The following is a 70,339-nucleotide window of genomic DNA, read 5'->3' on the forward strand; positions in this document are numbered from 1 at the left end:
TGTCCTTTGTTATTTTCTTTTTATATTCAGTTGCACATTTATTTTACATAATGATTTGGTGAAAGTCGTTAACGTTTTTGTTTTTATGTACTATGCTTTCAGTGTTATAACCATACAAGTGTGACTACTCGTGGTGACATATGACTGCTATGAATGTTGAGCCTTTGCAATGCATTTTGGAGGTCACTACTGCACATTTGATGTCTAGGAGATTGACAGGTATGGCTGTAGGTAAGTGGTGGCTGTGGAGTTTTCTTTGGGTGAGCTCTGGGCAATGCAGTGTGCCTCCTGGACTGCAGAAGAGAGCTGTACAGTCAGTAAAATATCTGGAACAGTAATAGTGGAACAATCAGAAGGACAGTAGAAGGAAGATACCAGCGAAGTTTAATAGATGTTCTGGACTGCGAAGAAAAGTGCCTTGGTAGTGTTAACATTTGAGAGGAATTTCTCCAGGGCAGGTTGGTAGTCTTAATAAAGGACACTCTCTAGATGACTACAAACTACAAGTGTATAATCATAGAGTGTAATTACATTTGTAATAACTCCCTGATGTGTTCTGGGTGAGAGAAGGATAATGTCAACAAGCAGGAAGCTTGTATTCTCAATACAAGTATCACTCTGTAGATGCTGTAGAACTTCTAAATGACATCTAGATCCCAAGTCCAAGAATTGACATCTGCACATCCCTTTTGCAGGGCTGAAATTCTCACAGACTTCAGTTATGCTTAAAGGTTGTGGGTACAAGAAGGAGCTCTGAATCTGTTCATCCAACAGAAGTGTTTTTTTGGGTGGGGGAAGAGGTTTTATGATTGCACTTTATGCTTGGAACTCTTTGTTGTCCCTCTGTATGACAGAAAGCACAGCAGGTAAATTGCAGCTGAAGTGTTACAAGGTTTATTGGATCACGTTCCCAAAAAATGAACTAAACTATTAGAAAAGTAACTCACAAAACAGGAATCTGGAGTGGAGGTGAGAAGTGTGGTTTCCACATGTAGCCACAGTGAAGTGTTTCCATCTCAGTTTTGCTTGTAAAATCAGCAAATGTGCAGGGAAGCCATTGGAACTTCCATGTGGGAGCGTGGGGGCTGCTTGGACTGAATGTGCAGAAACCAAACAAGACATCAATAGATAAGCATAGTGGCCGGTCTAATTAAGGGAAGGTGTTACTAAGATTCCAGATTTAAAAAAAAAAAAAAGGCTGCAAAGGGTTAATATATTTCAGTATTTCTCTCATCCCATTTTGAATTGCTTTGTTATGTTGTGCAGTTAATGTTAGAACAGTAGAGCAAGACTTAGAAATTAGTGAACCAGCATCACAGCTCCGAGGATGGGAGGCCTGAAGCAGCTGCTGAGCAGTCTGAGCCTCTGCAGCAGTTGCACAGGAGGGGAGAGGCAAGCAGTAACAATTATAGCTGAGTCTGGGTGTGCGGCTGCTGAGCGTCACTGCACCCAATTGCAAGTCATCAGCACATAGAACTCTCCAAATTCATTTTGCCATCTCCCTGCTGGCAGCAATTAGAGTGGGCTGCCGTGAAGAAAGGAGAGATCTCATTTGGTACTGGGGATGATTACTGCATCGGTCAAGACATTAATTGGCTGACTTTGAAGCAGCGCTGCTTTAATTGACAAACAAGGGCTGCAGTGTAAAATCCTCACAAAGCCTTACAAGTCTCCCATGTTTTTCAAGAGGTGTTAATACAAGAAATGGGGCTGTAATGTCTGTAAAGCTGAGACTCACTCATGCACATTTCACAATGGAAGTCTGTTGCCTTCGTTAATTTGTCAGCTTCTTATTTTTGAGTTTCTGGGTCTTGCCTTATCAATTTGGGGAGACCACACCTGTTTCTTCTGTGCTGTCAAGCCAGACCCATGCTTGGCAAGCTTCTGTGAAACATCATGCGGGGACATAGGGCTTCCCCCACTAGCAAAATCGGACCATCAGTTTGTTATCTGCTTTGCTTCTGCAGCTTGGTGTAAGAAATACGCTGCTGTTCTCTCAACGCAGGGGATTCTCATTCTTGTTATGTCAGTGGCTCACTGTAATGGCAGCTTCTGGATCCTCTAAGAGCTCGCATCTTTCCCAAGCAATGTCCGTGTTACCTTCCAGTCTTGGGAAATGCTGTCCTGGCTTACTGCGAGTGCCAAAGCCCTTCAGCTTCTGCTGTAGTCAGTGGCAATTGGAGGTGCTTTTCACTTATGAAAAGACCTTCTTCCTTGAGGTGCATGATGAAGAGGTCGCATAATGATGTGGCTTGTGAAGATAACTCTTCATAGTAAGAGAAGAAGGATGTCAATCCTTTCACAGGTAGGATTTGCTTGCTGAGTTCAGCATGGGAACTCACTGCTGCATTCTGGTTGCAGTGCCACGTGTCTCCAGTGAACGCTGGGCATTTAGTCAGTGCAGTGAGCAAGGCTCATTTTGCTTAATGCTTTAAGGCAGCCATATACCAACAAACCGGAGATTAACTGAAATATATAGCTCTGCTTTTCCCTTTTTATTCTTTCCCTACCCTGGAATTGCCATAATGTCCCCAAGATGAAATGTCTGAATCTGGGCAGTCCTCAGCAGCTACCACACCGAGCACCACTGGAACCAAGTCCAACACTCCCACATCATCTGTGCCCTCTGCTGCTGTCACACCCCTGAATGAGAGCATCCAACCCATCAGCGAATACAATGGCACAACCAAGAGCAACAAGAGGACACGAGAAAAGCGGAACAGCCGGAACATGGAAGTCCAGGTCACGCAGGAGATGAGGAATGTCAGCATAGGTATGGGAGCTGGAGCATGTTTATGAATACAGGTTTCTGAGGTTAGCATCAGAACCAGAACCTTTTCTGTGTAATACAGAGGAAATTCCTGTGCTAACGTTCACCAGCTGTTTCCTAACAGGTTGAGACTATAAAACAACGTGCAACATCCTCTAGTGTAGCATTTGAATAAAAAGACTCACAGCTGAGTCCAGTTCTGTATTTTATTATTGCTTGCCCACAGTGCCAGCCTCAACCAAGCAATGAACGCTCTTGTTCTCATGGGCTTTGTAGATTTTACTCCTGGGGCAGCTTGGAAAGGACAAAAATGTCACCTCTAACACATTAAAGGGGCTAATGTAGTACACAGGTGACATCCTTAATCCTTCGGGAATTCTCTATGCAAACAGACATTGTGTTTATGTTGCTTGCCTCAGCTTTCAAATGTCTTGGTTTCTAAGTATGTTGGTTTCTATGTAAGTTGGCAAAAGGGGGAGTCCCTTATTTTCTTCCTCAAATATTGGTCTTAGGCTACAGATTATACAGAAACCAGGTTAGATTTCATGCACTGAACTGTGCAGTTTCAAAGTGAAATTTTAACTATGTGCAGCACCATGACATTGTCAAGCTGTGCTATTTGCAGCTGCAGAAATGCCTTTAAGGAACACTGTTGCCATAGATCATGTGTTGTCTTACGTAGGTATGGGAAGCAGTGACGAGTGGTCCGATGTTCAGGACATCATAGACTCTACTCCTGAGCTGGATATGTGTCAGGATCCCCGCCTGGAGCGCCCTGGTAACAGGTATTGGTTGTGACTTTCTGCTCTTGGCCCTCTGTCTTGTTTTTGTGAAGGGTGGATATTGTGGTCCAGAGCTCAAGATGCAGCTGTTTCAGAAAATGCATAAATTCTGCCTAATGCAAAAATGAGGTGCTGGCAGCCTTTGAGATCTCCAGGGAAGGCACATATCAGTAATATGGAAGGATCTGTGTGAGTGGCCCAGGCTGCTCTGAGACAGGAAAAAGGAAATCCAGGGCTGTTCACAGCATTTGAGTCCTTATCTGATCTTACTGCTGTGAGGGTTGCTGTTGAAGTTGGTGGGAGTGTAGGCATCACTGCACAGCCTTAGGACTGCCAGTGGAAGGTTTTCTATGAATTTTTGAGTAGTTATCAGCTATTTGAAAAGGCATCAGCGAGGCAAGGCTGAGGTCATGCAAGGTAGGTATTGGTACATGGTATGGGGAATAAAACATTCTTTTTCCTTTACTTACTGAATTCCCTCAGTCAACCCGTGGCAGAATCCACTCTCAGAGTTTTGACTGTACTGGTCTGTGATGCTCAGTATTTCAGAGTTATGTTCTGGCTTAAACATCACCAAGTAAGAAGAATCCTTGCCTTTCTTTCTTCCAACCACAGCCCAACCCAGGGGATTGTGAACAAAGCGTTTGGCATCAACACAGACTCCCTCTATCATGAACTTTCCACAGCAGGATCCGAGGTGATCGGAGATGTTGATGAAGGAGCAGATCTGCTAGGTAAAATTTGTTGGGACTGTTCTGTTTTCTCTGAAGCAAAGACAGCTCCGTTAGGCTTCTAGAAGCGTTTAGATTCACTCTTTTTTCCGAACTTGGATGTTTGACCTTTAGAAAATGGCATGGAATTTGGGATACACTGTGACTGAAATATGCACCTACAGCAGTAATTCTTACCCAACAGCTTGAGTTAATGGCTGTGTATTTGGGCTGTCTTTGTGTCTGTAAGTTATTTTCCTTTGTTTGAAGATTGCTTCTTCCCCTCCTCCCACAAATCTTCACGCCAGTAATTCTGCATTCTGGCAGCTTCACTTGGAATAGAGCTTTTCTTGGAAGTTTGCAAGAAAAAAAACCCTTTTGTTAAGATTTCTTTAAGTTTAAGGGGAACAATTGTCGTTCTCGTATGGAAACATCATAGATTTCACTGCAGTTTTTACCTTCTTAGTCAATCCAAGAGAGTTCTGCATTCTCCTTTTAGGCTGATATTGAAGGAGCTTCTTGTATCTGAAGTCTGATTATGTTCTATGTTCCCAATGAGGACTTTGAAGCAGTCAGAGAAGCAGCTTTGTGTCAGGTAGCAGTCTGATAAAGCTGTGAAAGTGTAGCAGTCCCAGCTGCTTGTGGGTTGTTCCCCCTTTCTCTCATATCTCCTTTCCTGGTCTTCATTATCCCTTTACTCTGGACATAGGGTAGGACTAACAGTTGGGTAATGGGCCCTGCGAAGTCCTTTTTTTCAGTGTTAGGGTGGCCTCCTGTGTTTGCTTGGAGATTAAAATCTTACTTCATTTGATGGGTGTTTTATGGTGAAAACAGCAGTTGTTACATTAGTGGTAAGTTCATGTATATAAATGATGTTTTTCTATACAGAAGTTTAAATGAAATTATCAGACTGAGCCCTGGCGCTGCTGTTGGAAAAAAAAATGTTGTAAAATGCAGCTGTCCTTTGCATGCTGAAATGTGGCTGAAGTGCACGTTTAATTTCTTAATTTCTTAAGAAATTAAATTTAATTTCTTCTTGTTAGCAGATCTGTCTGCTAACAGGAGAATGATCACAAAGGGAGGGAAACAAGAAGGCAGTGGAAACTGGCCGTTCTGCGCTTAGTGCTGTGTGACTGAGAAAAGAAAGGTTTATCCAGGCTGAGATGCGACTGTCTGAGACTCGTGTCTGGAAGGCTGGGGGTGGCTGAGGTGTGTGGCTGCAGTTCTAACAGGGGTTCCCTCTCCTTGGTTTTTTTGTCCTGTATGTAGAGTCGTGGCAGTTCCCGTCCTTACTATTTCATGCCTTTTGACACTGAAATGGCTGAATCATTGTTAATTCTTTTTTTTTTGAAACAAAATTTTAGTTTTGTTGGTTTCAGTCACTGATCGATCCTTTTTTTCACTTCCTTTTTTCCCTTGTCTCTCTGTGCTTCGCTGGACATGGCCCATAGGGGAGTTCTCAGGTGTGTATCTCTGCTCTGCTCAGTTTCCTTTCTTGTTTGTTTTTACCTCGTTGAGACTCAATGATATGGTATGCACGTGTGATACTCCCCTGCTCTTGTCCAACCACGGTTGGCTTTGCTGACTTTCTCCCACCTTTGCCTTGCTTGGTTCCTTGCACTGGCGGGTTCCTGGGCAGGAGGCTATTCCTGCTTGGTGTTCACGTGTCTGCTGTGTTTTGATCCGCTTTTTGTGTAGCTTTCTGCAGGTTTTGACACTGGCCCGTCTCAAGGTCTTGAGAAAACCACGCTGTGCCTTTCCTTTGCTTTGGGGTGCAAAGTGCCTCATTTTAGGGCAGGCGCTGTGCTCTGCGCTGAGCTCAGCTGAGCACAGGATTTACATAGTTCACTCCTGTTCTTCAAGTAAACAAGACTGTGAGGAGTCCCTCTGCTTGCATGATGCTCACTATGAGTTTCTTAATGCATCCTGACCCACAGCTGCAGTGAAAAGAAAGACTTTTCTGTAGGGAAGAGAGTGGCAGAACCACAGGCCTTTTTTTGTTTGTTTTGTCTTTTCAGTAGGAGTTTGAAGTGCCGCTTCTGTTGCCTTTTGTCCCATACGAAGGTCAGCAGGCCTAAATTGCAGAATTTTCACCTCTCTGTAAAATGCATTTGGATACTGATAAAAAAAATAATTAGATGAAATCAAGGAAATCGCTGTTGATTTCAGTGCAAACTGGATGAAGTTTCACCTGTAATAAGGACAGGCGACTTGGGCTGATACGGTACAAAATCTGTGGCATAATTGTGCAGTGCTGAGCTCTGTCACATTCCTCTGCACGGAACCTCCTGATGTTGGGTCTGTAAGGTCACAAAAGGGAGGAAGGAACGGCATCATCATCTCTCTTAGTTCAGATTGTTTGGGCTGTCACTGTAGGCCATTTTTGGGTGGTCTTTTCTCAGAGACTCCCCCTCTGAAGTGGCACTGGAATTTATCTCAGTAGCAAAGTGGATTTGGATCTGTGCAGGAAGGCCAGATAACAGCTCTGATATCCCTCCCATTTTGTTTTTTCTCCTGCCCTTCCTTCACACTGTTCATCATGTCTGTTGACTTGCCATTGTGGTGGGGTTGGAATGCACAGAGATATTTAGTCCAGGGTAAGTGACCTAAACATGATAGCACTGAGTGTAGGGTAAGCCAATCTACCCAGCTGCTTGGTATCTGAAACAGATTGCTTCGTGCCCATGCCAGCTGATGAATGTCTGCAGTTCACAGCTCTTGGCCAGTGCATTCAGTCAGCAGGTTTACCACTGCATCACCATAGAGCAGTACTTTCAGCTCCTGGTTCAGACAGCCTTTCTGATTGCACTGGAATAGTTTAGAAGTAGGGGAGCAATCATTCCAATAATATCTTTATCAATCAGCTTTGCATAACAAAATATTACAAATAAACATTCATTATGGGAGGAGCTGTTTGTCATTGGGTGGAAACCTCTGCAGAAGCATGTTTAGAGCATTATTAATCAGTAGAAGGAGATGTTTGGTTGATTTTTACTTAGTAAATCTGGCAAGAAGAGCAAATGAAATATCTTGAATTGCTCAGCACTGACCCAATTATGAGTGCAGGAACAGAAGGTGATACTTTTTCAGAGATCTTGCAGCAAACATTGACCACGTTAGCCTGATATAAATTGAAATAACGGGGCCTTTGCTCCTGACAGGTGCTGCAGTGAGATTTACCAAGAAGAGCAAAGATGTAGAAAAGATCTGCGCTCGGCTGCGTGAGGAAGCCAAACTTCAGGCTGAGCTTTCAGACACAGGTGCTACTATGGAGTGGATGAAGGATGGGAAGGAGCTCAAGGCCAGTGAAAAATAGAAACTGCACATTGTGGGGAAGAAACACACCCTGAAAATTCACAGTGTCTCAATGGATGATGCTGCAAGTTATCAGTGCATCTGTGAGGGGGATAAAATGCTCCATCAGCTTTCACTGAAAGGTATGTGACAGTCTGGGCTGTCCTCTTCCTGCCCAGGGCCAGCAGACTGCATTCACCTGACTCCCCAACAGTCCAGCTGTTGTCAGACAGCATCTGGGGTGTTTTCAGTGGCTGTTTTGACTTGAACTGGCCAATCTGCTTTGTAGAGCCATTTGATTTCTGTGTTCTGTCCTGTGATTCGTCCCTAAGATATAGAGGAAATCAAGGGAAAGATAGGAAAAAGAGCATCCCAGCCTTCCTGCTCTTCTCTCAGGGTGGCCACGAGAGATGATGTAAACAGCTCTTTTTGTAGCAGTGATCCCAAATGTAGAAGAGACCTGTGAAGAGTCACAGGGATGTTTACTTAGCTGTCATTCCATGGTGGGCTTTTTCTGACACAGATGTAGAGAGAAACTGAACTTTCCCACACAGGTCTCTGTTTTGCTGCAGGGTGTAGGTCTGATCTCTGAGATCCACACGCTGGGCCTTGATTGCAATAAATGAGAGCCCTTTGTTTGCTCCAGTGGAAGACTTTCCATTTCTGCAGTACCCTCTGCAGATGACACAAATGCAAATGAACCTTCTTCCCAGCAACAATTGCCTTTTTTTTTTTTTTTTTTTACACTGAGTATGCATGAGGTTCTTCATCATATTCTGCTGGCTTGTCACCCTTGTTGGTCCATGGAGAAACAACAAAGCCCTAGAGTAGTGTATGCACTTTGGCATTGGAGAGCTTACTTAACTGCCTCTTCTCAAAGAACAAACTCCAGAGAGGCATGGAGACAGCTCCAAACAGAATTGAATATTGGGACTAAATTGATGGAGAGCAAAACTTCCTGCCAAGGCTTGTCAGCTAGTCTTCATTTTGCTTTTCTTCTCTCAGTCATGTTAGCATAATATTTCATACTGGCAAGTCTGCCCCCAGAATTAATTGAATTAGCTGATGGACGTTTCCATGTGCTTTGCACTGTAATGTGACTATCAAATGAGTAATCAATGCTGTTATTTTAAAATCTGTGTTGGCAAGCTGTAAGACAAACAACTGCTGTTGGTAGCTTGGTTACTGCAGAATCAGCTTTCGTGCATCTCATAGATAGGGAAGAGACCCTTAAGGGTCAGCTAGTTGGACTCCCCCGCAATGAACAGGGGCACCGCAGCTCCATCAGGTGCTCTGAGCCCTGTCCAGCCTGACTTTGAACATCCTCAGGCTCACCAATCTTATACCCATGCCACACACTCGCAGTATTTCACCATTCAGCATGGCCACTTGTATCTTCTCTTGCTGTAAACCAGAGCTAGCTGGTAAATCATCTGCTGTGCGGGTCAGCTGTGTCTCTCCCATGGGCATCACGTGGCTGCTGGGAGGCTCTGAAGAGTTGCAGCCAGAGGTGTGTCACCCGCTGGGCCTCGTGCCCAAAGGAGCCCACAGGAAAGTGTTGTTGCAGTTTGTCATGCACTGCACTGCCATGAGACTTGACGTGCCAGACATCCTCTGACACGTGACCTCCTGCATCCAGGCAGGACATCTGAGACGTCTCCTTCAGCCTGACGTGGCTGCAGTTTCACACTGGTTTTACTAAGGAAGGAGAAGGCACGTGGATGAAACTCTTTTCCTGCTCTTCCTGGCATTAGCTCATAGTACAAGTAAAGCACTGTCAGGTCAAGCCTGGAGGAGTAATGCTTGTCACTGACATGTTCCTGTTCAGGGTGGAGCTGGAGGGTAAAATAACACAAGAAATTGTCATTGATATTCAATATCTGTGAAATTCAGCTGGCTGCATTCACAGAACCTGGCGTTAAGATCTGTTTTCTGGTTTGTATCTTGAGCCTCTTTTCCATAACCCAGTCCTCATTTATGAACTGAAGCTCTACTGAAAGCCTTTCGCTGTGTATGCTCATGCTGCAGTGCAGCGCTTGTGACCTTTAACAGCACATTCACGTTCCTCTGATCACAGGATCCTTAAGGTTGATTAAGACCCTCTAGTCCGACTGCTCACCCATCACCACCGTGATGCTCACCATCAGCTAGCTAAAAACTCAGCAGAGATGATAGATCAAGCACTACACTGGATTTGGGATGGCTAGAGATTCCTAAGATATTGAAGGATTGCTTGCAGGTGGTGTTGGCTCAGGTATTCACCCTGCATCCCACCTCCCGTTCTGTTTGGTTGAGAATCATGCATTCTGCAATTTCACTTTGTAATTCAAAGACCCTGGCTTTATCTGTTGAAAAACTGATCTAAAACAAGCCAAGAAGACTCCGTTGGAACTGGTTGATGCAGAACAAAGGCATCCCCAAAGGACAAGTTGCACTGTTTGATGAACATTATTGGATGAGAGCTAAGCTAAGATTTAAAAAGTTCTGGGGCTGTCTCTGAGCATCAAATACAGAGGAAGCCTGCATGATTCCCTGAGAATGGATACCTCCTACTTTGGTATCCAGGTTGGGTTAAGGGAACACTAGCAGTAACTCCTATCAGAAAATGTCACATGGCTCAGACAAAAAAGCCATCAGGAGGGCTTAATTAATAGCACCAAATGGTCACAAGATGGCCTTAGGGCAGGGAAGTAATCTATCTATGTGATATTGATTGATGCTGTTAGTTCTTAACAGCTTGACTCTAGAGGGACTGTTCTTCTTTGGTCACCTAGTTTTAAAAGAATAGATGTCTCCTGTCTATTACAATTTTTAACGAGTTATTTGTTCACTGATGCCATAAATGTGCCTGGCATAGCAATTGGCCTTGGTATATTGAGTGACTGAAAGCAACAGTTGTTGCTCTAAGAAATGCAATACTAAGCTAGGTCTGCCTGTAGCTGACAGCTATCAGCTTGCTTCTCAGGCAGGTTCTGTCTGGATGCAATGAAGGGCATGAAATACGGATGTGCTCATCAAACGCTGCTTGTTAGCTTAGAGACAAGGTGTTAAATAGGTTTGTTCATGTATTGCAAACATGTTACTTCATTTTATTAAGTAAAATGAAGCTGCCTTCATTTTAGCTTCAGAAGAACATGTGCAGAATACAGAATTGATTAAAAGAAATAAGAACTGTCTGCATAGAACTTACTCTTTCCTTACACAGGAGAATCAAGCAGATGTTTGTATGTGAGTACCTCCAGAGGTGAAACTCGATCACCCAAATGTAATGAGCAGAGACATTACAATCAGTTCTAACCGTATCTTCATGCTGCGCTGAGTAAGCCTGAGTCAGGATGTAAACCACTTTCTCTTCTTTTCTTCAGATGAAGCCATTAATTTTGTCAACAAGCCCAAAACAACTCCAGAAATATCAGTCAGTCCTTCTGAAGACCTGGAGCTGGTGTGTGAGGTGTCAGCTGCAAGCGGAGCTGTCATATGGAAGAAAGATCAAACAGAGGTGAAGCAGGACCAGAGGACAACCATCATCTCCCAGGGGACGCACCGCAAGCTCATGGTCAAAAATGTGACCCTGAAAGACCAAGGGAGCTACAGCTGTGAAACAAAAGATGACAAAGCAACATTCCAAGTGAAAGTCAGAGGTGAGAAAATGCTTGGAATCCCAGTGTCACGGTTTGAACTAAAAATCCACCTGCGTCCGTGACAGGGGGCCGTAGGCCCCGGAGGGGCCCTAGGCCGAAAGGAAAAAGTTAATTAGGAAAAGAAAACAGCGGCAACGATCTAAGGAGGCACACTTATTTACTAAATACTATATCGAAATACAGAATAACACAATATAATACAATATAATTGAAAATTGAGCTAACGAATCAAGCGAAATAGGAGAGAGAATGAGTCCCGTAACCGAGAGGCCTACTGTAAATCTAGGCGAACGGCTGAAGGCTCCCACACACTCCCCTGAACGCCAGAACTCGAAAGACGTCAGTCTGTTCTGCGACAGAGTTAATATAGAGTCCAGGTCCCGTGACCTATCGTGTTGTTCCCTGGGAGATGTAGTCTTCTTCTGTAAGTTGCAGATTCAGTAAAATTATTCATGCTTTATATGATGTTATGATGTGGAATACTGATAGCAAAAATTACAAAATTATTAAACCATGACACCCAGAGATAAAGGAACGCTTCATTTTGTGTGTCTTGCATTTGGAGGATCAACTTACAGCCTCTCTGGTGCAAAACCATTTGGCTATAGGACTTTCTTTGTCATCTAGTGTCATAGCTACACTTTTCTACATGTGCTTTTCCATCCAGGAATGAATTACTGCAACAAACCATAGGCAAGGAGGGTAACTTGTGCAGCTCTTGTAGTCATCTGGTGTCTGCAGGGTTACAGTGCAAGAGCACAGCAGGCATGCAAGGAGTGAGAAAAGGGGAGGTGTTTGAAGAGATCTGGTTACAAAATTTGAATGACACAATTAGGTGGAAAATGCCACTAATCAGACTCATAAATGGCCTGGGTTGCAAAGGCCCACAGTGCTCATCCAGTTCCAACCCCCTTCTTCCTATGTGCAGGGTTGCCAACCAGCAGCCCAGGCTGCCCAGAACCACATCCAGCCTGGCCTGGAATGCCTGCAGGGATGGAGCATCCACAGTCTCCTTGGGCAGCCTGTTCTAGAGGGCCGTTCACTTCTGATTTACTGGAAATGTAGAGAGACATCAGAAGAAAAAAAGAGAAGGGAGGAGGTTCAGCAGTGCATGCAGGTGTTCTAAATCTCATGTCCAAATCTGCTATCAGACTGAGAAATGTTTAGCTTTGTGATATGATGTGATATGATATGATGTGAAATGATATGCTTATCATTTCCCAAGGCAAAATAGAGGGGAAAGTATTTTCCTGTCTTAATGAGGCATCACGATGCTCCCTGTGAAGGGCAAGTATAGTGAAAATGGGGAACTGGAGTTAGCTCTGCAGCAGACTACAGCAAAACGGTGTGACTGTTGTGATGTCCCTGCAGAGAAAGAAGACGTGTTTACCAACAAGGGCAAGGTACAAAAAGAGGTGAAGGCTGTACTGACTCAAAATGCCACGCTGAGCTGCGAGGTGGCCAAGGAGAAGACGGAGGTGAAGTGGTGCAAGGAGGGGAAACCGATCACCTGGAGCAAGAAGTTCAAGGTGGAGTCAGAGGGCAAACAGCGTCGGCTGGTGGTGAGCCAGGTGGAGAAGAATGATGCAGGGGAGTACAGCTGCGAGGCTGCTGGCCAGAAACTCACCTTCAAGATTCATGTAACTGCTAGGAAACATATTTTGGTTGATATTCTTTGATTATTCCATAGTCTGGCTGTGGAAACGTCTGTGTGAACGTGTCCTCTTGATTCTGCCATGAAACTGTTTTGGGGAGGATGAAAAGAAATGCTTACAAACGTGCAGCTAAAATGATTATTTGTTTTTAACAGTGTTTCATCCAGCTCTTCCCCTACGACTACTTTTATAATGAGCTGTCCATAGATGTCCAACTGTGATTTGTACAATGTGCAACACTGCTCTACTAGTTGATATTTCAACAGTAGTAGTTACAGATCTCTACTGTGGCTGCACTGAGAAGGTTTGGTTGTCGGTGTCCTAAGAACTTTTAGTCAGAGGCATTGCACTTGCCTTTGGCTTGTTGAATCCCACGTTGACGACCATTCGTTCCATGTTCTGTAAATGTAATGACCAGTCATGAATCCATTGATACCTTTCTAATTGTACGTTTCTCATTAGTCTGGGAGTTCAGAACAGAGGCAGATCTCTCACTCCAGCTGCAGTAGAGATTGCTCTGGTGTTAGTATATTTTGCACATAATCCGGTAAATTTTAACTTAGACTCCAGATAGCCATGGGCACATCAGCTGCATTCTGAGTGACCATTAGTGAGCTGGCTGATGACGAGGGTTTGTCTTCTGTTTTATTTGTAGCTGCACTCTGCTGGTTTTTGCTCATAAGTCAGCTTGTTCTCTGTTAACTTTACAGTTCTTGTCTTGTATTCTGAGCTGATCAGGACAGGGAATCTGTTTTCTCCTCTTCTTTCTTATGGCAGTGAACACATTGGAGCTTAATCCTGGTCAAGGTTTGGCTTTTGATCAGCTATGTGGAGGAGCAACTGTACTGGGAGTCTACTGCCTTTCTGCTCGCACAGACCTGGTGTCCTTGCAGGGCATAGCTTGCGTTCTGTTCCCTTGTAAAGGTTGCAGTGTTTGCTCTCTCCATCTTGGGGCATTCTGCTCCTTCAGTCCCTGGTGTGCAATATATCTCTGCTCCTGTAGTAGACAGTTTTGCTGCTGCCTGCGGTGTAGACTCTAAACTATCAGCTTTTACTGTTCCCACACCACATGGATGTGATTCTGGGGTCTTTGGATCTGTTCCGTGAGTTGTGTAGCTCATGCTTTTGGCTCAGGAAACTGGCAGTTTCAGCAAAGAGTGGATTACAGAAAGGGTAGATTTGGGAGGTATCTGTCAGAGAAAATGAAATATGAACGATAACAGAAAGACTATGGCAACAGCTGGAATCAACCAAGTTAATCCTCAGCAGCCAAAGCCAGCCCACGTCTTATTGCAGAGGTGTAGGGAGAAAACACAGCAATGTAGTGCTTTTACACTGGAATTTTGCTAGCTGAGGGCTATTATTAGCTGTTTGCCTCAGAAACCAAAGGTTTTCTGTTCTCTTTCAGACCGGATGAGCTCATGGCTGCACAGGGTAATGTAATACCTCCTCCACTGCCATACAAGGAGAGTGTTTGCCTAGCTACCGTTTCTCATGTGTACCACCGTAACATGACGTGCAAGTCCAGCCCTCACTGCAAAATGATGTGGTGTGAAAGTCAGGAGGGATTATGAGTACTCTTGGAGTGGTTGGCTCTTTCACTACAGAAATCCTCATCTTACTAGCTTCTCCCAAAGTGCAATGGCTTTCTGAGTCTTAATTTCTCCTCTTACCATTGCACTCAGAAAGCTTTTCAGGGTTCCTCTACCCCAGGGTTCCACTCGTAGCACAGAACAATCCCATTTTAAGGACATGTTGAATGTTAGGTGCTGAGTGTAGAGCATTACGGGATGCAGATTAGACCTTCTTGCTTAAAAGAAACAAGTGCTGCACACCTTGGAAACCTATAGAAAACTAGAGTAAAAAGGGCTGATTCTGCCATCTCATTATCTCAGTATTTGTGGTGCACGCTGAAATCCTTATTTGAAGTGGGCCAAAGCTCCATTGCATTTGTGAGAAGTTTTGCATCACCTGGTTGGTCTAGGCCATGTTTGTTGTCTTGCTAATAAGCAAGCCTTCTGATCTTCATCAAATCATTGCGTTTGGAAAAGACCACAAAGATCCCCACATCCAGCCTCACCCCATCCCACCATGCACACTGCCCACGTCCCTCAGTGCCACATCTCCATGGTTATTGAACACTTGTGATGGTGACCCCACCACCTCCCTGCAAAGCTGTGCCACCACATCACCATTCCTCTTCAGAAGAAGTTTTTCTTAACATCCAACTTGAACCTTCCCTGAAAATCATCAGTCAGAACAGGGGCTGTTGAAGATGGGCGGAGAGAATGATGCTTCTACAGTCAATACAAGCAGTGAGATCAAATGTAGAGTGTGTCAACTGCATTCTTGCATTGGCTTGCTGCCCTGCTCCCTCGCCTTCAGTGGACTGCAGTGCTGGTGGTAGAGCTGTGGTGTGAATCCTGGGATTGCACGTACTGCAACGGTCAGCAGCACAGGAACTTGACCTGAACTTACCCTCCTGGGCAGCTGCTGCCACTCAGAATTCAGACAGCATGCAGAGGAGAAAGTCATGAAGGAAGGAAAAGGGATGGCAGCAGAAGGCTTCACAGAGTGACAGCGGGGAGGAAGGAGATAGGGGACAGGTCATGGAAGGGTTTGCCATGACTGCTGGGGAGCAGGAGCCTTCCCGGTCACCTGAGCTGGGTATGCCTGAATATGCTTGCATGAATGATCTGAATGAGTGGTCTTCCATGTCTGCACTGCAAATAAAAGGCAATGTAAATCCCCCTCACACCTGCTAGTCCTGCATTCATGCTTGGAGCCTCTGTCTTGGTATCAGCATCAGGACCCTGGGATCTTTCCTGGGACCCAAACAAGCATAGGAAGCTTATTCAAAATTGCTCTGCTGTTAGAAGCTGGCTAGCACTAGAGAAGTCCATGATGTAAGTACGTCAGAAATATTCTGCACTTCTACAGCCTTTTGTAGGGCAAACCGTGGAATAGAAATGGAAGCCCATTTATTTAGGGTTTATCTGTTCTCCCACGCCTCAAATAGGAACTAGCATGAACGCTCTCAGCAACCAGTTGTTGGTAAAAGGAGAATCAGATAAAACAGTCATTAAAGTAATCAATAAAAGATTCAATGTATCAATCGATCCCACTTAGCAAAGTGATTAACTGAATCACCTTAACTGAAGTGTGTATGCCTAACTAATTACACTTGCTATCTTTCTGATGCTAACTCCATTTGTTGACACAAAGGGTAAGGTGGGCTTTAAACACTTTCTTCTATATGTGTTAGGTATTAAGAGGAGATGACCTCAGCCAGTTCTCTGAAGAATCAGGGGTTGCTGAGAGTAGAAAACCATGCTTTATGCATAAAACCGAGCTACAAAATCTAATGTAGGCCAAGTATTCACCATATTAAGGGCTATATCATAACCATAGGGTAGAGTCAAAAGATGGTTTTCTGCTCTTAAATTTCTATGGTTTCCTGATTTTGAGGTCTTCAGTTCATAATTGAGCTGTATTTGGCTGATCTCCAGTGCAGAGTGGAGCGATATCAAAAAGACAGACAGATGAAGATCTGTCATTGTCTTCATTAGAAGAAATCTGAAAATTAGGAGTCCGAGCTGATAGTAAAGACTACCCAGAGGGATGGGATGACCATAGGGACTGTGCTGAGGATGCATTATAATGTGTGATAAACACTGTGAAGCAGTGTTGCTCCAGGAAATGGTCCAATACAACATAGAAGCAACTTTTAATGTCTTCCAGTCACAAGTTGTTCATATCTAATGTATATTTTACCTAATGTTTTCCAGTTCCAGAAGCAGAGGATGCCTTTATCAACAAGCAGAAGGTGCAGAAGGAGGTGAAGGCTGCTCCAACAGAAAATGCCACGCTGAGCTGCGAGGTGGCCCAGGAGAAGACGGAGGTGAAGTGGTACAAGGAGGGGAAACTGATCACCTCGAGCAAGAAGTTCAAGGTGGAGTCAGAGGGCAAACAGCGTCGGCTGGTGGTGAGCCAGGTGGAGAAGAAAGATGCAGGGGAGTACAGCTGCGAGGCTGCTGGCCAGAAACTCACCTTCAGGATTGATGTCACAGGTGAGAGAAATTGTTTCAACTGTATTGAACCCCCCAACAAAGAAGGAGGGGAAAGTTGAGTGGTTTGACACATTTAACCCCAGCATTCAGTGATGTAGACAGTCCTTAAATTCTGTTTAATTTGTGTACATTCCTCTTTGCCTTCTGAAGCTATGAACGCAGAGGACTTGGGTAGCCTCAGCTTAAGACAGGCTGGAAATAATTCTGGAATTTCCCTGGGGATCTCAAGTAGATGCAGTGATAGCAAAATGATAAGTCAATAATTACAGGGGAAATTGAAGAATATTAAAGATATCTTCAGGGCACAAGCACACCCCTGCAAATGCTTCTTCCTAAATAGTCTTAGAGACAGCATTTGGTCACAATGCTAGACGGCGGCATTGGTGGTTTCTATAAAATTAAAGAAACCTGCAACTAAAAAGCTTTTCCCGTATTGTCTTTTGTTTTCTTCTCTATAGCAGGTACAAAAGAAATGCTTAAAAACAGAAAGCCTTCAAGCTGGTGCTTTTCTTTCCAAAATGGAGGAAGACAGTCATTCTATTTATTAGGAGAGTCTGATAAGAAAGTGGAAAAAGGCTTTTTACCAGGGTCTATAGCAACATAACAAAGGGCAATGGTTTCAAAAGTGAAGAGGGTAGACTCAGTTTGGACATGAGAAAAGTTCTTTATGATGAGGGTGGTGATACACTGGAACAGATTGTCCAGTGAAGGTTGTGGGTGACTCATCATTGGAGTGTCCAAGGCCAGGCTGGATGGGGACCCTGGGCAGCCTCATTTAGTGAATGATGTCCCTGACCACGGCAAGAGGTTGGACTGGATGATCTTTAAAGCTTCCTTCTATACCCAAACCGTTCTATGATTCCATAGGGGAAACCATTTTATTACTGCCTATGAAAACTCAGGAGATATTAGAACTGTTTTCAGAAATAAGTAGGTGAGAAAAATACATTTCCTCACTATGACTTAATCACAAACAGAATTTAACCTTGACCCTCACCTGGCTTTTGCTGGCAAAGCAACTTACAACTGTCAGCTTGTTTGGACAATGTAATGCCTGTCCCCTTGTATGAAACAGACTTTTCAATGACTGCGTATGCTGGTGTGCTGCTGGACAGTGGGGAGAGGGGTGTTTTTTAATTTTTGAAGATTTTGGAACATGATACTGGTGGAAATGAAAACAAGTTTAGGGCTATATAAGCTGTTTTGGTCTGGCAGGGAGGAAGTTCTTCACTGGCAATTGATATAGTTCAGATGTTGGCATTCAGTTCATAGCACTGTCAGGAAATGTGAGTGGGAAAGCTGTCCTCAACGGTACAGTCCAAAGACTAATTTGGGCATTTGGGGAAGGCTGTGTAGAAAAGATTCATGTCTTAAATTTGCCCGTTTTCCTTCAATTCCAGAAGCAGCAGATGCTTTTATCAACAAGCAGAAGGTGCAGAAGGAGGTGAAGGCTGCTCCAACAGAAAATGCCACGCTGAGCTGCGAGGTGACCCAGGAGAAGACGGAGGTGAAGTGGTACAAGGAGGGGAAACTGATCACCTCGAGCAAGAAGTTCAAGGTGGAGTCAGAGGGCAAACAGCATCGGCTGGTGGTGAGCCAGGTGGAGAAGAAAGATGCAGGGGAGTACAGCTGCGAGGCTGCTGGCCAGAAACTCACCTTCAAGATTCATGTCACAGGTAAGACAGGTGTTGTCTGAAATACAGCAGAGAACAGTAAAGTAAAATCTAGTTTCCATTCTACAGTGATCCAGTTGCAGTAGTCTGTGCTGAGGTTTTTTCCCTATACTTGATTGCCTGGGTTTGTAGCAAGTATGTGGTTTTAGTATGGCACAAAGACCTGTTTCAGTCTGTAGAATAATAATTATTATAATAATTATAATAATTGAATAATATAATAATAATTGAATAATTATTATTCAAGATATAATTCAAATCTCTCCTGTGCCTGAGATCCCGAACTATAATTCTTGTTCACCGAAACATTTGACTAAGATAAGTATGTGCAGTGAGGCTGGAGTGCATGTTCTACGTGCAGCCTTTCATGGCAGGAGAAGCAGGAACTTCTCCTAGTAGTACACTGCCTTTTTACTATGCCTTTATGTTGGAGGCTGCATCTGGATAGGTGAGTCTGCTACTCACAGTAAGAGACCTGGTAGAGCTGACTATTCCCAGAGCTCAAAGTAAGATAGATATCTGCAAATCACACACAAAGAACAAAGGACTGCGTTGGTGAGCATATTTCCTTTGTGCCTTTGACAGTCACAGTTGTGGCAATGGTAGAGGCCATGAGGAGTCTGTTCAGGAAGCCAGGAGTACTGTTCTGGGTCATGAAAAGGCAGCCAGTGGTTTGACTATCACATGTTTATGTGTTTTGATGTTTCACAGTGGGTCTTAAGTAAAAGGAACTCAGGTTTTGGTTGCCTGCAGGACAGATGTTCTTTTGGGTTCAATATGTTTGTGTAGTGACTTGCAACCATGGGACTGGTGTTCAAGGACCCTCTTGGTTCCTTCAGTTCCTAGGTTCTTTCTTGCCTAGATTTGACACTTTGTTTCAACAGAAGAACTGATATTCTCTAGTGAAGGCTATTATTTTGGGCACAAGTAGTAACCTAAACCTGTTCCAACCTGTACATACAGACCTGCAAGTTGGTCTCATTTCAGTCCCTCAGTCAATACTTTTTCTTTTCTTCCCTCAGAGCCAAAACCTGTGTTTATAAACCAGGAGCAGGTGCAGAAAGAGGTGAGTGCTGCCCTGGCAGCAAGTGCCTCCCTCAGCTGTGAAGTAGCACAGGATCCAACCGAAGTAAAATGGTACAAGGATGGAAGACTGATTGCCTCCTCCAGAAAGTTCCAAATGGAATCCGTGGGCAAAACACGGCGTCTGGTTGTGGAGCAGCTGGAGAAGAAAGATGCTGGAGAATACATCTGCGAGGCTGCTGGCCAGAAGACGACCTTCAAGTTGGAAACAACTGGTGAGCATTCGCTTTGGGAGCACTAAGCAGCTGTTTATGTGGCTTAGAGGAAGAGGAAGTGAGCCATGTCAAAGGGAAGGTGGTGTGGCGCAGGAATGAGGTTGCGATCAAACCCAGCAAACGTTTCCAGATTGATGAGGAAGGGGTCAGAAGAACCCTGACAATAACAAGGATCCAGGCTGAGGATGAGGGAGAGTACTTCTGTGAGTCCAGAGATGACAAGAGCAGCATTACCATCACCCCCAAAGGTATGTCTCTGGAAATGAAGGCTGACAGTGTGGAAGGATCCTTGGCTTCCCTCATCAGCCATTACAACACTGCAAAGCTGAGTTCATCTGTGTGTTTATGCTGTTCTCTGTGTTAACAACCAAGTACAAAACTTGTCTTTCTCTCTAAATAACTGTGGAACAACTGCTTCTGAAGAGCACAGCTGTTAAGTGGGCAAATCAGCCTTCAAGGCTGGAATTAAGCATCCCAAATGTAAGATGGGATTTATTTTACCCCTTCTTTGCCTCTTTTCTTCTTGCATCTTTGTAGATGCAAGGAGGATCTCCTCTACACGCAGGAGATGTGAGTGTGAGTTATGGTGATCACTTACTGCGAGTCATAAAATCTGATGCTTCCAATGAAATCATTGACTCTGTTGGCTCTTTGAAGGTGCTCATATATAATATGATAGCAGGCTTTGAGTATATAAAAGGCTTTTAGAAAGTGGAAGCAAACAATCTGTTCTCTGTGCAGAAATAAGGGACTTCAATTGCAATGACAAAGATGCAAGTTCTACAACAGAAAAGCTTTTTAATGGTTGGATGACTGGATATGTCATTTGGAGGGGCTTTGAAGCCTTCACTGTGGGATTCAGAAAAGGTTAGTGAAATATCTGTGTCACAAAGAGCTGAGCATGTCCTGGAGCAATGGAGAAGGGCTGGATGATTTTTGCTGGTATTTTTAGCCATTGAATTTTGTGTTCTGGTGGTGTCAGTACATTCTTTTGTACCACATGGACGGGTTGGTTTGTTGCATTGGTTCAGACTTTTGTACTAGGAGCTCAGCAGTGGTTAAAGCTCACACTTCTGCAAAGTAAACAAGCTCCTGCAATTCGTCTCTACTCTGTTTTAGCTGTGGATTAGCTTGACAGTTCCCTTCCATAAGCTTTATGGTTCCCTTCTGTAAGTCTACTTACATAGAGTGAGTTGCTTAACTTTAAGTCTAGCTACAGGATTTTAAGCATATTATTAGCAAAAAATATCACAAATAATTTCACCAACAATTCTCCCCACCCATCTGTAGCTTTCTTTTTTTTCACTGGAAGGTTTTACACTGGCAAATAGGGTGGGCATGTAGAAACAACCCCATTAATTCTGACGAAGCTCTGATTTCTCTGACTGGCCTTTGTTTTGTGATTCTGCATGCATGCCCTGTAGCTAAAGCCTGGATGTCTTCCCCAACACCTTCAGTCTCCCATCCTTACTTAAGTTACTCCATTGTAAATCTCTCTGCTAGTCCAAGAGAGTTTTTATTTTACCCCTTCTGTGAGGCAGCAGCTGGATGGGAAGGATGAGATGAGGACAAGGTTGTTTGGGTGGCTTTTTTTTTTTTTTGCCTAAGAGCCAACTGGGAATCAAAGATCCCAAAAATTGAAGACAAACTGTGTCATACCGAGCAGGGTTTGTCAAATCACTGGCATGCACTGTTAGGACAACTTCATCATCAACATATTCCGGGCTGACAGTTGTCACAAAATTCTGCTTCTGTGTCCCAAAATGTGCACTTATCACTTCTATTGGCAGTTGCTCATCTTTTCTCCAAACTGAATGGTTGTAGGAAATAAAACAGACAAGCAAACAAACCAAACAACCCGCAGATATTAACTTGCAGCTGATTGTCAGTGCTGATCGTTGGGCCATGTCCATCACTTCACATACTTCTGCGGCCAACAGACATTGGAAAATACAAAGACCTTCAGAGACTACTTGAATTTCTAGATGCACTGAATTACCCTCTAGAGTGTATTTCTGAATATATAAGGAACCACGGGTGACTATGATCCTGATTTATATCTAGGTTCAGGCTTACTGTTTCAGTTAGGTTAGATGAATAATAGTTCCAGAGAAGATAGGGAAATACAGCACTTCATTGATACCACATGTCGGAAGAATGCAGCTCAGTGCTGGGCAGTTTGCTGCTTCATTCCCTCTTACAAGTTGGACCCAAGGCTGGAAAAGACCACTGAGATAGCTGAGTCCAACCCAGCCCACCCTCACTGGACTTACTAACCACGTCCCCAGTGCCACATACCCGTGGCTCTTGAGCACCTCCAGTGACTGCAGTATATCAGCGTGGTTGCTTCAGCTGTGTGAGTTTTCACCACTGGATGTTGTTCTAGCGAGGCAAAAAACCCAAACTGATGGAACAGTGTCTATACAGGAAGCACCTGGCTGTCCTGATGGCTGCCAACAGTTTTGCACAAGGTGTGTCATGCAAGCTTGCATGAGTCTGGTTTAAAAACTTGCAGTTCTGATGGAAGGAGAGGATGTTGGTGCAGGAGAACTGCAGGATTTGTGCTTTCCCGACATCCAGTTGCAATCCCAGCTTATTGTTGCTATAGAAAACAGCTTCTCTGTAGACAAACTGAGTTAGTACCATTAAGTGGCTGAATCCCTAAGTGATCCAAGGTGAAGCATGATCCAAACTGGAATTTAGCTAATTGTAGTGGGGAATCCAAGCCTTAATGAGCTGAGTTATTTAAAGTATGAGTCTTCCATCTAAAACAGCATTGAACTGTTACCCTGGTTGATGATAGAAGTGAGAGTTGAACAGCAGAAGTCTGAAGTTATGCTCCATATTTCTCATCACTCAAGAGAATATTTGAATATGTGAATTCCTTTGGCTATGTTAGAGCTCATAATGAGGTAAGCTGATGTTCTTTAAATGCTCGGAGTCTAGCAATGTGGGGAAGTGGACTGCTATTTGCTGTTGAGCTTTAGGCTAAGAAGCCTGATTTTAGAGGACAGTGGACTTCCCCTTTCCCTTCCCCTCTCCTCCCCTTCTCCCTGGATTGATCCCGCATGGTTAGTGAATGAGTTCAGAGCAAGGTAAATGAGGAATAGCCATGTGAAAACCTTTTTTTTTTTACTGCACTGTAAAAGACACTTAGTCAAAAGACAAGTGTGTGTTACAAGCTTATGATTGCAGGAGATCCTAGAAACAACCCAGCTACTCAAACCTGTAGTCTGGCTGAATATTTTATTGTCAGTTTTGGTCAGGAGGAGATGCTTGAGTAAGACAAATAAAAGGTCATGGGTAAGTTGGTCCTTTTTGTGATATACTTCTAGCCTTTCGTCAGGGAAAAGCTTAATTAGTCCAAATAATTATAGCAGAAACCACACCAAGAACATGAGAGTGAAATTTCAACTTTCTTGACGTGACGGTAAATTTTACCCCATTCTGCCATTCCCCAAATGTTTGTTTCCTTATGTTATGGTTTTGCAATTTGGTTGGTGTTGGTATTCCACATCATAACACCATGCCTAATAATGGGAGTAAAGGGGACAGGTTTTTTTTTTCTCTGTGAACTGCCTCAAATGTTCATGTGGGGTGGGGCACCGGAAGGGAAGTGAGGAAGGGGACAGCGTTGCTGGCGCGGCTCCCTGCGAGGAGACAACGTGGTCAGAGCTTCCTGCCTTCCAAAGCTCCATCGGTGAGATTGGGGACTTGGTATTCTCTTGTTTGATACTCTCTTGTTGTTTGTTTAGCATTATTAGGTTATTAAACTGCCATTCTTTCTCAGATCACCTTTTTTCTCCCTTATTTTTTGTTAGACCTAATCGCAATCTCCCTTCCCTTCCCCATCTCCCTAAACGCACGTGGCCGGGCCTGGCCGGGCCACGCCGCACTGCCGCTAGAGAAAAGGGGGGGGGCTTTTGTTCCTGCTGCCCCGGGTTTGTGCCCACTGTCCCGGAGTGAGCTCTAGAGAGAACTCCGTGACATTTTTGGTGGAGGATGCAGGCAGAGCTCAGGGCAATGTTTTGGGCAGTAATTAGGTGTTTTTTTTCAGCAGCCCTGTATGTAGGACTGATAGTCCCTAGGTTCCTGTGGTCCTGGCTTAAGGACTTCCTGATGTTGGGGGTAGGGGTAGATTTATTAAGCCGATGGCTGGCAGGGATAGAGATATCTGCCTGGCTCCCTTCCAGACTAACGAACATCACAGGCACCGTGCTTGAACTGGCTCACGAATGCTCTGAATTCCTTAAGTATGACTGGGGTGTCAATTGGAATACTGTGTTGTTAGTCTCTCTGATTGTAGTAGTTTACTATAAATTGCAGAGAGACTTGCAAAGAATAGTGCAGAGAGACTCAGGAAAAGGGCCAGAAGCATCGGGACCCCCAGTATCAGGTAATCTCACCCCTGAACACCAGAGGGACCTTGGGAAATTAATAGAACCCCTGAGTGAGTGTGGGAGATCAGGGGGATCTCAGAACGAATGGCTTATGAAAAAGATAGAGAGTCTCGAGAATGAGATCCAAATCCTAAGGGGAAGGCAACAAGTTAATCCCAGCCGACCACAGGAAGCACCAGCATCAGTGTCAGTCGCCCCAGTGGAAGGCCAGAGATGGGAACGTGTGTCCTCACGTCTGGAACGGATGGAGGAAGTAGAGGAAGATCCGGGCGAGGGACCCTCCCCAAAACCACCAAGGAAGGCAACTCAGAAGACTAACAGACATGGAGAAGATAGTGACGATGAAGGCCAGAGATGGGAGCGTGTGCCCTCACGTCTGGAACGGATGGAGGAAGTAGAGGAAGATCCTGGTGAGGGACCCTCCCCAAAACCACTGAGAAAGGCAACCCAGAAGACTAACAGACGCGGAGAAGATAGTGATGATGAGGGAAAAGTCACTGCTTCCTCTACTTGTAAACCTCTGAAAATTACTGAAATCCAAAGTGCGAGAAAGGAGTTTGCCCGACTCCCAGGTGAACGCCTTGTCACTTGGCTGCTCCGGTGTTGGGACAATGGGGCCGCCTGCATGTCCCTAAGCTGCGATGAGGCTCGTCAATTAGGAAACATTGCTCGAGACTCATCTATTGATAGAGGAATCAGCAGATGTCTCGATGGAGTCGCCAATCTCGGGGAGAGGATTCTATCAGCTGTAAAGGCAACCTGTCTTCTCAAAAGTGATTTGGAGCCTGTACTGGAAAAATGGAGTACAGCTGAGGAAGGTATCCAGTACCTGAGAGAAATGGCTGTGGCAGAAATGCTGTTCGATCCCACGTTTGTCCCTGGGGACCCAGAGGATTACCATGACCCAGAAAAGGTGAGCGGTACTCCGGAAATATGCAAGAAACTCATACGGTCAGCACCAGGGAAGTATTCCAGTGTACTATTAACGAACTCTAACAGGTATGATGAGCTGGATAGGAGACCTGAAATTTTTGAGCTCATCCTTTCACTGCAAAATATCGAATACTCACTACTGCCACACCGTACCACCATCGCAGCCATCTGTAAAATGGTGGATAGAATGGACCAAATGGAGAGAAGACAGGACAACATGCAGAAGAGCTGGTCTGCAGCAAGGAACCACAGTGAACCTGTGGCAGTCTCAGCTGTCAGACGCAAATGCACACCTGTCCGAGTGAAGGACCGCAGTGAGCCTATGTCACGTGGTGCCATGTGGAACTACCTGCGTGACCATGGAGAGGATATGAAGAAGTGGCATGACGAACCCAATTTTGTACTGCGAGCACGGGTAAGAAAATTACAAAAGAGGTCAGCCCCTACTGAGGTTGCCTCTACCGCTTCAGACAACCAATAGAGGGGCCCTGCCCTCAGCCAGGGGGGGGAGAGGGATAATAGAGTGTATTGGACTGTGTGGATTCGGTGGCCTGGCACATCATAACCACAAAAATATAAAGCACTGGTGGATACCGGTGCACAGTGCACTCTGATACCCTCAGGTTTCGAAGGGACAGAACGGATACATATACATGGGGTGACTGGGGGTTCGCAGGAACTGTCTGTGTTGGAGGCCGAGATAAGCCTCACTGGTAGAGACTGGCAGAGATGGAACACATAAGTGGGCTAGAGACCGAGGGGTGGACATAACTATGGACGCTATTGCGCAGATCATCCATGATTGTGACACCTGTGCCATGATCAAACAGGCCAAGAGGATGAGACCTCTCTGGGGGGAAGGGCGATGGGAAAAGTATAAATATGGGGAGGCATGGCAGATTGATTATATCACCCTGCCAAAGACTCGTAATGGTAAGCATTATGTACTCACCATGGTGGAGGTAACCACCGGGTGGCTTGAGACATATGCGGTACCCCATGCCACTGCCAGAAACACCATATTAGGCCTAGAGACACAAATCTTGTGGCGACATGGCACCCCAGAGAGGATCGAATCAGACAATGGGACTCATTTCAAAAATTCACTGGTGAGCACTTGGGCCAAAGAACATGGCATCGAGTGGATCTATCACATCCCCTATCACGCACCAGCCGCTGGTAAGATCGAGCGCCACAATGGTTTGCTGAAAACCACGCTGAAAGCGATGGGTGGTGGAACATTTAAGAACTGGGAGAAACATCTAGCAGAAGCCACCTGGCTGGTAAACACCCGAGGATCAGCCAACCGAGACGGTGCTACACAGTCCAACTCCCTGCGTACCGTGGAGGGAGACAAGGTTCCTGTGGTGCATGTAAAGAATATGCTGGGAAAAGCGGTTTGGGTCCTTCCAGCCTCTGGAAAGGGGAGGCCCCTCCGTGGAACTGTCTTTGCACAGGGACCTGGGTGCACCTGGTGGGTGATGCAGAAGGATGGGGATGTTCAGTGTGTGCCACAGGGAAATTTGATGCTGGGGGAGTGCAGCCTGTGATTCCATGTGTGTGTATATATATATATGTATATATATCTGTATGTACATATGTAATGCATGTTAACTACTGTTCTGTTTATATGTTGATAAAAGTTAGGCATGATGTGATGATGTGTAATAAGGGGTGGAATGTTATTGTTTTGTAATTTGGTTGGTGTTGGTATTCCACATCAGAACACCATGCTAATAATGGGAGTAAAGGGGACAAGTTTTTTTTTCTGTGGGCTGCCTTAATGGGCATGTGGGGTGGGGCACCGGAAGGGAAGTGAGGAAGGGGACGGGGTTGCTGGCCGGCTCCCTGCGAGGAGACAACGTGGTCAGAGCTTCCTGCCTTCCACAGCTCCACCGGTGAGATTGGGGACTTGGTATTCTCTTTGTTGATACTCTCTTGTTGTTTGTTTAGCATTATTAGGTTATTAAACTGCCATTCGTTCTCAGATCACCTTTTTTTCTCCCTCATTTTTTGTTAGACCTAATCGTAATCTCCCTTCCCTTCCCCGTCTCCCTAAACGCACGTGGCCGGGCCTGGCCGGGCCACGCCGCACTGCCGCTAGAGAAAAGGGGGGGGGCTTTTGTTCCTGCTGCCCCGGGTTTGTGCCCACTGTCCCGGAGTGAGCTCTAGAGAGAACTCCGTGACACCTACAACAGCAAAAATAACTTCTAGTTCTAATTTTCAATCTTTAAAAGTTGCCTTGGCGTTTATAAAAAGGCATTCCCATTAGCTTTGGAGTGTTCACCTGAAAGAAGTGATTGCTTTTTCCTCAATTCAGTCTCAGACTAAATATGTGCTACACTTTTTGGCATTTCTGGGATCGCTTTTGTGAAGGGATCTTGAAAACTATCCTAGTCAGTTACACTCCCTACTGGGTTTGTTTGTGTAAACACACACAAAAAAGCTTTCTCTGTCTGGTGTTCTGCCCTGATGTTGTGTGCTGGGCGCTGCACTGAGATGAGGCAATTGAGCTTTTTCCTATAGACTGAAGCCAAAGGTGTCTGTGATCTCTTTGATATTTCAGATGCTTTAGTTTTTATTTACGCACTTTGTCACTCCGACAGGAAATTCTCCAATGACTCAAACAGTTAAATACCATTAGAAGGATTTACAGCTTTAAACAAAATCTTTCCATCTGACTGGGAGCTAACTCAGGCCCAAGCTACTGAGATTTCAGAATGTTTTTAAATTGTGGCATAATAAATATCCAAAGACATTTCTCATTTCCCAAGATGGTCATGTTTTACAAATGTTCAGATTCATCTTGATTTGCACAGAAATGTTAAGGTCCTAGTTTTTCAATTTTAATTCTGCAGTTTTATAGGGTTTAAGTCTGAAATTCCATTCATTTAAGGAGGGTCCACCAAAGGAAAGATTCAGAATATAATTTTCTACAGGTATTCAGTTGGTTGTTTCCCAGGAAAACACTCAGCTAGCAGAGTGCTGTAGGTAACAGAAGAGTCCTACTATCTTTGTACTTCCATCTTATTCACTCTATATTACCATGTGAATTAATACGTATTTAGCAGTGTTTTGCTTTAGGTGGTGTGGTGCTGTACATGCAGAAAAGGATAAAGGGTATGGCTTACTCTCCTCTTTGTACTTTATGAGAAATATGGCTGCAGGAAAAGCCCACTTAAAAAGGTTAAGTACAGCTTCATGTTCCTTTATGCTGTTACAGAGTGTTTTTGTGTGCAGTTAAGCAGTTGCGATGTCCCACCCCAAGAATCCTACTTCATTTCACTGAATGAAAATTCATCAGGATAACAGAGGCCAGGTCAGGGTAGAAGCACTTAGCTGCACTGGCATGCGTGCTGTGCCTTGGAAGTGTTCGCCCAAATGTTCACATGCTGTGGACATGACTCTGTATACAAGCCTCAAGACAAAGTCTTGGCTAAATATCAGATATTTTTCTCATTGTGAAGACAGGAAATCCTGGGAACTAAAATCATATTCTCCTATGACATTTGTAAACACAATGGTAATTTTGAAGGTTGGCATGGATGATTTTCAGCTTTCAGCTCTGGATCATTTCATGCATTTTTGATTTTTTAAGGAGCACTTCATTGCACAGATTCATGGCAGGCATTTGCTGCTTCTTCGCTCTGAAGAAGTTATGACTCTTTAACTAGGAATATAAATGTAGCATAATGCATATTGAGAGACCCAAGTGAAATGTACTGGGAGGAAAAAAAGGGTAACAGCATATTAAATCAAATTTTCCGTCTGTCTTGGGATATTTAGTGGAGAGCAGATTTAAACTGTTTTGACTCTTTTGACCTTTTTACTCTTATACTCAAATAGTACTGTAACTCCCTTTATATTTGTTTTTATATCTTTGTATAGTACACTTGTTTTTTTCAACAGATGTTTATACAGTTTTGAAAGGTGATGCTCAGTGAAGATCCTCGTGTTAAAGTGTAACTCTCTACTTGTAAAGTGTAATTATCTTCTAAAGGGATAGCTGCATATGATTCATTATCTTAGTGCTTTTTATTGAATGAACTACCCACAGGTAGGTGTAGATACTCTGTTCCCTGCCAAACATTTTGCCTTTGATAGTAAAATGGCATAGATCCTAATGGTTGGCTTTAACAGGTCACTATCTGTGATTAAGTCTGACATTTGTTGCTGTTTAAGTCTTGGATATACAAGAAATCTGAAGGAGGAAAAAAGAAAAAGCTGTTTATACCTCCAACTTTCAAGGCAGGTTTACGTTCTGCCATCACTGTGAACATTGGTTGTAGTTTGTAGCTTGGCTGCATTGCAGCGTGCAGGGCCCTCCCTCAGCTGGCAGACTTGCATTCACTTGCAGTTGCATGAGTTCAACTGATTTTAGCACAATTAGAGAAGAAGTGATTTTCGTATGTACGTTAAAAGTTAGCACATTCCTAGGCTCGATGTCAGCGTCACGTTGGATGATGCTGATGCTTTTAGCTTGCTTACAGTGCAGGTATCTCAGGGAAATGCAACAAACTCACACCCTAAAGCATCACACATTTAAACTTACACCGGGGATTTCTTCTGGTTTTGATGTGCCTGTGGGCAGAGCAGTAGGAAAAAATGAAGCCAAGTGAGTAAGAAACTGCAGTGAAAGGCTCAAATGATTTTAAGGTGAAAAGCACAAATAATGTTTTTTTAAAAGCTGAGTGGTAGGTTGTGGAGAGTGTTTATGCAGAATGGCTTCATGAGAAAGGACATGAAGAGATTCCACTAGTTAAATTGTAAAAGAATGAACGTGATTAAAGACAAAGACGGTCTATCCTAGGGACGGTCACGGGCTAAGCAGCTGAGAAGAAATCAGTATGTGAAAAGACAGGGTATGTAGCTAAAGATGAAATATGTATCTAGAGGCAAGGACGGCCTAAGGGAAAAGCAAGATGTGTAGCAAGGTGTAGACAAAGCTGCAAAGAAAAAGTATCTATAAGACTAACCACAAAGGTCAGATGAAGTAATGTCTAATTCACCAATCCTGAGCTTTACTTTTGCAATATGCATAAACTTATTACTGATTGTATAAATAAGATGCTGTAACACCTAATAAACGAGGCTTGTTGACCATGATAGCATGAGACTTGTCTCCCGCGGTTACTTCCAACAAATGGTGACCCCGACGTGATAAGGAAAAAAAGGGTGCCACGGGTGAAGAACTGCGTTGGGTTCGGGTCCGGATTTCGCAGCTCGACGGACGACGAAAAGAGCTAAAATTGGAGCTCCGCGTCTCGAGTGACCACGACAGGTGGGCTCGACCGACACGTGCTGCCGAAGCCTGGAGGGCTGCAACGGTACCGATGTGAGTAAATATGGACAGGCAAGCAGCATATAATTTATTTTCCGCTTTTCTTAGGCGGAGACAGTTTAAGGGGGTAGACTTGGAAAAGGAACTCCCTAAGTTATTAGTGTATGGGTATGCTAAAGGGTTATTTCAGAATCTGCATTTAGTGCATGATCTTGCTGAATGGTGTAAATTTGGAGATGCAATTTTTCAGGGAATGATAGATGGGGAGAAAATGGTTAAAAAATGCGGGAAGTGGTGGCGTGTGGTTTATAATGATTTGTTGCAATATCAGGCAGAAAAGGAAGCGGTAGAGAAAGCTAGTGCTGTGCAGGGGAGGAATAAGAATTATAATGAATGGTCAGATTGCCCGGGGCCCCCTGCTGTGTCCACCGTAAAGTTGCCGCCGGCCGCCGAGCCTGCATTGCCAGCGGTTGTGGAGCCGAGTGCCCCGTCTCCGTCTCCCTGCACGTCTGTATCAGACGAGCCGCCTGCATCGACCATGGCGCTACAGCCGGCCCCCTCGACCCCCCTTTGCAATGAGCCGCTCCCTGGGGCACAGAGTGACCTGGCGGAGGCCGTCGCGCGGGAGCGGGGGGGGGCTTGGGCTGCGCTGGCGCGGGCTTGTTTAGAGGCAGGAGACGGTGAGGCGTTGGAAGCGCTGCAACAGGCGGTGCTGTCGGTGGGGTATTCGCCTAATGCTGCAGGTGGGACACAGGCTGCTATCAGTGCTTTAGATTGGAAGTTGTTGTCACAATTGCGGTCTACGGTCAGTCAGTTTGGAGTAAAAAGTGAGCCAGCGAGACAGATACTGGATTATATCTGGAGTACTCAGGTTTTGTTGCCATCTGATTGTCAGGCTATAGCTAGGTTGATTTTTTCGCAGCACGAACAATTGCTATTTAATGCTTATTGGGAAGAGATGTGCCAACAGAGAGTTGTGATAGTTAGGCAGCCTGGAGATCCCTTGTATAATGTCACCGTTGAAGAACTTTTAGGGGTGGGTCCTTTCATCCGGACAGAGGCCCAGGCCTTATTAGGACCAGTTAAATGTAGAGAGTCAATGTATCTGGCCAGACAGGCTATGGATAAGATCAAGGCACCAGGTGGGTTGTTGTCTTATATGGGAATCCAGCAGAGAAGAAATGAGGATTTTGGAGCGTTCATAGATAAGGTAGCTGGAGCCATAGAGAAGGCTGGAGTACCAGAGTACATGAGGGAAATAATGCTAAAACATTGTGCACTTCAGAATTGTAATGCTACAGCTCGTGGCATTCTAAGTACTTTGAGGAGTAACTGGACAATAGAGGAGGCGTTAGACAGACTATCGAGCGTGCCCACGGGGGCTCAGGCTTTCATAGTTGAGGCTATTAAAGAGCTAGGGGCAGGATTAAAGGCACAGGCTGAGGCTTCTCAGAATCAAGTGTTAGCAGCCCTTGCACCCCTCCAAGCTGCACTCGCTACAAGCCCACGCTCGCAGAACAGCTCCCTCATGAAATGTTTCCGTTGTGAAAAAACTGGCCACATCCGTCACGAGTGCCAAGCCACTGGGATTTGGTGCAGCAAGTGTCAATCCAACACCCACAACGCTGCTGTATGCTATAGGAAGTCGGGAAACGTGAGAAGCAGCGCACGAAAGAACAGCGGCCGCGCTCCGATACAAGCAGCCGTTCCCAGCCAGCGGCCGCCTGCCCCCCCGCACACGTCGCTCGTCGCGTTGTCGGTCTCTACAGCACCCCCGCCCTCTGCTTCGCCCACGTCGTTCTCTGCACCTCGCCATGCCGCCCCTCCTTCGTCCTGCGCGGCTGTGTCTCTGCAGCCCGTGTGTAACGTGGTTAAAGACACGGATGGACTGAAACCAGGGGATTGTTGTGACCCAGGTCCAGTAGATCCAGAAAGCGAATCGGACGCATTTCTTCCTGATGATACTTTGAAGGGAGCAGGAATGACAATTTTCCCTACAGCATACTGTGATGTCTTAGAGCAATGCAGAGAAGAAACAATATTAAGGGGTGATGCTGACACGTTGCAGACCTTTCCTAATCAGGTCCCCCATTTGGAATCCCTGCCTTATGAGGCAGTGAAGGAGCTAAGGGAGTCAGTGAGAACATTCGGAGTTCAGTCAGCCTTTACATACAATCTTTTGGTTACAAACAGTGACACTTACGCTATGACCCCTCACGATTGGAAAACTGTGTTAAGAATGATCCTCTCTCCTATGCAATACACCGTGTTTGTGACTGAATATCAGCTACATAATTTGACTGATACCTCTTTGCCTCAGACTCGGACAAATCCATGTGGCACAGCACCTCTTCAACTGTGTCAGACAAATGTCACTCACATTCCTGAATTTGGCCGTGTAAAATATGCACATGTAACAATAGATATTCATTCTTCTTACATATTTGCCACAGCACATACAGGTGAACACAGTCATGACACCCGTAAACACTGGTTATCTGCTTATGCTGCTATGGGAATCCCACATACTACAAAAACAGATAATGGGCCTGCGTATACCTCTAAGGCCACTCAAACTTTCCTCCAAGAAGGGTGTGTTAAACATACTACAGCCATTGCTCATTCTCCCACTGGACAAGCTATTACTGATCACATTTATCAAACATTGAAATCCATTCTTATTATTAAACAAAAAAGGGGGAATATGGGTGACACACTACAAGAAATATTATGTAAGGTTTTGCTTGTTTTGTTTGTGCTGAATTTTTTGAATCATGTTCATAGAGATACAGCTTATGTGGATCGTCATTTTGAGGCTTCCCCGGTGCTAAAGGAACAGCCTATGGTTAATGTTTGGAATATGGCCACAGGACTTTGGGACTGTCCTCTACCACTGACAACTTGGGGTCGTGAATATGCTCGTATTTCCACAGGGACTGGCCCTATGTGGGTTCCAGCATGATATCTTCGGTCTCATCTGAAGGCAGAAAATAGCATCCAGCCTTTATAGTAATTGTAATTGTGTGTTTCTTACTTAGTGGTATTGCTTTGTAACTTGCTGTGTTATAGATAATATTACTAATAGTTTGACATAGTGTGTGATTTTCTGTTTTACCAATGCAGTCTCAAGATTTGGAGTTTAAGGCATTAGCTAGGATGTTGTGTGCTTCTTCTATTTTAGTAATAGATCAGATGTGTATTAAACAGGATTTGATGTAATCAATGCTAGAATCTACAGGAATAGCTCTTTTAATGTTTTAGTACTGTTTGGTTATGATGTTATTAGCCTATTAATTAGCTTTTCTTAATTTGCAAAGACAAAACCTGGAAAGGAATTCTAGTCAAAGAGATGACCCTGTATCATATAACGGATACCTATTTTACATCCAATTAATTGGGATCTGAAAATATAACCATGCATCATTTTAGACAAAAGTGCACGCTAATAGAACTAAATTTGATAGTTTGTTTTCCAAGCAGGTGTTCCACTTGGGCTCTATATCACGCACTGGCCATGCGGATGTGGTGTACAACTGGAAGAAATCCTTCAGACTCTGAATGCAGGAGAGAATCTGTGATGGATGAGAGAGGAAATGTGCACCTTGAAGCAGGGGACGCCCTGCTGGCACTACCTGTCGCATCCACCACCAACACAGCTTGCTGTTTCTCAAGGGTCAATAAGTATTAATGCCCCTAGTGATACTCTAGTACATTTGTCCTCTAAAATTGGTTCTATTTGACATGCTACTTCATAAAATTGCACAATCATTAATCAATTATTAGCCCGGATAACTCAGTTGGTAGAGCATGGTTATGAGCATCTTAAAAGCATTTATTGCACAAATTTTAGTGGTCATTAAAATCAATATATCAGAGTATAAGAAAATTGAAGACTTTTCCTGATCAGTTACAGATTAACACAATGGGACCCTCACGGATTTATTTTTAGGTTGAAGAAACTTAGGTTGCAGTACAAACATGTTTGTTCTTTTTAGTAGGTTTAACAGTAATGTTGTTATGTTGTATTTGACTTGTCTCTTTTTTCACTTTTAGAGTATTGTCAATCGAGGTCTTGATTGAGTTATAATAGTTATGTCATTAATATAAGTAGTGTTGTTATTCTATAGGCAGTATCTTGGAATTGTTGTAATACAAGAAGAATTCTACGGAGCAGCAGCCATGGATTGAGATGAGAAGTTCACAGAGCAGCAGCTATGGAGCAGGATAAAACTACATGAGAACTAATTGAACAATTGAACTGAATTGCTTGTTAAATATGATTAATCGGTCGTTAAACTGAGCCTTTTCATTTTAAAAGAAAACGGGGGAAATGTGGAGAGTGTTTATGCAGAATGGCTTCATGAGAAAGGACATGAAGAGATTCCACTAGTTAAATTGTAAAAGAATGAACGTGATTAAAGACAAAGACGGTCTATCCTAGGGACGGTCACGGGCTAAGCAGCTGAGAAGAAATCAGTATGTGAAAAGACAGGGTATGTAGCTAAAGATGAAATATGTATCTAGAGGCAAGGACGGCCTAAGGGAAAAGCAAGATGTGTAGCAAGGTGTAGACAAAGCTGCAAAGAAAAAGTATCTATAAGACTAACCACAAAGGTCAGATGAAGTAATGTCTAATTCACCAATCCTGAGCTTTACTTTTGCAATATGCATAAACTTATTACTGATTGTATAAATAAGATGCTGTAACACCTAATAAACGAGGCTTGTTGACCATGATAGCATGAGACTTGTCTCCCGCGGTTACTTCCAACAGTAGGTGGAAGTTGTGCCCAGAATGGAACAGCTGGTTTCATAGAGCTTTCAGATGAGCTCTGTGGCAGGATTATGATGCTGTATTTCTAATAATCAGGCAGCTGTCTGAAAATATGAAATAATGACTTTCTGAGCAGACACCTTTTTCATTTTACACTTAAATTGGAATAGTATTTATGTTCTGGATGCACCTACCATCATTTTGTAGATCAAGAAGCCACTTTTATAAATCTCTTAATGCAAAGTACAGCATGACACGTACAAAAAAGAGTTAGAGACCTCATTTATACCTTATTTTGTTTACTCCTGTAAGTCCTGGTGCTTTATGAACCTCAAAGGAAATCATTGCTGACTTGTTTGTGGATTTTGCATTTCTGCAATTTGACACGTTGCTGTTAATGCAAGCAGCAAGGCCAGGCTTCCAAGGAAGATTTGTAATATGTGAGATTTCTATGTTTTTGATCTACATTTTTGCAGTAGAGCACTGTAATGTGTGCTGTCTGTTGGGCTGCCAGAGGGGCCGATCCTTCTGGATTTCCTGGAGCCTGGACAACTCCTGACTGCTGCATCGCAGTGCCAACAGAGCTGAAGGCTCCAACTTCCAGTTGTTTGCCTGAGGACTCTGTGATTTATTTATTTAAGTGCATAAACTGTCCCTGTCAGGAACAGATTGTAGGTTATAGCTGCTCTAAATGTGAAATGTTTTAAGCTGGACAAACTTCTTTTCAGTTTTGAGGAGCTGCAGTCAGCGGGGGGTTCTTGCCTGGGATCTCTTGCAGAACAGGGTGTGCTTCCATCCTCCTCTTTCCTTCTGTGACCAGGGAATTGTTGGTTGTTTTTTGCAGCAACATGAACCGTGAAGACCGAAATGTGCTGCGTATGAAAGAAAGGGAAAGGCGAAATCAAGAAATCCAGCAGGGTGAAGAAGCCTTTCCACCCAACTCTCCTCTCTTTGCTGAACCGTACAAAGTTGTGAGTTTCTGCCATTTGTACAAATGTGTTTTTTTGTTTTGTAGTGGAAATTGTAGGGAAATATGTGCTACAAATCTGTTTATATCTGAAATCTTTTCAGGTCCCAGTTGTCACCTTAACCAGCATTTAAGCAAGTATTGAAACTAAGGATGGACAGTTAGTTACTACTCATCTCCATAGGCAGATTTATGCTAATACTTATGAAGCAGGGACTATTTTCAAGGGAGGAAAGGGATAATGAGACAAGATAATTTATTTTTTGAAAAAACCTTTTTTCTGCTTCTGCTGCAGTGGTCATTAAGTGGTACCATTGAAGGTTTTCATTATACAGTTCAAAACTCACTTTGAAAACAAAGCCATTCCCTTATCTCTGTTTTGTTTGCAGGAGGTCAAACATTGCAGCTGAAGACTTTTCTCCCTCAGGAGGGAAGTTGTGAGTTTTTTGATTCCTGTCTTCCCTTCTGTTTGCTGTGCCTGATAACTAAAACCTACAAGTATGAAGCTAACTAAAGCTGGTTGGGATACAGTAAAACTGATTTGAAGGGCAAAAAAGAAACAACAGAAAAAACCCCAACTGGTTTTTCAGGAAAGAACCCCTATAACTGTGTTGGCAACAAGTTATTCCAGTATAAATACCAATTAAAAATTACATAACTGAGTGGTGAGGTTGAGCTGATGTTATTTTACTGCTAAGTAAAGCGTTGTCTGACCAATACATTATAGACTTTAAGGTGACAATGTCTACAGTTCTTAAAGTCTTCCATGCAGCTCACCTATACATTCTTTGAAGCACTGGTTAGTGTTTCAACTATTCTTGGTCAATTTAAGTGGTGCTGTACAGAAGTACTACTTAAAATCCCTGTTGAAACTTGGCTGAAGGCCTAGAATTTGGCTGCAGATTAAATAAATCCACTTTCTTTGCCCAGAATGAGAATTGGAATATAAGAAAATAACAGAACTGAGTTGGTGAAGTGATTGATCCATTTATTTGAAGTCAGCTGTAATTCATCTGCCTCTCAGGGGAAAGAGGAAATTTGAGGGAGAAAAAGATGAGCAGAGGGAGGGAAAGAACTGCATTATTGTGGTTGGTTGGGGAGAATTGGGTCACTGTGACTCTTTGTAGGGGTTTAAGATACAGGGATCTTCAGGCCATTTAATTAGTATTTTTCACTTGTGTGGCTGCTTGCCTGTTTCCTTCACCTTCTAATGCATGGGACTAAAAACTCTATTGACTGTGTAGATTTTAACAACGGCTTCATTTTTTAGAGAATAAGCATGGATTGGGCATCAATAGACACTTTTCATTTGGCTTTCTTTCTATCAAAATAAGTGTAAACTGTCAAAATAAGTATGAAGTATTGCAAAGTATTTTGGTCTTTTTCCTTCTCTTCTCTGCCTGTAGGGATTTAGTCATTATTTTCTATGAACAGGTGTCTTCTCAGCCTCTGCTAAGACAGTGGTAATCTCCTCTGTATAGGAAATCCTATTTGACGTGCAATCAAGAGGGCAGTTTTAAAGGGGCCTGTATGCAGAAGAACACATAGAAGTGGTTTTTTATTTGCTAATGGCAGTTCTTTCATTCAGCCCTTGGTAGTCTTTGATAAATAGATATGGCTGACATTTTAGTTTGCTTCCTTTCACCTGCCTCCCTAAAAAGCAATGCTTTAAATAATGCTTTTCTTAGAGTTCTGTGTCCTGGGTGTTTTTGTGTCTTCCCAGGCTGAAGGATAAATCTTCACAGATACTTTGTTGGCCATATGAAATAAAATGAGAAAATGATAACTGGGCAAAGTTGCATTTAAATTTGATCAAAGATTTTAATAGAGTTGTTAGTTACTTCTTTGTTTGAAGCATACAGACAGACTACTTTTTAAGTTATCCAGCTTTTCAACATTTAAGAATTCAGAGCAGTGTGTGAATGGAGCTTTCCAAAAGGTTCCGACTACAACTCATGGTTGCTTTTTGGCCAAATGTTCCAGGCTGTGTGTTGTAAGTGCACATCCACCAAAGTGCCACAGGCTGACAGAAGGTTGGATGGTCCTGGTACTGTCACTGCCTGGGTAGCCCAGAGCTATGGGCAGCTTTGGTGTCAGCAGCCTGTGTTGCCTACGTTCTTCTCTCAGTGGCTGTTTGATTCAGGGGGGGAAAGAAAGTGTGCAGAAATACAAAGGCCTTTGTGCTGCAGATAAGAACTGCATAATATTGCACAGCCTTGTTGACGTCTGAACACAAAAGGGAGGCTGTGTTTTTCTTTCTGAATCTGTCAACCTTGGATTCTGTTTCTTCACAAAGTTTGCGAAAAAATTCCATGTATGGCTGCCCTGAGCCTTTCAACTTTCTGCCAGCCTATTTATTTTGTGTGCATACATCTTAGCCATGGAACTTTGTCAAATTCTCTGTTTCCAAAGTCTGTAATTTCCTCTGCCTTCTCCCCTCTGTCATTCTTGGCAGTGGGATTTCTCCAAATTCCAGCAAGTTAGTGAGCCGTAGGCTTGTACAGCCTAGACCCGGAACAGAATTCAGAAGGCTGAACACAGCGCTGGTTTACTTGAATCAAGCCACACTGTTCTAGAAAATCTTATTCTCCTTAACTTTCTATTTATTTATAAGTTATATGCTGCAGCATCTCACAGCATTTCTCTTGTGTGCAGAAGTCTGGTACACTTTGCCTACATGTAGAAAATGAGGCTCGTTTTGGTGGATGGGTGGATTTTATGTCTAAGATTGCTGGCATAAGATCATTTTCCCTGTGTGCAGCAAGTGTTTGCAGGGACCCAAAATCCTGACTGGGGCCTGTCTGCATTACTATAAATATATCTTATAATTATCAGGAAGTCTTTGAATCAGAAGATAAAACTTCATGAAAATAGGTCATAAAAAGTTTTATGGGTGCTGTGAAAAACAGATTCCTGACTCTTGATAAAAATGTTATCCCATCACCTAACGCTCTGTAATTTCATCCTGTGTAAGTCTTTAAAGCCAGGGGTTCACAGTCAAAAAATGCAGAGCAGGAGGACTGGTGTGTTTGTAAAATATATTCAGAAATGCAGCTGTTTCTTATTGGATGGAATCTTTCCATCATAGAACAGGGAGTGTGATGTCACTGACAGCTGTTATGTCTGTGTACCTGAGCGGTGACCTGCAGACATCTCTGAAGAGGTGCACTGGTCTCTGAGTTTGCTCAGTGTCCCGTGCTGTAGTAGTTGTGAAGGCAGCAGTCAGTTGCGTCGATCCCTTGTGATCCTTGTGATCCAGAAACTTTATTCTGAGAATTAAAAGTGAGGTCTGACCTGGGTTGTCAGATATTAAATGGAAATGGATCCTATTCACCACAGCCAAACCAAAAATGGACAGGTTAGAATTATGTACCTGACTACCATTCTAATCACCATTTTGTGTCAGAGTCCAAGCAATGGTTTCTTACCTGTTGAAGTGTCTTCCACTTAACTTCAGCAATCTGCTGTGCTTTTGTGAAAAGCATTTCCATCCTTCAAAATGTTCTTAATTTCTTCTTTCTCAAGAAATTGGACTTGAAAAAATATATATTTCTGTTTATTTCTTTATTAATCTTTGAGTTTCTGAGAGACGTGTATTCAGAGGCAAAATAGATGGTGAGTTATTTGGAAGAAGTTGCACATTTAAGCATAACACCTCGTTAAAGTGCCCTTAACTGGAATACTGCCTTAGAAATAGGAAGCTGGCTGAGGTAAGCACTGAGGCAGACACTTTCTGTAGAATTTATGGTATGTACATTGATGAGAACAGTCCCAGTTACTCATCTTGTGCTCAGCACAGCGCAGTCGTTCTGCATATGTGGTATTTTGATTACTGTAGGGTCTTTTTTTTTGTTTTACCTACATTTTATCAGGTACTTTTATCAAGTATTTACCTACTTGTCTTAGTTGACAGGAAAAAGGAAACTGAGGAATCATGCTTGTACTCATTGAACCTGTGTGAAAGATAAGAATCAGTTTGTATTCTGAAGAGAGTACGGCTTTTGCTCTCTGTTGAAGTAAGAAGACTTCTGCAACTTGATCTTGACTTTGCAGTTTAACCATAGGTTGATTTTAATGTCTCTTCTTTCAGTCAGTAAAGATGAAGGGCATTGGGAACATCTTAAAGTTCCCTAAGAGGTTTTGTTTTTGAGAAAATTGCACTCTTTCTCCATTCCACTGACAATACTCATTCAAGTCATGATTTCAACTGCTGCCACTTTTGAAATAAAAATGTTAAAGGAAGTCAGATATATGTAAGTATGCCTTGCCAGGTAGAGCTTTTGTGTGTTTATGAAGTTACAATTGGAAACTGCATTTATAAATTGCATCACGTCACTGAGCTGGCTGTTTGTGAAGACTGCTGTACAGCTGTGCCCCAAACCCCTGCAATTCACTGTCACAGAGTACATCTATCAGCTTGGTGAATTGACTCAAACATTCTCTGTTTTTATGCGTAAGGTCAGCAGTTGTCCTCATTTTAAAAGGAGGTCAGGAAGGTCCTATTTTAAAATGGCACACTAGCTTAGAAGTAGGTTTTCAGTAACACAATACTCTCTGATTATTTGTTTATTTATTTATTTTTTAACATTTCAAGTGTTTGATAACGTACTGTGTTTCAGGAGGCAGAATTGGGTTTTCTGGAACAGGAATACAGAGATCTTACCAGTGCTAGAATTGGCGAGGCTCTGTCTTTCAAGGCTAGTTTCATAGACAGCAAATCCACTGTATATCGAGGCAGGTATTTATCACTGTCTGTTGGCTTTTATACAGCCAGGTTGCTCAGTTACGTGAGGATTTGGATGAAGGTGAGAAAGGGAAGATAGGGTTTGCAGAAGTTGCACAGTTTCTGGAGATTCAGGTACTGTGTATGACAACTGCACGTGGCCCATCTTCCAAGCAAGCAAGCAGGGACAGATGGGTCAGTGGGACAGATGAGCTAAGGATGCTCTTCCCATGTACTCGCTGCTCTGTCACTGCTGGGGAAGGCAGCTTGGGCCCAGGAAAGGGCTCCCTGTTTCTGTTTGGTTGTTACCACTGGGTTTTGTTTTTAGCATGTTGGTTTTCTTTGGGAGTAGGTGTTGGTTTTGTTTTGTTGTTGTTTTTTAAAGGATATGTGCCATCCTTTAAAGTCAGAACAATAGCTTGATTATGGCATGATTTTTGAGATGTTAAAATTCCCTTTGAAAAAACTCCTGTGATCTTTTGTTCCCTTAGGAGTCTCAACAGTCCAGTTTTGGCACTGGAGAACAGAGTAAGTACATTAAACTTCCTTTCCGATGTGCAGTGTTTTTGTTACAACTGAGTATTCTTAGTACCCCTTAAGAAGTCAGGCCATTAGATCATGAGACCTCTCCAGGCTGGTAATGGAATGGGTTGCACGTAAAAATTGTCCGTATTTTCTCAAGACTTATGAAATAAACACTTGATTTTATTTGTGGCTTCTTGCTGAGAACTGGAAAGTTAATAACTGTTGTGTAACTCACTCATAACTTCTAGAAAAGGGGAAAAAAATAAAATTGTTTCTTTAAATTGTTGTTATTTTTTTAATTCTCGAAAAATAGGCTTCCTTGGTTGATATGATTGAAAATAGCTGAGTGTGAAAACACCCACAGAGAAAACCCCTGGGTATGCTGGAAAGCAACGAAGTTCATATTTTAATAGAAAAAGCACAATGCATTTTCTTCCTTTTTCTTGTCCACTTTCGCATTATGGATATGAAAATTGAAGAGAACTGCTCAAGAATTGTTAATATTCTTGAGTGTATTATCCCAGAATGTATTTCCAAAGTCTAGACAAATGCACCTTTTATTCCTATTTGACTGTGTCTTCATTTTGAATATTACTGAAATGAAGCATTTAACCAGGTAACATATCTGGCAAAAATGAATTAGATTTGTGCTGTTGCCTTCCAACAGTCTTACCAGTCCCTGTCAAAGTGATTAAACAGATTAAATAGTAAAAGCGGAATGGTTTATTCTTAGGTATTCACAAGCAGCTTAATCTAAACTCCTAATACAGTGGGGAATTAAGGAAACAAATTAAAACTTAATTCCATAAGGCTAGCCAATAGGTTACATTCTGGAAACAGCTGATCTTTAGGTATGTCATCAGGGAGGCCAAATAGATAAAAACACAGAACCATTTCTCAGCTCCATTTTCAGTTTTCTGTGACACTTCCAACAACCTCAGATATTGTTTCTGTTGTGCTATGTTTAGTAATTTACTAGAACTAAAGAACAGGGAAGGAAAAAGAAGACAAACCAAAAAGCAGATTATATCACAGTGTTCTAACTGTAGGGTTTGGTTTATGAGTTTGCTTTTTGGATTTAAAGACTTTTCATTCACTAAAAAGCTGCGTAGGAATGCTGAAACAGATTAAAAACTTGATTTAATTGATCTCCTCAGCATGTAGAGGGTAATAGAATAATTTTCATGGGAGGGTTTGGGCTCTAAGGTCCCTTAGATGCCATCCAGTTCCAAGCTTCCCCCCAGACCAAGCTGCCCAGGTCCCACCCAGCCTGGCTTCAGGGATGGAGCACCCACAGCTCTCTGGCAGCAGTGCCAGGGCTTCCCCACACTCTGACTAAAGAATTTCTTCCTAATATCTAAGCTAGACCTATCCTCTTTTACTTCAGGATTGTCACTTGTATCCTACCTTGATAGAAGCAGAAGTTTTTCACACCTTCAGAAACATATTAAGTGTGTGTTGGTTTAGACAGCAACGATTTAAAAAAGCCTTCTAGATTTTCTTGATTAAGGTCATTGCTTCTCTTGGCAGTCTGTCTCTGCTCCTCTCTCACTTGGTCAATGTGTGAGAGGCTGCACCTGACGTCAGCTGGTCCCTCTTTCTCCTGTTCACTCCGCCATTCTTGAGTTTGTTTGGCTAAGCCTGTTTAGTTCTGTCCACTTTGCAGTGACTGTTTTGCTGTCTGTGTTCAAAAGAGTACAGCGTTATTTCTTTTTCCTTCTAGAACGATATAATCCTTCATCAAAAACATCCAATGGCCATCAATCCAAATCGTAAGTAGCAGTTGAGAAAACATTTCTCACGTAACAGTCAACTTTTAAAAGATTCTGGAAGTAGCTGTTTCTTTACCAGAATGTGTCAGTTCTTGCACACTCTTTGTCATGCTTTACACTTAACTGACAGGAGAGGGAAAAAAAAGTTGATTTCAACCTATTTTCAGGAACAGTAGGGCAAATAATGGCACACCGGTGTAACAGGTGCGCTGTGCCTTCCTTCCATCCCCCTGCTTTCTTCTCAGCTGTAGGATACTGAGCAGGAGTTTGGCCCTAGGAATTGGCTGGTGAGCTGGAAGTGTATCAGTGTGTGAGAATGGGCAGGATGGGACAGGATTTACTAAACGTGCATTGCTAAGCTGTCAGCTGGAAGCAGCTTGTTGCAGTTGCACAAATAGGATGAGGAACTGTTCTGTTATTAGAGGAGACAGTAAATTAAGTTTGAGATCTAGTTAAGTTTGTACAAGTAGTTACTCATTCTCTTAAGTGACTGACAGGCATTTTTATTAGTTGCGTACACAGACCTAACATTATGCTTCATTAATCAGACATCAGAAAGAAAAAATAAAAAAGCAGCAGGAAGAATCTAACTGTCTTCTGCCCTATTCATACCTGAAAATTGATTACATTCTGTTTAAATACAATTTCCAAACAAAAAATGCCCATTCCACCTGATGGAATGTTTACTGAAAGCAACTGCAGATTCTGAAGGTATTCTAAGTTAGTATTTGCTGTGATGCAGTTACGAAATGAAGTTTAGTTTTTCTGTTTACATTTTTAGTATTAATAAGATTAAAAAACAAATCATCTGTGAGAAAGAAATGGGAAATAATTGAAGAGTGGCTTGTTCATTTATTTATTTATTATAGACTATGTCAGTTCCTTAAAACATGAGGTTTCAGATGTTTATACACAGCCACTTCAATAAGTGGTAGCATTAGGAGTTCATCATTTGGCTTTTCTTTTGTTATAGCAGTGTAGTCCTCTATGAAAGGGCTGTGCTGGTTCCAGAATGGGAGGGTGTAGGAAGGTGCAAGAACTGGAGCTAGCACTTCACATTAGTTAAAGTGAGGTGCATGGGAAGAGGGGTGAGGAGATGTTTGCTGTGTCAATAGAATTTCCGATAAAGCGATTGTGCTCTGTTAAGAAAGCGTTAAAAAGTGAGATAAATGCATCTTTTGATAAGGGTAGCAGCTGAAAATAGATGTCTAAGTAGATTCTCAAGGTTGCTGTTTCTTTTCAGATTATAAGTAGAACAGCTGTACTGTGAAATTGGGAAGTATTCTAATCCTTTCTTATCTTCTTTCTCCAGATGTGAATCGAACCAGACAGAGTAAGACGTTTTATTTTTGTAACGAAGGTGTTTTTAAATAAGCACAAATACCCCACTATGTTTTCTTTGTGTTCCTGTACTTTCAGTGTCATGAAATAGTATGTGTATGTATGACTACCCTAAATAGGAGCAATTATACCTTTGAAGAATAGTAGAAAATTTATGATGTCGAACAGTTGGGATTTTGCCACTAGACATGAAGCAATCACATTTCTTAATTCAATGGGAAACAGTATTCTTGTCCGTGGTGTGTAAGAGGTTGAACGCAGATGTTTTAGCTCCACCTGCATTAGTAAAACGTGTCAGAATTCCTTTCTAAACTTTAAAGAACGAACAAAGGAATCAAAGCACTACAGCCCGTAGTTTTCTTTAAAGAATGACTTAACTTGCCATTCTTAGACATTAAATGTTTTAAATGGTAACTTGTGGATTTCACCCACACACCCAGCTCTGTAGCATAAACAGTAACTTGTTGGAATATAGAAGAGTGCTTTGAATGTAATTAAATTACATGGAAAAACTTGTCTCACTTTCTCCCTTTTACTTACTTAGTATGTTGAAAGATGACTTAAAACTTAGCAGTAGCGAAGACAGCGATGGAGAGCAGGTATGTTCACAAGATACCAAAGATTCAGTAGAATAAACCAAGTGTATTGATGGTTTGTTACATCAGCAATGTTCAGTAGTCCAACAGCAAACTGAACAGCTGAAGGAGAATTTGCAATTGAGGTACGAAAAACAATTAGCAAGTTTTCAAACAAACTTCAGGTACTCTAAAATGCAAATGTGAGGAAAATGATCTGGTTTTGTGAGAACAGTACTTTTTTTTTTTACCTAGGGACTCAAGCTTTGATGATTTCAAATGGGCTTTCTCTAAATGTGGAATGGAAACAGAGTCAGTTTCCTAACACACACAATGGGCTGCCACCTAAGGGAGAGCCCCTCATGTTCTGTGCTGGCTAAAGAGTGCATGGCATGTCACATGACATAAAGATGTCCATGCAGCAACTGTTCGGGATAAGAGCTGCTGTGTGTGTCTTTTACTCCCAGGTTGTTTCTGTAACTATAAGTCTAGCAGCTCCTTTATTTTTATCGTATCTTTTGCTCCTTGGCAATATTAACTCTGTGCATCTCCAGCCAGAGATGGTGTTCAGCCTGCTGAATTAAACATACCTCTTGAGTCTGTGCTACCCAGCAGAAGTCCATGCTGCTTTTTTTGCTGTTCTCAGTTCCGCTGTTTGTTATTTTTTCACATGGAAAACTTGAAGATGGTGCATTTAGTTGTTTAATTACTGGGGCATGGAACATTTCTGGAATAGCACAGTAAAAATTTGTATCATCTGGTTCTAAAACATGGCATGGGGGAGTGGAGAAAATAGGAAATCTCAGAACTACTGTCAGAATATGGAGGGTTCTGAGATGACACGTTTGTGGTAAAAGCTTGGATAAAAGAACTGTGATTTATTTTTCCTTTTGTACAAGCCAAAGGCAGGCAAATTTAAACCTCTGTATTTCTGAATTAGAGCACTCTTCAGGCTAAGTATTTAGAATCTTTAAGACTTGATATCAATACTTTGCAATGTAATTGCATATGCTTCTAGAAGCCTCATGCTCTTCTTCTTAATTGCAGGACTGTGATAAAACAGTTCCAAGGAGCACACCTGGAAGGTAGGCATTCCTTTACTTTCTATGCTGCAATCCAATGGTAGTGATGTTTGGTCCAGTCAGCGCTTCTGGCTTGATCTCATTTCTAAAATCAGTGTTAGTTGTTTGTCTTTGATTAGACCAGAAGGTGATTAGAGTTTAATCAGTGGCCAACACATATTCTGCAAATATTATACTGACAACATTGTGAAGGGGGGAGGGGAACAAGGTGAATTGTGCTCAGTTGAACTCTTTAGCAAATGTTAGTTAAAATATTACATTTTATTCTTCCTAATGGAAGAACTTCCAGGATGCCTTTGCACTGAGTAATGTTTGTTTATTTTTCTTCCTTTTTGTTTTCAGTAGTTCTGAACCTTCACAACATAACAGTGAAGGAGCAGATAATTCTAGGGATGACTCAAGCAGCCACAGTGGGTCTGAAAGCAGTTCAGGATCTGACTCTGAAAGTGAAAGCAGTTCCAGTGATAGTGAAGCTAATGAACCATCACAGAGTGCATCCCCTGAGGTAGGATTTGTCACGCATTTGGGCTGTCATCAGGCATTAATCCTGAGTTTTAAAAGCAGAAAAAAATGAACATGTTCTCGGTCTCTTTTTTTTTTTTTAACAAAAACTTGTCAAGTGTAGAATTATTTCCACATATTTCCACATATTCTTTTGCTAAAGTACCTGTAATTTGACATGATAACTATATTTTCTATAAGCACACATTTGTTATTTGAGGTGATTTTTACCATAGTTATCTGTTGGAGTGCAGAAGACATGGGAACAGTAGCTTAAAAACCAGTAGCTTTTAGTCTGGAATGCCATGGCAGCAAGTGCTTCCTGTGGACTGAAGTTCTTCTGATTGAAGGAAAAAGCAGACCTGCTATCTGTAGTTATATGCATTTTTCATTAGTTACTGACCTCAGATGCTCGAGTGCACCTCTTGCTTTGGCTTGCAGCACAGTAGGGCTGCAGAAAAGATGGAAGCCACGTGAAACACTGTATCTAACAGTGCTTTATTGAAATTTGTTTTTAGCCGGAGCCACCGCCAATAAACAAGTGGCAACTGGATAACTGGTTGAACAAAGTTAATTCACATAAAGTGTCACCAGCTTCTTCTGTGGACAGCAACATCCCATCCTCACAAGGCTACAAAAAAGAGGGACGGGATCAGGGAACAGGAAGTGGGTACGCTGATCAAAGCGGATCCAAGGACTCGATTTCTTCAACACCAGGGCGAGATTCCAAACCCACCCAAAAGGGCTCAGAGAGCAGTCGTGGCACGCAGAAATCACCTGCCCAGAGTGACAGCTCAACACAGAGGAGGACCGTGGGTAAAAAGCAGCCCAAGAAAGCAGAAAAGACATCTGTTGAAGAGCCTAGAGGAGGTCTTAAAATAGAAAGTGAAACCCCAGTAGACATGGCAACAAACATACCTTCAAACAGGCATAAGGTAGCCACTAAAGGTTCCAGAAAACCTAATATAAAGAAAGAGCCCAAATCTTCCCCTCGGCCTACAACAGAGAAAAAGAAATACAAGGCTTCAAGCAAATCTGCCCAGAAATCCAGGGAATTCATAGAAACAGATACCTCATCCTCTGATTCAGATGAAAATGAAAGCCTGCCTCCTTCATCACAAACACCCAAATACTCCGAGAGCAATAGGACTCCTGTTAAATCTTCCATGGAGGAGGATGACAGCTTTTTTCAGCAAAGAATGTTCTCTCCTATGGAAGAGAAAGAGCTTCTTTCACCACTCAGCGATCCTGATGAAAGGTACCCACTTATTGTGAAGTGGGTACCTTCACAAAATGGATACCTGAGCCTCTTATCAAGAATACCAGGGAAGCCTTACAAGGATGCTGATGTGCCCAAAGTGGAAAAGAAAAATGTGCCAGAGAAGCATGCAAGAGAATCTCAGAAGCAGCCTTCTGATAAGAGTTCCACAAAAGGCAAAAGGAAACATAAACAGGTAACAGTATCGTAAATAAAATCTTGCCTGTTATCTTAGCCTTTTAGTATCTTGCTAAAGGGGTTAAGCATATGGCCCAGTAACCAATGTCATACCTCACTGCAGTGGCTCAGTAATTTAGGAGATTACTTTGCTTACCTATTCTATGTAGAATAAATTGATCCTTCCTGTGCCGTTGTAATAGGGAATATTGGAGTTTTCATTCATGAAAGGCAGAGGGTTGTACCTTTAGATGTGTTAGCACTGTAGCTTGCATTCCTGGAGGTAGCACAGATTGTGTATCCTCTTAAACTCTTCAACTTTAGGATTAGGTTTATATAAAAATCTGGTCTTCGACATCTCTTACAGACTCCATGGGTTTTACAGTTCCTGGCATTCATAAGACACCTGTGTTTGACTCCCCAGCATAAAATCTGATTTCGTACCAAAGCCTTTGGCAGATTTTTGTTATTTCATAGTGATATGCGTGTTATAAAATGAACACCTTGAGACTGCCACTCTTCAAATATATGATACAAGGTAGTTGCTTCAGGGGATGTTTCTGTAGCCTGTACAGGTATTATTCTGTACGCTGCAAGACGCCCACTGAATTAAATCCGTTAAATGTGAAAAATTACTGTCTTCGTGAAGCTGTAAATGTAGACATTTATCTGGATGTGTTTCTTGTTTGCTGTATTCAGAATGAGGATGAAAACAGAGCCAGTGAAAGCAAGAAAACAAAACTGGAAGAAAAAGCTCCATCAGGACACAAGACTTCTAGCAGTAGGGAGTGAGTATCTTGCCTGTCTTTTCAGCACTGAAGGCTCAGAGTGATCAGGGAGAAGACTCATGCCTGTATCCATCTCTCCCTTACCTTCTTCTCCTTCCTCCACAACAAAATGTCTCCTTACTAATCAGTGGGTAATATTTCATGGTTTCTGATTCTTCAGTTTGAAGTTTCCATTAGTTGTTGGTGGAAATTCATATCCATAACTGAAAATATTGACTAGGTAAACCCTACTATGAAGGGTTCACCTTTTTCAGATCAAACAACAGACAGCTGGTATAATTATATCATGGAAAAAAAATTCTCTACAGCGAATATTTGTTGAATTACTGATGTGTGAGAAGCTGCAGCTTCTGGCTACAGATGCTAGAAGTCTTTCTGAGTTAAATGCCTTCTTTGTTTCTGTTAAGAAATGTAGAAAAAATGGATGCTCGTCTGTCATGTTTTTTTTCCTTTAGTCCTGATATTTTGTTTTGTTGCTGGTGTGATTTTCTGAAGGGCACTTGGTTAAATGCAACAAGATGGTTTTTCAAAAACTTCATGTAAATAGTTATTTTGTGTACTGTTCTCTGTGAAAAGGGATGCCAGAATTAGCAACTGGAATCCTCAGCAGCCAAGGTAAGACTGTACCAAAAGGCCAATGGCTTCTAGAGAACAGTTATCTGGGCCATCTTTTTTCTGAGCTGTTAGGCTGACTTGTCTGCAATAGACAGACTGGCGCTAATGCTGGCATTCATTTCTAACATTACAAGTGTTTAGGGTGTTTTTAAGAACTGTTGAGGGATGTGGTTTTATGGTTAGAACTTGCCTTCTGCGTTTTCAGGTCAGAACAGAAAAAGTGGTGAAAACTAGTTTAATCAGGCTTCGTAACGTTTAGTTACTGTGGTGATAATTTGCTTCCTCTGAATCTGTCTTGCTATGTTTAACATTAAAAATCTTGTTTTATTATTTTTTTCTGGGGGGGGGGGAGGGAGAGGGAAAAGGCTTAAATGGGGGAAGGGTGTGGAGAGAAAAAAGAAGTGATGCTGGATTTTTGTTTTATTTCTATTTTGAAAAGTAAAAAACAAAACTGAATGTATTCATTTTGTCCAGGTCTTTAAAACCAAGTGCTGTTAAAGAGAAGGATTTACTGCCATCTCCTGCTGCCCCAGTCCTTCAGAAGGATTCCAAACAAGAGCACGGGTCCCGGAAGAGGACAGCCAGTCCGTCATCATCCTTGAAGTCCAGCAGCAATGTTAGTTAGGACAGCAGAAGTGGCAGTAAAAGCTGCTCATCTTCTAAACAGAGGAAGATAGAGGGAAAAGGTTCTGGCAGTGCTAAAGAAACAAAGGTAAAGGGCTTGTTCTGTGAATGCCTTGAACTTATTTCTTGGCTTTGCATTTTGACGTGCAGTGTCATCTAAATAATTTGCAGTTGTTGAAATGTAATTAGTTTCAGATTTGCCTTGTTTCGTACCATGGTGCTTAGACTCTAAATTGGAAAATAACTTAGGAGAGATTGTCGAATGCTAATGTTTATTCCTACCAAATATTTATGTTAATTACTAAAGTGCATTTAGTCATCTTTTGATGACAGATGCTGCGTATTTGCTGTTTAATTTGTTAATGAGAAATATCACTACAGATCTGCTCACACTGAATAAATAATGAGGTTACTCTTATGTCGCTGGAGCAAGTACAGATCTTGTCCTCGTTTTAAGGAGAACAGGAGCTGGGTCCGTGCACAGTGCTGAGATACAAAGCTGTGGCTCTCATTTTTCACCCTAGGATTCTAGAAAGGTTCATCTGATTCCAGATCAGGATGGTACAGAGCTCTCTGTGGTTAGAGTAGAGAAAACACTGTGGAAAAGGTGATGCAGAAAGTGTTTTTTAAGCAACTTAGATTAAGAACATATGTAGTTGAAGGGTTTCAAAAACATTATAAGATGATGATAGTGTAAGGTCATGATATGTAATGTGCTTTTTCATTAGTATATAAATGTGTATTACTGGACAGGAGTAAACTTGTGAGCACATCTGGGTATCTTCATAGAGTAATTTCTGTTGTATAACCAGATTTGAGTGTAATATGTTCAAGTTGGAGGGATTTCACCTTTATCTTTGGGATTCCAAATGTACCATTTCTCCTTGATTGCTCTGAAGTGTTCAGGAAGGGTAATTGATTTGGGGAGGAGTGAAGCAGCAAATTGCCATCGGCAGTGGCAGAAAGTAGCTTAGTCATTAGGGTGGAGTCCATGCAATATTTAAACTGGGAGACCTGCTGGATTAATTTACATGCCATTACTGTGAAATTTTAGAAACCTGGGAAGGTTGTGTGCATCGGTGTCTGCACTTACAGGAAGCCTGTAGATAGCAGATTTGCATCATAGACTGCTGCTCTGGCCTTTCCTTATTCATCAGCATAGAACTGTCCCTAAACCAGCTGTTAACTTGTTTGATGTTTTTCTTTTCATACTTTGGAAATGCTGCATTTCCCTGCATGTTTTGGTGGTGTTTTATGTTACACTGGTAGTTAGGGCATTGCTGTGCAAGTGCAGTGCCTCGCAACTTTGAGATCCTTCTAATTAGCAAGGATCTGATAAAGGCAGGTTATTAAATACTCTGTGTAATTGGCCTTCGGTCACGATGACTCCAAAGAACTGAAAGCACACTGAAGCTGGGAAATTGCCTTATGCTGTTGATCTAGTGAGAAGAGATTCACTTAGAATTCACAAGATGTTTTGATGTCCCTTCTTTAGCCTGAAGTGTCACATTGAGCCATGTAAAATTAAGGGGAGCAAGGGCAGCATGTTGTGAAGACAGCTGTTATTTCTCCTTGAAGTTGGTGTTTCTGAAATACTAATCTTTTCTACCCAGAGACATTCAGTAGTTTATTGTTGAAAGACATGAGAAGTCATAGAAGTATATATAGCCTCTTTGTTCAGAGTGGAAAATCATGATTTAGCAATAAGGGAGATCTCCTAGTGTAGTAGGGCTCAGCTTAATTATAGCCTCTGTGTCATCCCCTGTGCCAGCATTAGATGAAAGCCTCAGGGAAACTGTGTTATTGTATGGTGAATGGCAGCTAAAGCAGCTACTAAACTGAACTTACTGCTTACAGAGTGTGAAATCATGGGAAAAATGTGTACAGTAAATTCCTCTTTGTCTTTGAAAATATAAAAATAAAAAAAAGTCTTGACATGATTCGGTGACCATTTTCCTTTCAGGAGAAGATTCTGAACAATTCATCGAACTGCCCTCCTGTTTCTGCTCCATCTACAGAGAGCTCAATGTCCAGAAGAGCAAAACTTGTTTTTGATGACAGGTAAGAAAAGCAGAGGGTGCCTTTCCCTTTTTGGGGGTGCTAATCTTGCAGCACAGTGAGCTCTTCTGTGGAGAAGGGTTGTCCTGTTTGCTTCACAAAAGATGCTGAATACTAGTTCATGCTCTGGAGATCTGCATGCTGTTCTGCAGCAACGTGCTTCTCTGCCTGCTTTGTGCACCAAATATTTGGCAGATGGTGCACTCCTTGAGGAGAAACTCTAGTCTGCCCTGTGTGTTCCTGCAGAGCGTGGATGGACCAAACAGTAGATCTAAACAGTCCAGGGTTGTCCTGTTTTTAAGTGTTGATGTATCCATCACACACTTTCAGGATATCACTGCTGCCTGTTCTCTTTTAACAGAGTCTGCTTTGCCCATGGTGAGCAGTTGTTGTCTTTGGTAGCAAAGAGGAGCCTTCATTTTTTGAACCCAAATGGGATTGTGATGCAGTACCTCCTGTTATTGTAACTTGAGTTAGAGGGGGATGAAGTGAAAGCTGTAACATTAACAAACTTTTGTCATAAAAGGAAGTACAGAGTAGGTGGTCTGACTCCTTAAATGTGTCTTCTATTGTAGGACTTACTCAGCTGATCATTATTTACAGCAAGCAAAGAAGTTAAAACATAATGCAGATGCATTGGTAAGCAAATCTACAATGTTTATCCAGTATTTGCACATTATGCTGGGGTTTGTTTACTGCTTGTGCTGTGTTGCTGCCTGTCTGTACTAGAACTTTCTGGTATTTCCTCTCAATATTTTCCTTATTTTTTTTTATCCAATCTTCTCAGTCTGACAGGTTTGAGAAGGCTGTGTACTACCTAGATGCAGTGGTGTCATTCATTGAGTGTGGGAATGCATTGGAGAAAAATGCTCAGGAATCCAAGTCCCCGTTCCCTATGTATTCAGAAACTGTGGAATTAATCAAGTAAGCGCTGTAAAGCACACACAGAACTCAGATGGTTGGGGAAGAGGGCTGGAAATCAAAGCTTCTGCATTTTACTCATGTTCTGCCACTAACTTTTGGAGTCCCTTGCTCTGCACTAAGAACGGATCACTAGCCACTTTGTTCCAGTTACTGAAGCTTCAAGTGTGTTCTTGAGGGCTGAGATCCTTTATTCCAAAGTCTGTGATGTCTTAACAATTTGTGACATGTGCAGAGCAGAACTATTCCAATTATTGCCTAGCCACGTTCTGTTTAGGGTCTGAGGGAAAGACCTGAAACAGTGAAGGAGTTGAAAGTTGAATTTCATAAGAACTTGGTGGCTGATAAATGATTGTATAATGTTTCATTTACTTGATAGTTTTCTTGTTGGTGATTTGTTTATAGGTACACTATGAAACTGAAGAATTACTTGGCACCAGATGCTACGGCTGCAGACAAAAGGCTAGCAGTGCTTTGGTACGTGTATCCTGAACTTTATATTACACACTGATTAATTACACACACAGATTTCAGTCTGTGAAATGCTGTCTTACACTGAGTTTTCAGGTGTTTTGAACCAAATAGGAGTTTTCTGTTTGACTGTTCAGTACCATTGATGCTATAGATCGATTACTGTAAGGGCTTGTTAACAACAGCAAAGTCTTTCAGCTATTAAGAAAATGACTGACTGACTTCAACTTTGACTTCCATAATGTTCTGTCAGTTACTGCTTTTATTTTAGAACGCGATGTCATTGGTAACTTGTCGCATGCAATGGAATTGTTAATATGGCTAAAAATGATAGAGGTGCCTTTGTGAATTTCATTATCCTTAGTGTTTTGATAAAGTTACTGTTGATGAACTGAGCTCTTCATTTGCTCTCTTTGTAAATTATAGTGTTCCAAAATAACAGACTACTGTTGAGTTGGTTGCACGGTCAGCTGATGTTGGGCTGTGACCTAAATGCTTCGGGAAACTTTGAGATTACATTAACAAGCAAACTGTTGTCTGGTCTTGGCTTTAATTTTAGTAAAATAACATAATCAGAGCACACTGCTTTACTCATTTGAATGAATTTCCAGTTCTGTTTTGAAACTTTCTTGGAAAGGAAATTATCTATTGGATTTGGGAGGAGTAGCAGAAGGAGGGTTTGGGGTCTTTGCTGTGTGTTCACACAGTGATATGGCAAAACTTGAAATGGCTGTTAAGAATTGTCATTTGCCTTCTGGACTAATTAAATGGCTGCAGCAAGCAGTTGAACAAAGCTGACTGTGTCAGGTGGAAAAGGGAGGGGGGACTATAGCAGCATGCACCAGATTCAGTGTGTCCTGACATGAGAAAAAAGTGAAGGCTGTATCAGTAAAGTCACTGCAACCTAGTTTCAGCTTAAGGCACAAAACTGTTCTTTACTTTCTTGAGAAGTAAAGGTGGTGTGGGACTTTGTCTAGTTACAGTTTGACAGTTGGCTGTTTAGTGTTGGGAGAGAAAAGCTTTTAAAAACATGGGTACTCCATTTTTGACTTTTGGTATGTTGTGATAAGCTTGACTTTAACTGGAAATGTTTTGTTGTTCTGTCTTTGGTTAGTCTTCGGTGCCAATCTCTACTATACCTAAGGCTTTTCAAACTGAAAAAGGAAAGTGCATTGAAATATTCTAAAACTCTGACTGAACATCTGAAGGTAATTGGATATATATTTTCTTCAAATATTAAAAAACTAATCAAATTGAAGCTTTACATTACTTAAAATTCCTCTGCCTGGTATTCAGATTGCTGCACGTGAACTTCCAGTATGCCCTAATTTAGGAATGGACCTTGAAAGTACATTCAAGCTGAGCAGTTTAAAGCTGGGAGGATACAGCATGACTATGATGTCATCAACCCATTGGTCCTAATGATAGCTTCCTATTAATATTTTGGTGCAGCTTTTAGTAAATTTAGTTGGCTTCAAAGAGAATTTTAATTTTGTTGTTGATATAACAAAGTTAAAACTTTGCTGATTTGTGTCTTAGTCATCAGTGAAATGGATGCTTTTCCCAATTTTGAAAGTACTTTGATATTATTTAGGATATTTTGATATTATTATATGCTTAAAAGAAAAGCCATGAGAACTCATGTTCAGAAATGAGCAATTAAACAACCAGATAAAATATAATTAGCTGAGGTATAAACATACGTTTACTTTTTCCCAACAGAATTCCTATAATAATTCTCAAGCACCGTCACCTGGTATGGGAAGGTAGGTAGTAAAAGTTTACCTGTATTTCTATGTTTATAGCTCATTCTCCACATAAACTGTGAGTTTGAGGTGCTCAAAGAGCAGCTTTTACTTTCTTGAGCTTCTGTTGTTTTTGTTCTAATTTCTAATTGTTCTAAGGTCTAGATTTTGATCCCTTTGTTCAGGTAAGTGTTCTGATAAGAGGTTGAGAAATGTGCTGTACAGAGATATTCTCAGGCAACTCCTTGTTGGGAGGAATGAACAAAAAACTTCTCAGTGTGTCCTTAACACACAGGTCACTTGTCTCAGTGGTTTGTTGTTTTATGTAATGCTTTTGCTCTCAAAACAATAGCTTTATTAGTGCTTCAGTGATGCACTTGTAGCCCAGATGGCTACAAGTGCTTTCACAGTAAGCTCTTCCATGGTACAGCAGTTTACTTCTGTTCTTGAAACCTGACAACAGACTTTTTATAGATTACTCTATCAAAACAAAACAAAAACCAGAATTTTAGGAGGGCATTTCAGATATGCATCATGTTATTTGAAAATACAACAGCAGTATAATTGCCTTGCTTTAATTTTTTCATTATTACTATGTGAGGTTCAATTTATTTAAACAACAGATTTGATTGAAAGATGCTGCATGTTGATTTGGCTGTGAGGCTAAAATACAGGAGCTGGAGGAACATGAGAGGTTTTCAAAAGCTCACTTGTTTTAGGGCCAGTCCTGAGTTCTCAGTGTGTGAAGTAGGAGTGCCTTAGCATCCCATGTTCTGAGCTGTAGGAAGACATTTGCATGACACACCTGACATATCTGTGTGCGTGTTTTACAATGTAATGTTTTCCTTTGGATAAGCAGCAAGCCTGTTGGTATGCCGTCTCCAGTCTCTCCAAAGCTGTCTCCAGGGAATTCAGGAAATTACTCCTCTGGGGCAGCCAACCCTTCAGGGAGTGGGTCTTCGGTGACGATCCCCCAGAGGATCCATCAGATGGCAGCCAGCTACGTCCAAGTTACATCCAACTTCCTCTATGCCACTGAAATTTGGGACCAAGCTGAACAGCTGTCTAAAGAACAGAAAGGTAAGGGTAGGCAAAGGCAAGTTGTAACCTAAGATGTATACATTGTGTTAAATTCTAACAGGTTTTCAATTTTGGAGTTAACAGTGCATAATGATAAATAATTGGGTCCTTTGTAAAAGAAAGATGGAAAGTAATTCCTTTGGTGACAGCAATGCTCTGGGCTGGCTGTCCTGGTTGTCAGGTGGTGTTGGAGATCTAACATTTCCTACCAGCTATGCTTAAAATAAATAAATAAGTCTTGCATTTCCTGCAAGTTTTTCTCTTTAGGAAGTAGAACTTGGTGCATTTCCTTTTCTGAAATCCTGGAGTGAATATACACATTTGAGGGAGAAGGCCAAGAATTCTTTGTAACAGTTAGGCCACAGTGTAATTATGCTTACCTTCTGCAAAACAGTAAAGAAATGGGCTTAGAAAGGATCTCTTTCTCTTTCTTCTGCCATCTTCAGCCATCTTTCATTTCTTTTGCCTTGATCTGCAATGTTTGTGCTGAGGTGGTGTTCTTTTAGGGAGAGCAATATTTCACTTACGGCAGCCAATGAGAACGACTGTGCCTAATTTGTGTTTCTGTTGTTTTAGAGTTCTTTGCTGAACTGGATAAAGCTATGGGCCCTCTGGTTTTTAACTCGAGCATCATGACAGACCTAGTGCGTTACACCCGTCAGGGACTACACTGGTTGCGCCTGGATGCCAAGTGATACTTCGAACTGAAGGAATGGAAAATTGAACACATTTTTCTCGCTGCCTCTGATTTATCTCCACAACACTGTGTCATGTCAATAAGGAAGACTGCCATAACACATTGCTTAGTTGACACTAAAAACAAAGAATGCTTTCACATGTCTCCCATCTTGATTTGTGTTTTGTGTTTTAACCCAAAACGATCTTGTTAATGAACTCCTTCAGTATTCCCTTTTAAAGTTATTTAAATATTTTTAAATTTGCGACATATAAAGGTGTAGCTTGGCTAATCTATCATGGATGGATCAGTCATTGGAATTCCCGTCACAATACGTAAATAGTCGGTTTAAATCCTATTTATTTTAATTTTTTTAATTTTAATTTTGAAAAGCCAAGTTTTTGGGTAGTTTTTAGCTGTTTCTTCCCTAAATTTTACCCTTCCAAGTACTTAGGAAAAATTAAACATAGACACTTTATTTAAGTACTCTGTGAGCTTTGTTACTCTGTAATGTCTTGTGGTGGTAGAACCTGTAAAAGGAATTAGGATTGATAGGTTCTAATGTGTAGGAACACCATACTTTTCATGCCTAATGCCTATGATCAACTAATAAATGACAGCTAGAGTTTTATTATTGCAGAATTTGTACTAAATAGAAAAAATTCCAGATATTCTTCTACGTATTAAAATACTTCATTTAAATGAATTTTAAAGAAATTTATATGGAAAAATATTTAGCTGGTTCTGACTTGGGTTGCTTTCAAGGCAGTTTCAAACCATTGGTTAACACTATAGCAAATCATGAAACAATTTGCATTCAATGTAATATCAGAGTAATGGTGTAGGAATGAACTTCGGTCTGATAGGAAAGGCATATAGGAAAGGTTTCTGAAATGGACAATCTTGTGCTTTTTTTTTAATCTCTCTTCATTTAAAACGCATTTTGTTTGTCATTTTTTGACACTTGCAAAATCAGTAGTTTTGTGGTGAAAAAAACCAACAGTAGTTAAATTCCTACCAGAACTGCCATTTGCAACGTTCTCATTGACTGGAAAATCAGGAATCTTAAGTAGAGACGGAGGTCCATTTTTTTTTCTGCCTGAAAAAATGTCTGGTGGTTAATGGACACTACAGCATGACAGTGCAACAGCCATTGTGGGGTGGGGGAGCACACCTGCTATTACAGGGAAGTTGTCTAATCGTTTTGATGCAGAATGGATTTAAAACTTGTATTTACCCCATGTTAATGAAGGTCCCATTCGTGTTTGATGCATTTGATGGAGCAGAATATTCATTTGAGAGGGAAGCGAGTTGGTGTAACAGAAACAGTTTGTGGAGTTGCAGTCGACTGCTCTCAAAACCAAAGTACCTTTCCACATGAGGTGCTTGTCTGAGTCAAAGGTTTAAAATGCTACTGCTTTCAGTATTGCTTAGTGCCCCTAACATGTCTGGTGTGCCTTATGCCTTACTTTTAGATGAAGATTTTATGAACTGTTTACCAGATGTTTTACAGCAGGACCAGGTGTACTGTATGCAGTGGTCTTCTGCAGTACTTGGGTAAAATTCCATTTCTTTTTCAAAAGTACCAGTGTCTGTCATGCAAACTGACTTCTCATTGCAGTGGTCTTCTAAAGAGTCAAGCTCTGAATACTTTAGAGTGCGATTGTGGAATGCTGCTTTGTTTTCTCTCCCATTTAACCCTTAGTTCTGTACCAGAGATGAACGTGCACGTTCAGGAAAAAACATTGCACTAAAGTTTTGTGTCATCGTGGTTAAGTGCCAAAATCATGGCAACCTCGAAAGAAGGAATAGAATTCTACGCTACTTAGTACTGCAGTATGTCCTATGGGCTTTAAGAGTTTAGAAGTTTTGAAATGAGTAACCTACTAAAAGGTAGCTGCATATTCGTAGAGCTTCCTTTGTGTTCCAGCGTGTTTTGTACTTCCAGAAGAGCTTTGCTACATACAAACCAACATGTGTTTGGTTAGCGGACCTGTGACTTTTCCCGTTAGAGCTGAATCACTGATCAGGTCTGTTGGTTGGAGCATCCTTTTTATTAAATCACTGTGCAAGATTGCATTCTTTTCGTGTTTGCTGTTAGAGACAAAACTCTGTACCCTCAGACTCTGCATCCTGGTTAATAGGACACTGTCAACTAATTTTTCCTTTAATACTCTAAAGTGCCTAGCACTCTTTTGACGCTATATAAAAAATACCTTTGTAGGAGTTGCATTCATAGTTGTTTTTTTTTGTGTAGTGCTGCACCGGCCGGTGCGGCTGCTTCCAGCTTGCTCCTTTGTGCACCGTGACCATGACTGTAAGCAGGAATGGTCTCATCTCTGGGAATTTATTTTCTCTTTTTATTTCCTTAGAGTCCCACAAATACCTTTTGGTGTTACACGCAGTTGTCTCTTACAAAAATGTTTTGCTTGTCCCCAGGTCAATGGGTCTTTGGGTAACTGAAAGACTTCTTACATTGTGTTAAAATGTGGACCTGAAATGGCTGACAGAATCCGTCACAGGGAAACATTCCCTGGAGTGCTGCCCAGGTTTTCTGTCTGTATGGAAGATACACAGTGGTCTTGTTATTTGAAAAATGCCTTACTCATCTGTGGCTATTTCAATCAGAGACACTTAAATTTCACGCTTCCAAAAGCATATCTGATTTGGGCTTTACCATTGTTTTTAAGACAGAAGTTGTGTACTTTGTCAGATTTCATAGCAATTAAAAAAATGCAAATACTGAATATGCTTCCATCCCGGTGCCACGATGCAGACTAACAGTCCAACTCTGTCCTTTTGTTAACCTCTACACAACAGCAGTGGAAATGCAGACAGCGTCAGCACTAAGGCAGGCTGCGCTGGTGGCTGAGGAGGGGATCCCTCACTCCCAGCTTCCTCAACGATTCCCTAGATGATTGGATCTTAAGCACATATCAACAGTGAGATCTTAATTCCCTTACCGAACGTGGTCCCAGTTGGTGAATCTTAAAAATGGCTTAATCAGACTAGGCTTGCTCAGATATCACTATTATTTGGATTTGCTGTGAAACTTGCAGGTTCCTAGATGGTAAGGTGCAACCATTTATACTTATAAGCAAATCTTCAGGACACCAGAGTAAAACAGCCCGATACTTTTATTTTGATTTGAAACTATTAGCCATAAAGTAGAGCGTGTGAATGGCTCTTCTTGGCTTTTGATGGCAGTATGCAATTTGTATTGTATGTGTCTTTTAATATATATGTATATATATATGAAATCAGTCTGTCCAAAGTATATGTTATACTTGTTTTTAGATTATGGTGCAACTGACTATATTGATATATTATTTATTGAGTGCTGAGTCACCATCTTACTGGTGATAAATCTTGCATATTATACAGGAGTGCAATGTATATTCCTTTAGATTGCTGAGGCTTGATTGCTGTGATAACAAAGGAAAAGAAGAAGAAAAAAAAAAGCCCTGAAATGTATTTATGAATGGCCCCAACATACAGAGTCAGTACTTTATGGGAATGATGTGCTTGCCCGGGGCAAGTAAAATAAAGCCGTAGGCAGATAATGATGTAGTTTTCCAGAATGGGAAACTATTGGAAAAAGAGACTACCTTTGCTGTATTTAATATTTCAGTTACCTAACAGATATTTACTGTCACCGCAGCGTTTATGTTAAGGGCCTGAGCAAGTCAAGTTTGAATTACCCATTGGGGAGTAAGCAACTTCCAAATTTTTAGATTTCAGACAAAAATTTTGGTCAGGGTTTAAATTATTCCATCTAATGAAACAGTGTTATGGAAACCTGTATGTTAATGCTGGATATCTTGAAGTGTGAAGACTAGCCAAAGCTTTTGGTGGCCAACTCAGACAAATACAGAGCTGTTCCAGGAGGCAAATCTCCACAGTGTGAAAGTTACCTAAAAGCAATCAATCAATCAGGGAATCGTGATGTATGTCAAACTCCATTACTTTTCAAGGAATTGGTTTCTGATGCCATGATGCCATTTGAAAGCAGCGGTATTGGGGGTGGGGGGAGGCAGGGAGGGAGGGCTTAGCGATGTAATAAGTACATTTTTCTCTCAATACGAGCTCTGGTCGTTGCTAGATCAGCTATCGACAGCATTAGTTCTTTGCTCTCTGCCGATCTCAGCTGAGTTTCAATCGAATACACTATACTGAACAATTTGAAACGCTGTGTTACAGCGTTAGGGTTTATATAGGCCATCTTTATGTAAAAGTTTTAATTTCATCTGGAAACTTAATGGAAACGTACCTACTCCTGTCATACCTCTCTGCATTTGCTATTGGAGCTGATACGGGCAAATTGGAATGCAGTGTTCCCCGACTTGGTTTTTATATGCAGCCCGGGGAATCGGTGCTGTTGGGTGCACAGTACTTCTGCAGCGCTTCTTTTCGGCTGCATTGATGTTACACATCTGAAAACTCAACTCTAAGGACCAGGCGTGACTTTTGCAAGCACAGTTCCTGACATTTGTATCTGGTCAGCTTGGGACGTAGGCAATTTTGATTAGAAATAATTTAAAAGTAAATACTTCTTCCAGTTATCACCAGATATATTTAGTATATTGAATCTGCTAGCACTATTATTATCAGTTTGTTTGCTCTCTCTTCTAACAGGCTTTTATTTGAAGTCCGGCTAAGAGTTCAGCTATTGAGACTGAAATGAGACAGAAGCGTGATCAACTTTACACACTTGCCAGGTTGAATGATAAATGTCTAAAGTCCACTGTGAAATAAGCACTTCTGCTTGAAGTGCCTGATGTGCCGTCAGCAGACACTGTGGTCACAGGATGCAAGGAAAAACCCAGGTAGTTTGCGGAATATAAACTTTTAATACGCACCTTAAAATAAATATATATATATGAACAATTACAAACAAAACAAACATGAGATGCAGAGTCCTTTTATTGAGCTTGGCCATCCTCAGTGCGTGCTGCAGAGGTACAACCCCGGTGAGCGAATGCTCTCCATCTTTTTGAAGTCCTTTTACCAGTTCCTGTGGCAGGAAAGTCGAATGTACTTGTTGCTGATTTGCTGTCGTAGCTTCTGAGTGGTCAATAAATACGTCACAAGTAGAGCTGAGCCGTGGCAGCAGTAACAGCAGTGGGTGTTCTTAGAGGCAGGTCACTCGGAGGCAGTTCTAAGGAAGCAGCGGTTCTTCCTGGAGGACAAAACATCATCAGGCACTGACAGCTCAGACTGGCGGCCATGTAGGGCTTACACAAGTCTATCCAGCCCTAGCGGTGCTCATCTTACTCAGCCATTGCAGCGGTGCTGCTGTTATCTCACTGACTTAATTCAGTTTGACTTTATTCGTTTTACATTCTTTGCTTCTCATGGTAACTGCAAAGAACAGCTTACCCAGGTCTGACCCAGTAGTCAGATAGTGGCGTACAAGTTACCCATAAGAGACACCTTTCTGTCTATTTATCTTCCTGTAGCTGCTGTTACAGTTCATCCATACTAGTTGGTAGAACCACAAGAAGCATTTCAAATGCATGCAAAAGAGGAGCCTGACTACCATTTCCTGTAGCATTTGCATCTAGATGATGTATATGTTCTGCTCTTCTTCCATTTGCTTTCTGGCAGTACAGTAGGTGCCACAAAATCAGCTTTCAGTCACCAAGTAACTTCAACATCACTTTTTATATGGATTTGGACAATTTACTCATACTTCGTGTGCATGGCAACTGAGGAATTTTTGCTTTAGTATTTTAGCTCTCTTCAAAATGAGAGCTGAAGTAGTCCCTTTTAATTAATATATGCTTTAAAGTGAATTATTTTGGCCTTAAGGATTAATTTTTAAGGCCTCAGTACCTAAATTCAGTCTCGAACTCTGTGTTCTTTTTTCTCTTTCTAAGATGACTTTTCTGGGGTTGCACTGCAATGGCTCAGGCCTGTCATCAAGGGCACTTGGACTCTGTTCTGTTTGTACTGCCAACAGAAGAGGTCTCAATCTATTGCTCCATCCTTATTCCTGGCATCTTTTTTCTTTTATGCACAGAGTTAATCTCATATCTTAATTGATTGAGAAGAAGTAGGAACTTCCTCCACATAACACAGTATCAAACGTCTCCAAGCCATGATGTTGATTAGGGTTAGTACCTGCATAGCATTGTAATGCATTCACCGTTATCCCTACATGAGGCTCCAACGGGTCTCAGTGAGACTCCTCTCCAGAAAGGTGCCATCCGCTTCTGTCTCTGGAGGGGCTGTGGTTGGTGCAGGGAAGCAGAGTGTGCCTGGAACAGAGCAGCCAACTGTCAGCAACATGCAGCAGCAGTGGGCAGAGGGTCATTTTGATGCTCGGGTCAATCATCTTAAGCATTACTAAGTGAAGGACTTTAAATCTTCCTTGTTTTCAGACATTGCTCTCTTAAAGCATAATTGTTTGTATCCGAGTCCTAAAGAAATAGTTATTAAAAATCAGCATTTTAGTTACTTTGGGAGGGAAGGCACAATTACTCTGAAAAGTAACTGAGCAAGTGACCCATCTTCACTAGGCAGACACTCTGCTTCTTTGGGATGCTGAGTCCCCCAAAAGAGCTCTACCCACACTGCTGACTCCTGCCAGTTCCTCTCGTTCATGCACGTCTTTGCTGTCTGACGTCTGAACTAGCACTTCAAACAGTAATCTGTGCTTACCTGACTGAGCAGCAGTGAGAAGAATAAAAGGAATGCCATGCTTTTCCAACAGTGCATCTTCACAGGATGAGCTGCCACTTCAACTGTAGGAGCAGCTGTAGGTGGAGGAGGTTGGAAGAGCCCCAAATAGAACTTCCCAAGCTACAGCCAGATTTTTATAGACTTCATTCTCTTATCGTTGCATCAGCTGTCAGTCATTACAGGAACAAAGTTCATTTAGGAGCAAGAGGGAATTACAAAGTTAGCATCTACTGAAGCGATCTGGTTCAAGGCCTATCTATCTAGCTAATGATTTACTCTCCTTCCACTTGTACTTTGTCTGGTCAGCTTACCAGATTTGCCAACTGTTCTTTCTTTAACACCTATCTAGCATGTTACCAGAACTCCCTTGTGTGCCTGCAAGTAAAAGTGTGGGTGGCCAACAGTCTCATGGTGAAGATCAAAAAGCCATAACCTTATTTGACTTCTGTGACATTCACAGCATGCACAGCTCTGAGTTTGCCAGCTGGGAGGTAAATACTGCTCTCCTGAGAGTATTTTGAGCAGAGAATCAAACTTTCGACTCTGCTTCTCATTCTTGGTGTGTGAAAGAATCACAAGCAAATAATTTAACCTTTATTCCCACAAAGCAGTACTTGAGAATCAGATATAATATTTTCCATGTGGGGTTTGGAATGTCAAAATAATGTTATTACTTGGTAGGTAAATCACAGATCTGTCCTTTCAAGGATCCTCATGTGCAGTTAATCTCTAGATAGCTAAGCAAAAAAGTAGAAGGGATGGCTGCAAGGATTTTATGGAGGTGAGTTGCTCTATCTAGCAAGACTGGTTTATGGAGATGAATGCTCTCTGCTGTACTCTGCCTCTGTATCTCATAGTCTACCTCACGATTCATCTTCTGAAAGGTGCCTACAAAACTCCCACTGATGTGGACAGGCAGACTGTAATTAAGGGAAATCTTAAACTCTTCTGTGGTGATAGAAGATTGCCAACAGCCCAGAGAAAATAATGTTTAAAAAGCACTACATACTGCTTCCCATTTCTTCCAAAATATCAAAGTTGAAACATGCTTCCCCCACTTGTCTCCCACTGAGACAAGTAGGAGTAGGTGTGTGTCTAAGATTACTACTCTGTAAATGCACCTTGTCACTATTTACTCCTTTTTGGCTGTGATGCTTCATGCACCCAGCTACCACGTATGTTCAGGTTTGCTGTATCTGTCAAGGAAATGACTTTTTTCAGTTGCAGAGTAGCAGAACACCAGTATAGCTGTGTCAAGCTCTGCACGTAGATTTGGAAGCAGTCTGTTTAAAAACAAATATTTCAGGTACTGTACAAAATAATTGTGCTTCAGCTACATTATAAATCCAAATGTGATTGCAGTAGGCTACCGTTTTCTGTGATTGCCCAATATGGAGGCATAAGTGCCAGCGTGGAAGGCAAGTTACATAGATTAAGATAATGCCTGCTTGGTTGTCAGGTTCCAGCCTACAAATGATTACTGCGAAGCCCAAATTTCACTGGGATTAAATGAAAGCCCTTTGCAGCATATTGCCTCCAACCCACTGCAGGAAGATTTGCTCCTTTCCTGGCGTTCCTCTTACATTTTCCCACTTCCCCTTATTTGTCTTGCTTCCCTGTGAGGAGGAATCAAAACTGGTCTTTATTTTGCATTCTTGGGTCTCACATAATCACTGCAGATCAAATAGCTGAACTTCAGTGTTGGTTGGTTGTTTTTTTTACATTTTGCTGTGAATTTCTCAACTGTTTCTTCTACTGAATCCTTTCTTTACATACAACTGAGTTTTAATTACTGCCTTCACCTGTGGAGCACAGGTTTGAATGGCATCTCAACTCTAAGAGCAGTGCCTCCAGCATGTCATTGTTTCTCAGCATTTTTTGCTAGCTAAAACTAGTCGTGTGATGATACATCAAAATTGTTGTGTATTATAAGTTCTTTATAGTGTTTTGTAGTTGCAGATCCCTTCTGGGCTGCATCTGTTTCATCTGTGCAAGAAAAAAAAGGGACTGATTGTTTCCATGTGTGCAAATGCAGTGCAGTCCAGATGTCTGTTGCAGGCCAGTAGATAGCCACTGCAATTGTTTAAACAATTGAAAAGAATGTAAAACATTGCTGTGTTGCCACTTTTAGCATTTAGTGAAGGAACATCAGAAATAAATGAGGGGACAGATTGATTTTCAGCTGCATTGTTCAGACTCTGAAATGCTGCTCAGCTGAGCTCCCACGTACCACCTGGCAGGTGGGAGCCATCACTGCAGCAGCATGTCAATGTGCCAGGTTTGCTTCTTGCTCCCTGCTGCACGGCTGGGCCCGCAGGCAACTGCAGAGATGAGAACAGCTCAGCGGGATTGCAGCAGGTGCTGCCAGCAGCAGGAACAGACAGGGAGCAGCTCCAGCCCAGCTGCTGACCCTGCAGCATGAAGGTTAAAAGCCAGGGCCTGGCAGCGGTGCTGTCGCTTGAAGCTCACGGGGCTGCTGGGTTGTAGGTAAACTCAGCAGTGGCAGCTGAACTTGCCACCTGTTTACAGCAGTCTAGCAGCTGGTCTGGACATAGTTCAGCTGTCTGTGAATGGGAGCAGAGACCTCACGAGAGGCTGGGCTCTGTTCTGAGCTGCTCATGCTCAACAGAACTGCTGAGAGGTACCAAAAAGGAAGTATTGACTCAAACTCCCACAGTACGAAACCTTAGATGTCTTGTTATTCAGGCTACGAATCAACTCCTGTTGCTGTTTGAGGGTAAGTAAATAAGACCCAAACAAGAGTTCTGAATGAAGTATGGCTGCCGACATGTTTGGCTGCTCAGAATTGGAGAACCCAGTTTATTCTTCCCTTGCTTAAGTAGAAATAGAACTGAAATAGATTATTTTTAGCAGAACTTACAGCACTGAGTAGCTTGCTTTGCTTGTTTCTGCCAACCTCAGACTGCACTTGGGAGTACAGAACAAGAAAGCCTGCAGCTATTGGAAGTGTATATTCACAGCTTGCTGAAGTGAGAGACTGAGCATCTTTGACTTCCAGACAGCTCAGCCCTTAACCCACAAAGGATCTATCACAGAAGAACGTCACACTCTCCAGATTAGATAAATTTTCAGTACCAGCTACAGGAATAGCGTGACAGGGAGATAAAGGTGTTGCTTTGCTTGAATTTGAGGCAGACAGCTCAACACTAAGAAAAATAAAAGATAAAGGAATCGGCCAAATGTTCTGGACTTTGCAGAGGGAAACGTGTCATACATGTAAGAGCCCCGGGGTGAATTTTGTAGTCATGCATTTGAAAATTTAATGGTAGTAATAGAGTTCCTTAAATCATCTTTGGGTGTTAAAATAATCCTTTTACTTCCTTGTAGTTCCCTAGGAACTGCTTTTAATTCAGCCAGTTAACGCTAACCAAACATCAGAATTGCAGTTTATCATCTGATTATTATTAATAAATATGATAACCTGGTAACTGTATAAATGATCAAAGCTCATATTCAATTCTGAACCATCAGTCAGGCTGGGCAATTTTTGTCAGTATCATATCAGACTGTTCTTCACAGGTACACAGACTGGAATATGTTCTAATTCAAGCAAAAAGTGGCCAGTGAGAGGAGGATAAAAGGATCAAATTGCTCACCAATGCTCTGCTATTTCTCATCACCTGTTCTGTAGCCAGGGCTGCCTTCAACTGAATACACTGAGAAATGTATCTAGAAAATAGAGTCAGAGAGAAATGTGAAATAAAGCAATTTGAGCTTAGAGGATTTTAGTACTGTTATCTCTGTATGGCATTCACCTGACAGATAACGGGGTATAATTCACCTTAAACAATGTAAGACACAGACTTCATATAAAGATACAGGCCAAAGTTAAAGTTTATTAGGCATTATTATGTATTATCTCCCCGTCCCTCTGGTTCCGTGAATGAGCAATGGAACAAGTAACGCAGAGCGGTGACACTGAGCGGTGCAGTCACTGGTCGTTCTCATAGTCAGCAGGATTCTTCCTCTTCAGCCTCTCAAACTCTTGCATGCCCCACGAGTACAGCAGGTAGGCGCCCAGGAAGGCTGGAAACGGAAAGGAAACACTGACACAGGACACGGCACAGAGTAGCACGGGCTGCCCGCTGTGCTTCTACGGCAACACAGCCATGACACCTCGCTATAAAGCCCCATTGCCACCATAAAGCCCCACTGCCACCGTAAGGCCCCATTGCCACCATAAGGCTCCATTGCCACTATAAGACCCCACTGCCACAATAAAGCCTCATTGCCACTATAAGACCCCACTGCCACTACAAAGCCCCATTGCCACCATAAGACCCCATTGCTCACTGTGTCCCCCCGAGCTCCATCGGGCCCCCGCTCAGCCCCGCTCCTACTCACGGGGCGCCACCTTGAAGACCTGCGAGCTGAAGCGCCGCCACACGTTGGGCAGCCCGTCCGAGAAGACGTTGGGGATGGCGCGCTGCTCGAAGGGCGACAGGCTGTACGTGATGATGTGCCGCACCTGGGCCAGGTTCCCGAAGTGGATGCCCATGGCCGGACCATGTCACCTTGTCACACCGCCCCGCTGCAGCGCGACTCAGAACGGAACCTCACATGCTGCTTCTGCTTCCTGGCGGCGAGGCGGCCCTTGGTCGCCATTGGTTGCAATGGGTGCGTTATCACTGCGCAGAGGTTGCGCCCTCGGATCCATCACGTTTCTGATATGAGGTGATACGTTTCTGTAGCTGCCCCCATTACAGCTTCCACAGCCTGAATGCTTTGTCCTCCATTGACTTTTCCACACTCGTGATAAAGAGCGAATAACTTCACATCTCCGTGTTCGCTTCTGCTGAACCAGCTGCAGGGTGCGCAGCATCTTTAATCCCCTAAAACCGCCAAAACGCCCTAAAAACGGTGAGAAAAGGCACCACAGGGCGCTGCCAGGATCTGTCACTGCTGAAAGAGCCGCAGCCACAATGTGAAAGGAGGCAGCTTCAAATACACACACGTTTGGCAGAGCTCAGCTCCCATCGTTTGGAATGAATCGGTGGGAGTGGCGTACATTCAGCAAGCAACCCTTTTTAAAGCCAATCAGACACAGCACCAAGCTGAGGCAGGACTTTGTTTGACGTGGAACCACTTCGCCTGGAGCCCTTGGTGAGATGAACCTCACACAGCGCCAAAGTCAGCACTATTTTTAGTTCAGCAGCTTCAGGCCAACGCAATGGGCAGAGCTGGGCTGTGTCAGGCAGCACCGCAGCTCCAGGCTCATGCCGAGGGACTAAAGCACGTCTGCTGCCCTGCCAGTGCCCTGTGAGCCATGTACAGCCCTCGGGCTCCGTGCTGTCCCCACCAGGCTGTGCTCCCAGCCTAAGCCCCACGGAGCCGTGTGAGTCATGATCTAATGTTAAGGGCTGGTAGAGAACGGGAGTTTACGCAACAACATGCTCACAAATTGTTTTAAAAGCTATTCTTCGCAACTAAAAAAAACCCCACACTCAAAACAGCACCATATTCTATTAAAAAATCCCTACCAAAAGCAGCCCCCTTTGTGTGAGCTGCAGCCAAAGCTCTCTTAGCTTGAGTTGTTCTCATCCTGAAACAAGCATTTTCTGCAACATTCCTACAACAAGAAAAACACTGGGGGGGGGGCTGGAAATTTGGAAAGGAAAAAGAATGAAATACTGAGAATAATTTTAACATGAGCCTTTCCTCTTATCCAGAAGCTTAACAGAAGTGCCATTACAAAGGATTTCTTTATATAAAGTAAGACTAGCAGACACTGAATTCAAGTGATATGTGTGATAGGCACTCATTTTATTTATTATTAAATCTGTACCAAAACAGCTTAAAATAGGCACCTGGTAGTTGAAACCACTTCTGTTCAAATGCAACATTATTCCAATAAAAAGATATTTACATTTATTTCCACATTCTAGAAAGCCCGAGTGGCTACAAAAACAGTGCTATTATATAAACACCCACTAATTAACTCCATGCTCCTATTCAGTTTGAAAGAGCCGTCAGAATTACACAAACACCACAAATATTCTGAGATTACAAAACACCCAAAGCAAGTGTGAAGCAGGTTAAGGTGCACCCCCTACCGACAAGTGCATTTAGTAGCTATCATGTCCTCGTATTCTTTGTAGACTATGGAGCCATCAGGCTCTATGGTCAGGACGCTCAGAGGGCTGTATTCAGCAGGAACACAGGAGGGCCTGGGAACAGAGGAGTCCAGTTTCTCATATATGAGGTTCTGCACCATTGTATGTACAGGTGAGCCATAACGGTGCCCAACCACCCTTGGACAGTCACCCTTGCAGTACTGAGGGCTGTATCTATGCGGTGCTATGATCCATTTGTCCCATTTTAACCGGCTGAAGCTTAAACGGAAGCTGTGAAGCTCGCACTCGTTTTGAGGAAACAGAAATTGTTTGAAATATTCACTCAGGTTTTGAGGCGGAGTTGCTGGAGCTTCCTTCAGATTCTCTTCCCTTCGATGCCT

At 42.4% G+C, this 70,339-nt stretch overlaps 3 protein-coding genes and 2 pseudogenes across 4 annotated transcripts; 2 read left to right on the forward strand and 3 right to left on the reverse strand.

Moving 5' to 3' along the window:
* The first annotated feature begins 2,052 nt into the window (after positions 1–2,052).
* LOC146759587 (C-Jun-amino-terminal kinase-interacting protein 3-like) lies at positions 2,053–36,382 on the forward strand. Its single transcript, XM_085510436.1, has 7 exons — positions 2,053–2,773; positions 3,453–3,555; positions 4,168–4,286; positions 5,714–5,725; positions 5,961–5,970; positions 36,126–36,252; positions 36,353–36,382. The coding sequence occupies exons 1-7, from the start codon at positions 2,542–2,544 to the stop codon at positions 36,380–36,382; spliced, it is 633 nt and encodes a 210-aa protein (XP_085366562.1). The 5' UTR covers positions 2,053–2,541.
* Positions 36,383–39,433: 3,051 nt separating this feature from the next.
* On the forward strand, positions 39,434–57,345 carry LOC146759588 (AF4/FMR2 family member 4-like; annotated as a pseudogene). Its single transcript, XR_014932489.1, has 18 exons — positions 39,434–39,606; positions 41,463–41,499; positions 43,220–43,268; positions 44,581–44,601; positions 45,154–45,208; positions 46,232–46,269; positions 46,609–46,771; positions 47,286–48,221; positions 48,902–48,990; positions 50,080–50,317; positions 52,193–52,290; positions 52,863–52,926; positions 53,075–53,211; positions 53,614–53,685; positions 54,794–54,887; positions 55,402–55,445; positions 56,284–56,504; positions 57,081–57,345. The product of XR_014932489.1 is annotated as an AF4/FMR2 family member 4-like (transcript).
* Positions 57,346–62,085: 4,740 nt separating this feature from the next.
* Positions 62,086–63,964, reverse strand: LOC146759589 (liver-expressed antimicrobial peptide 2-like). Its single transcript, XM_085510763.1, has 3 exons — positions 63,844–63,964; positions 63,304–63,440; positions 62,086–62,359 (listed from the first exon to the last, which is right to left on the reverse strand). Exons 1-3 carry the CDS (start codon positions 63,898–63,900, stop codon positions 62,323–62,325), a joined length of 231 nt encoding a protein of 76 aa, XP_085366889.1. The 5' UTR covers positions 63,901–63,964; the 3' UTR covers positions 62,086–62,322.
* Positions 63,965–67,701: 3,737 nt separating this feature from the next.
* Positions 67,702–68,428, reverse strand: LOC146759590 (cytochrome b-c1 complex subunit 8-like). The gene is made up of 2 exons (XM_085510764.1): positions 68,230–68,428; positions 67,702–67,911 (listed from the first exon to the last, which is right to left on the reverse strand). The coding sequence occupies exons 1-2, from the start codon at positions 68,381–68,383 to the stop codon at positions 67,817–67,819; spliced, it is 249 nt and encodes an 82-aa protein (XP_085366890.1). The 5' UTR covers positions 68,384–68,428; the 3' UTR covers positions 67,702–67,816.
* Positions 68,429–69,520: 1,092 nt separating this feature from the next.
* Positions 69,521–70,339, reverse strand: part of LOC146759591 (growth/differentiation factor 9-like) — a 2,933-nt pseudogene continuing 2,114 nt past the window's right edge.

Source organism: Coturnix japonica, chromosome 10 (genome assembly GCF_054131305.1).
Source record: "Coturnix japonica strain WE chromosome 10, WE-NBRP24, whole genome shotgun sequence".
Lineage (NCBI taxonomy): Eukaryota > Metazoa > Chordata > Aves > Galliformes > Phasianidae > Coturnix > Coturnix japonica.

Excerpts from the sequence above, each read along its gene's own strand:
- LOC146759587 (XM_085510436.1), top strand. The coding sequence starts at position 2,542 with ATGTCTGAATCTGGGCAGTCCTCAGCAGCTACCACACCGAGCACCACT. Across the intron at positions 3,556-4,167 it reads CTGGAGCGCCCTGGTAACAG|CCCAACCCAGGGGATTGTGA; the intron begins GTATTGGTTGTG and ends TTCCAACCACAG. Across the intron at positions 36,253-36,352 it reads TTGCTGAACCGTACAAAGTT|GTCCCAGTTGTCACCTTAAC; the intron begins GTGAGTTTCTGC and ends AAATCTTTTCAG.
- LOC146759589 (XM_085510763.1), bottom strand. The coding sequence starts at position 63,900 with ATGCACTGTTGGAAAAGCATGGCATTCCTTTTATTCTTCTCACTGCTG. Across the intron at positions 63,441-63,843 it reads TCTCACTGCTGCTCAGTCAG|GCACACTCTGCTTCCCTGCA; the intron begins GTAAGCACAGAT and ends GCTCTGTTCCAG. Across the intron at positions 62,360-63,303 it reads TGCATTACAATGCTATGCAG|GAAGAACCGCTGCTTCCTTA; the intron begins GTACTAACCCTA and ends TTTGTCCTCCAG.
- LOC146759590 (XM_085510764.1), bottom strand. The coding sequence starts at position 68,383 with ATGGGCATCCACTTCGGGAACCTGGCCCAGGTGCGGCACATCATCACG. Across the intron at positions 67,912-68,229 it reads GGTCTTCAAGGTGGCGCCCC|CCTTCCTGGGCGCCTACCTG; the intron begins GTGAGTAGGAGC and ends TTCCGTTTCCAG.